At 44.6% G+C, this 72089-nt stretch overlaps 1 protein-coding gene across 1 annotated transcript; it reads right to left on the bottom strand.

The window, feature by feature from the left end:
* Positions 1–28293: 28293 nt before the first annotated feature.
* Positions 28294–56689, bottom strand: MED30 (mediator complex subunit 30). Its single transcript, XM_029591928.1, has 4 exons — positions 56277–56689; positions 41075–41233; positions 30260–30370; positions 28294–28545 (listed from the first exon to the last, which is right to left on the bottom strand). The coding sequence occupies exons 1-4, from the start codon at positions 56484–56486 to the stop codon at positions 28450–28452; spliced, it is 576 nt and encodes a 191-aa protein (XP_029447788.1). The 5' UTR covers positions 56487–56689; the 3' UTR covers positions 28294–28449.
* Between the last annotated feature and the right edge of the window lie 15400 nt (positions 56690–72089).

Genomic DNA, 72089 nt, shown 5'->3' with positions numbered 1-72089 from the left:
GAAACTACCGCTTAGCGCCATGTAAAAAGATAATAGTGTGATTCATAGTCAAGAAGATCAGTATAATCCAAGAGAGAATTTCTGAGGTCCACATGTGTTGGGGAACGGAAATTTATCCAGGTAACTTTACCCCTGCAATGCTAGGTACGAAATCCAGCAGACTTACCCAGGTAAGACTACCATTGAGTTAACATGCTCATCTAAAGTTATCTCAGTAAAGTCATTTGGGTAAGTTTAGGACAATGCCTTCTCTGACCAGATTTACCCACTAAGTTTAGCCAGGTAGTGCACAATATTGGCTCCACCTAACTAAAATTAAGCCCGCTTCCCTCTTTGTAGCTGGGTAAAATGTAGCTGCTGAGAGGAGAGGAATGTTCTGTTAAAGATTCTTGTTCAGGTAGCCGGAAAGCCAGCTGGACAAACCCCATTGAATATTGACCTGGCTTCATGAGAGGTCAATATTCCATCTCACACTATGTGTAAATGATCTGCAAGAAAAAAATGTGTCGTTATCTAAGATAGGCTCCACATAGCATATGATCAATAGCCATAAAAATTATTGTGCACAAAAGGCACTCTGAAGGCTTATAAGGCTGTAAAATCCAGAACTCAATAAAGGGATAAACAATTACTATGTATTCTTTCTTTCATAAATGTCCTACCAGAGGGAGGGAATACTGACCATCGCTAGAAAAAAAACCTATTTCTTCCCAAACAACTACAGTTTTTCCACTGACTGACTAAGGTGGTTTATATGTTCTTTATGTGATCATAAATGTGGCCATGTGAGTTAGAAATGTTTTAAATATGTAAGGCAAAAGATCAAAGACCAAGGTTCCTGGTGTCCAACATTGAATATATAACATTGAATATATACACTGCTCGTCAACCTATCCAATGAAATTATAAGAGGTCTTGACAACAAGATAAGCCACCTTCTAATTCTCCTCAACCTATCTGTGGCTTTCGACACCGTTGATCACAAAATCCTACTAGCAAGTCTCTCAAACATTGGACTCTCAGGTAATACCCTCAACTGGTTCACCTCATACCTAAACAACAGATCCTTTAAAGTCTCCATGAACAACAACTCTTCAAACCTCTTCCCACTAGAAACCGGCGTACCACAAGAGTCCACCCTCTCGGCCACCCTCTTCAACATATACTTAATCCCTCTATGCCACCTCATCTCCAGTCTCGGAATAACCTACTATATGTACGCCAATGACATTCAGTTCATCATTCCAGTTTCCAATTCACTAGAAGAAGCTCTCAGCACTGCAGCCAACCACCTTACCGCAATCAGAAACATGCTAAACCAGCTAAAGCTTTGCCTGAACATGAATAAAACTGAATGCATTCTCATAGGAAGAAATATATCGGAACAAACCATCTCTCAACACTCCCTCCTAATTGAAAACATCAACATCCCGATAAAAAACACGACTAAAGACCTCGGAATATGGATTGACAAAGATCTCAACTTAAAAAAGAACATTGCAACCAAAACCAAAGAAGGATTCTACAAACTGCACATTCTGAAACATCTAAAACCTCTTCTCCACCACCAGGATTTCCGAACAGTTCTACAATCACTGATATTCAGCAGCCTTGATTTTTGCAACTCGATACTGCTAGGCCTTCCTAAATCTACCATAAAACCACTACAACTACTGCAAAACGCCGCTGCCAGAGTACTAACCGGCAAAAAAAAATCGGATCACATCACCCCTGTTTTAAGAAGTCTCCACTGGCTACCCATCGTGCAGAGAATTGAATACAAAACCATTACAATTGTACACAATGCCTTAAACAAAACGGACAACACCTCGCTCAGCAACATGATCCACCTTCACAAACCTCAACGAAACACCAGATCTGCCCGCAAATTACTAATAGACATACCCCCTTATCCCATGGTGAAGCTTACAAGCACTAGAAACAGAACTTTCTCCATAGCTGGACCAAACCTATGGAACGCCCTACCACATTACCTCAGCTCCATTACTGAAAGCAAATCCTTTAAAAAAAGAACTGAAAACATGGATCTTCAGCCAAACATTCAGAGATGGAATAGGCTAAACCACTTCACCCCACCTTCAAATACCTCCGTCAACAACTTCCATAACAGATGATCGCTCTATTATTATTGATGCTTCACTCCCCCCCCCCCCGCCCTCCTCCTTGTTCTCCCCCTCCAATTCCCCCCCTGCAAAGATCTTCTACAATGTTGCCCGAGTTAACACTCCCATCTCCCGCTTTTCCCCTCCCCCCCTCCGGCCTGCCCTTCCGCCCCCCTCTCCCTGCCTACCAGTCCTGTATCTTAGAAACCTGCCATCAGTCTAGGCTTATTTATAAACCCTAGTTGACCATGTGAGTCCCTAGTTAAATGTGATCAACATCTGCCATTCTATGTTCAGTTAAAAGTTTCGATGACCTGTTCTATGTAACAAGTTCTTTTCTACTGTAAACCGGGGCGAAGGCTAACTGCTAAACCTCGGTATATAAAAAACTCCAAATAAATAAATAAATAAATAAATAAATATATGCTTCATTACATTACGAATGACTTTTCAGACATGCAAAGAAGGTCTCCTGATATCACCAACATCCAAAATAGGGCAGAGAATGTGCAGAAAGCATAGAAAAGATGAAACTCAAAAGCACTTGATCACACTTAAATCACCATTCCACCTCATTTAAATATCCCCAACACTTACCCTTCCTACTCCATAAAAAAAAAAACAATAGGATAAACAGGAGAAGGAAAACATACAGAGAAAACCTGTGCGCTTCCATCAGAAAATGAACTCCAGGACTTGAGGAAGTTTAGTATGATGACCTGGACTAATAGAAGGTTAGTTTGAATAAAATTATTCCTATGTATCCATATCCATCCTACCTTCTCCTTAAATGCTTAACAGACCACTTGGCTGCTTAGATGGAAAATGACATGTTGTCCTTCTGTAGAAGAATCAGTACCCCCTTCCTCCAGTGCTTGGATACCCAACAGCACTATACAGAGCAGGGTAGAGGCAGTAGGAAATAGAGGCTGAGATGCCCTACACTCACCTTGAGCAAACAAATTATGCAAATGGAAAGCCCCAGAAGTGAGAATCTCACAAAACTACTGGTGCACAATAAGGAGACAGAAAGTTTGCTTATCGTAAATGGGGTTATCCACAGACATCAGGATGAATTAGCCATGAAATGTGGTGATATTATCCGATGATGCCAAATGGATCCATTTCTCTATCTCACTAAGGGGGTCATTTTCAAAAGGGATCGCATGCGAAAAGGGACCTAAATCGGGGCGGGTTCTGGGTGGCTTCCGTACCAGAAGGGGAGAAGTCGGGGCGGATGCCGCGAAGACGTCGCTGATGGCGAAAAGGTAAGGGCCCTTTTCGCCTCCAGTTTCGTGCCCAATAGCACCACCTTTTACGATGGCACTATTGAGTGCGAAAGCCGGCAGCAATAGCACCACAGAGGTGCAATTGCTGCCGGCTTTCGCAGGCCCGCCCTCCGCTATCGCCGGATTTTCTAAGGTCTGACTTTTCAGTGTTCCTGTTCCCATCTCCAGCGTTCCTTTCCACTATCTTCTGCCCAGAGCTCCTGCTCTCTGGACCTTCTCCTGTCCTGCCCCTGCTCTCCTGCATGCCCTTCCTTGGATGGACCTTCTGGCTTCAACCTGGCCTGAATCCTGACTACGAGTTTTACTGCCAGCCCTGACCCTTGGCTGATTCTGGACTACGAATATCTCTGCTGGTCTGACCACTGCTTTGGATTAGTCCTGAGTCACCGTCGAGCCCTCCTCCATGGGATCCCACCTAAGACCAGCCAGCTCCGGTACCCAAGGGCCCAATCTACGGGGAATTTTATTTATTTATTTCAAGATTCTTATATACCGTGGTACGTATAATGATACATCACCTCGGTTTACAGACAACATTAATTTTAGCAACAGGCTTTACATAAAACAGTTTGTGCAAAATTAAACAGCATAAATATATTAATAACAGATTTTACAAATAACCGTTTTAAAAAATATGTAAACAATTCGCATCTTTATGCTTTACATTGATCAAATTTCCATAAACCAACATATAACTACTGTAACTATAATAAACCAATTAGTTTAACATAATGGAATAAACCAGAATGTAATTTAATCCATTAATCTGTTGGAGGGAACATTAAAGACAAGTTTAGGTTGCTTCACAGGGTTTACAATCATGAGCAGTAGGGAAATGGGGAACAGTGGGATTATCAATGTGAAACAAGCAGAGGGCGTGGGAAGAACATAACGATAAGAATGCAGGCTGTATAGGCGAAGCCCCAGCTGGCCTCTGCTTCCCATCTGGCCTCACCTTCCGACGGGAGGGACCTGAGGGGGTCTCCTTTCAGGCAGCATCAACTCCTGCCTCGGTCACAGGGTCCACGCTTGCAACAACTAGTCTTTGTGGTCCATTTTAATGCTGACTCTATTACCAGTAGCTGGTGTGGTAGTTGGACTATTCCAAACCCTAGAGCTTGCTGCACTTTGTATTTAAAGGTCCAGTTTTCTGGTCACCGGGGACAGGAGGCTGGACTCTCTCACATTCTCATTTGTAAATTTCACTGCAGGCTCGGAAGGCATTTCCAGAATCTGAAGTAGCTTGAAGACCTCAGTGTGGGTTGTCCTTATTGCCCTGCCCAGAAATTTAGAGTATGAGAGGTCTTCTGGTGGAGAAGAATATTTCATCAGATCAGGTAAGGGGGTCTGAGGAAATCCCTGTAGACCTTCCTTGGGCAAAGGGAGAAGTACACATGCCCCCAGTGAAGATGAAGATGATCAGTGTGGGGACCTTGGTCATCTCAGGGAGGAATTTTCCTGGGGTATGGTCCATAATCAGGGGAAGGCAACCAATTTGAAGTGGTGTGCCAAGATTTAAAGCAGGGTTAGGTAACCCTGGTGATTGAGTGCCACAAGCTGGTCTACATCCTCAACTGCCAGATTCCATTCACACAACTATTGAATATTAATTCTGACATTAATTTTCAGTTAAAATATTCAAGTTATATAAAAATATGATTGAAACTGATATATTTTCCCCCATGTAAAAGCAAAATTATAAAAAGGAAAAGTCAAAAATATCTTTTACTCTCTCCCATTTAGGAAAACAGAACAGGCTACGCTGTTATAGATCTCTACACAGAAGCTATAAGCTAGCTAATGGAATATCTCACCTCAGTCACACATGCAGAATCTCACCAAATACAGAATAAAGTGTCCATAAAAAAATTTAAATAGAAACATGCAGACAAAAACTGAACTGGAAACAAGCAACAAGCCAAACTCTGCATGCAATGCAAAAATAGAAAAACAGAAACATTACCATGCCTCATAAAATATCAAACAAAATTAAGAAATATAATTCCATCTATCATATTAGTAAAATCATAACCATAAAAAGAATAAATATTTCAAAACAGCTGACAAATAGAACAACATACAATCATTAAAAACTCATGTACAAATTGTTTACAAGTTTTCAAACACCAATAACATATTTAAAAACAGCAATCACACTAAATAATACCCAATAATTAAACCTTCTAAGGATTAAAAAAAACTGTTCTCTATACCTGCAATCATACACATACTCTCTTTCTCTCTCCTACATGTAATGACATACACACATATACTCTCTCCCACATATTATCACACACACACTCTTTCTCTGACAGTCAGAGACTCTGTCATAAAATCACACACACACACACACACACACACACATGCACTCTCTCCCCCCATGTGTGATACTCATGCTTTCTCCTCCATGCACACACACACTCTCTCTTCCACACACATGCTCTCTCCCCCATGAAGCCACATACACACACACACACACACTGCTCTCACTCTCTCCCCCATGCAGTCACACACACACGCACTGCTCTCACTCTCTCCCCCATGCAGTCACACACCACACAAACAGTGCTCTCACTCTCTCCATGCAGTCACACACCAAACAGTGCTCTCACTCTCTCCCCAAGCAGTCACACACACACACTGCTCTCACTCTCTCCCCCATGCAGTCACACACACTGCTCTCACTCTCTCCCCCATGCAATCACACACACACACACACTCTCTCTCCCCCATGCAATCACACACACACACTGCTCTCACTCTCTCCCCATGCAGTCACATACACACACTGCTCTCACTCTCTTCCCCATGCAATCACACACACAATCTGCTCTCACTCTCTTCCCCATGCAATCACACACACAATGCTCTCACTCTCCGCCATGCAATCACACACACACATACTGCTCTCTCTCCCCCATGCAATCACACACACTGCTCTCACTCTCTCCCACATGCAATCACACACACACACAATGCTCTCACTCTCCCACATGCAATCACACACACACTCAATGCTCTCACTCTCTCCCACATGCAATCACACACACATACACACACACACAATGCTCTCTCTCTCTCACACATGCAATCACACAGACAATGCTCTCACTCTCTCTCTCACATGCAATCACACACACAATGCTCTCACTCTCTCTCACATGCAATCACACACACAATGCTCTCTCTCTCTCTCACATGCAATCACACACACAATGCTCTCACTCTCTCACACATGCAATCACACAGACAATGCTCTCATTCTCTCTCTCACACATGCAATCACACAGACAATGCTCTCATTCTCTCTCTCACATGCAATCACACACACAATGCTCTCACTCTCTCTCACACATGCAATCACACACTCAATGCTCTCACTCTCTCTCTCACATGCAATCACACACACAATGCTCTCACTCTCTCTCACATGCAATCACACAGACATAAGAACATAAGAAATTGCCATGCTGTGTCAGACCAAGGGTCCATCAAGCCCAGCATCCTGTTTCCAACAGAGGCCAAAACCAGGCCACAAGAACCTGGCAATTACCCAAACACTAAGAAGAACCCATGTCACTGATGCAACTAATAGCAGTGGCTATTCCCTAAGTATAATTGATTAATAGCCATTAATGGACTTCTCCTCCAAGAACTTATCCAAACTTTTTTGAACCCAGCTACACTAACTGCACTAACCACCTCCTCTGGCAACAAATTCCAGAGCTTTATTGTGCGTTGAGTGAAAAAGAATTTTCTCCGATTAGTCTTAAATGTGTTACTTGCTAACTTCATGGAATGCCCCCTAGTCCTTCTATTATACGAAAGTGTAAATAACCGAGTCATATCTACTCGTTCAAGACCTCTCATGATCTTAAAGACCTCTATCATATCCCCCCTCAGCCGTCTCTTCTCCAAGCTGAACAGCCCTAACCTCTTCAGCCTTTCCTCATAGGGGAGCCGCTCCATCCCCCTTATCATTTTGGTTGCCCTTCTCTGTACCTTCTCCATCACAACTATATCTTTTTTGAGTTGCGGCTACCAGAATTGTACACAGTATTCAGGGTGCAGCCTCACCATGGAGCGATACAGAGGCATTATGACATTTTCCGTTCTATTAACCATTCCCTTCCTAATAATTCCTAACATTCTATTTGTTTTTTTGACTGCTGCAGCACACTGAGCCGACAATTTTAAAGTATTATCCACTATGATGCCTAGATCTTTTTCCTGGGTGGTAGCTCCTAATATGGAACCTAATATCGTGTAACTACAGCAAGGGTTATTTTTCCCTATATGCAACACCTTGCACTTGTCCACATTAAATTTCATCTGCCATTTGGATGCCCAATCTTCCAGTCTTGCAAGGTCCTCCTGTAATGTATCACAATCCGCTTGTGATTTAACTACTCTGAATAATTTTGTATCATCCGCAAATTTGATAACCTCACTCGTCGTATTCCTTTCCAGATCATTTATATATATATATATATTGCAAAGCACCGGTCCAAGTACAGATCCCTGAGACACTCCACTGTTTACCCTTTTCCACTGAGAAAATTGACCATTTAATCCTACTCTCTGTTTCCTGTCTTTTAACCAGTTTGTAATCCACGAAAGGACATCGCCTCCTATCCCATGACTTTTTAGTTTTCTTAGAAGCCTCTCATGAGGGACTTTGTCAAACGCCTTCTGAAAATCCAAATACACTACATCTACCGGTTCACCTTTATCCACATGTTTATTAACACCTTCAAAAAAATGAAGCAGATTTGTTAGGCAAGACTTCCCTTGGGTAAATCCATGTTGACTGTGTCCCATTAAATCATGTCTTTCTATATGCTCTACGATTTTGATCTTGAGAATAATTTCCACTATTTTTCCCGGCACTGAAGTCAGGCTCACTGGTCTATAGTTACCCGGATCGCCCCTGGAGCCTTTTTTAAATATTGGGGTTACATTGGCCACCCTCCAGTTTTCAGGTACAATGGATGATTTTAATGATAGGTTTCACATTTTAACTAATAGATCAGAAATTTCATTTTTGAGTTCCTTCAGAACCCTAGGATGCATTCCATCCAGTCCAGGTGATTTGCTACTCTTTAGTTTGTCAATCTGGCCTACTACATCTTCCAGGTTCACAGTGATTTCGTTCAGTTCATCTGAGTCATCACCCCTGAAAACCATCTCTAGAACTGGTATCTCCCCATCATCCTCATTAGTAAACACGGAGGCAAAGAATTCATTTAATCTTTCTGCAATGGCCTTATCTTCCCTAAGAGCCCTTTAACCCCCCCCCTCCCTCACACATGCAATCACACAGACAATGCTCTCTCTCTCTTACACACACACAATGCTCTCACTCTCTCACACATGCAATCACACACACACACAATGCTCTCTCTCTCTGACATGCAATCGCACACACAATGCTCTCACTCTCTCTCACATGCAATCGCACACACAATGCTCTCACTCTCTCTCACATGCAATCGTACACACAATACTCTCACTCTCTCTCACATGCAATCGTACACACAATGCTCTCACTCTCCCTCACATGCAATCACACACACACAACGCTCTCTCTCTCTGACATGCAATCGCACACACAATGCTCTCACTCTCTCTCACATGCAATCGCACACACAATGCTCTCACTCTCTCTTACATGCAATCGCACGCACACACACACACACACACACATACATACATATCCACATCCAGGCAGACACCTACTCACAACACACACAAAAGCTCACCTACTCACCCACAGGCTCACACATACACTCTCAAGATGTGGGCCTCTTCTTCAGCCACTAGTGGAATGGGGTCCATTGAGGCCGCTGGGTCCTCCCTTTCTCTTTGACCTCTTAGAGATGGGTTCTGCGGCGGCCTGACAGGCCTCTTATTTTTCAGCCAGCAGGAGATGACATTTGGTTAAATGCAACTCCTGCTGCTGTGCACCTCATGATCTGGCAGACCAACCATGATGGCAGAAGAGAGAGAAAAAGGACCAGGTGGCCCCCTCCTGGGTTAACTACACTGGCAACACATAGGGAACACAGACACAAAGGAGCATATCAGATCCAGTTTTAAAACAAAGTTCACATTGAAGAAGTGGGGCGGAGATAAGGACATCAACATGGAGGGTATTTAAGTGTAATGATTCTCTTCCATGGGCCCCTAAGGTTTGCTCTTACCATGAGTGCATTGATGAGGATGGGGACTGGTGCACTGATTGTACTGCGTTGCAGAGAATCAATATTGTCAAGGGTGGATGCGCTGATGCAGCAAATGGCTGCATCAGCAGAACCGAGGCTCATTGCATAGATGATGTCGCAGGCCAGTGTTTCATTGGTGCCAGAGCCATTGAGCCCCATAAGGCATGCATTAAGAGGTTCATTGACCTTGATGCTTTTGTGTCTTGCTCAGCTCTTGTGCTATGACTGATTCAGGCTCTGGCACCACAGTTGGGGGGAACTTTGCTCAACTCAGCATGAGGGAGCACAAGGAGGCCATTTGGAGAGGAGGAATGATTCTAACTTTTCACCGAAGTTCCTCCATCTTCCAGGCCCTGTTCCTCTGGGATCCTAGTGTCATCCAGCTACAGTCATAGCAATTGGCTGAATTGTGGTCTGATCCCAGACATTTGTAACAAATATCATAGCCACATGCATACTCTTTGAAGTCACTGGAGGTGCTCTTCTTTGAGCTGAACGTGGTTTTTGGTTTGTTTTTTTTTTATAGCCCTGAAAAGTGTTAAGGGGGCTGCCAAGGCAGCAAGGCAACTTGAAGCAAGTTTGAAAGTAAAAACTTTGAAGAAATACAAAGTTTAGATATAAAGGATGGAGGGGCTAACGAGGCAGCACGCGCATGGAAACTTTTCGTGCATACTCAGTAGTAAAACTTTACTGAGCTAGAGAGATAGGTCCGTTTGGTGCTGATCACCAAGATGCACAGGAGAACAGGCACCATGACTTAAAAGTTGCACAGAGCCGAGTCAGCAGGGCTATTGGGAAAGTGAGTATTTGGGGAAGGTGTGAGTGAGCAATAGAAGATGGGAGGGTAAAAAAATAAGCAAGAAGGGCTGAGAGGTGAATGAACAATTGAAAGAGTTAAACGTCTTAACAGAGTAATAAAGTATCTGGGGCAGAGAGGCTGATCTGCCACAAGAAATAAGCTTCACTGGCTACCTTGTGCAGCTGCATCACTACATGGGGCCTGCCGATGCAACACTGGAGGGTACACCCCTATTAGATGCAACTTTGGGGGGTATGGGGTGGCTGACTGTCCAAATGCCTAAGGGTAGCCAGGGTTTTAAATCTGCGACTAGAAAGGGTGACTAGGAAGATAAAGAGTCGGCAAGGGGGAGTGGAGAATGAGCCTTGTCAGCAAATGAGAACAAGAGAGCGCAAATCTGTTAGGAACACAGCACTTTTCTTCTTTTGATACAGATTGGAACCACAAGCAGGCCCACCTGTCACATTAAATGTAAGTAAAACTCAACCTGATCTTTTACTTACCATATTCATATTAGACTGTATTTAAAATGGTTTACAAATAACACCAGTATCTAATTTTAGTTATTACTTGAAGTGGTTAAAGCTAGCAATTATTGCCCTTTATCTTCATTTTATGAAAATGAATCATGGAAATTAAGTGCTTTTTCTTTCACTGGCTCCTGAGAAGAAAAAAAACAACACATTTTAAAATGAATGCTCATATGGCTTGATTTACTAACCTTTTCTCCCACAGACACAAAATGGGAAAAAAGCATTAGTAAATCAGAGGCATAGTTCGTGTAATAAAATCGCAGACTCTCAAGCCCTAATAGCAGAGGCATATTTAGATAATGTTGTTGTCACAGAGACATGTTTTAATGAATTCCATGACTGATATAGCCATGCCAATCTAGGCTTTCCGGAAGAATAAGAGCGGCAGAAAAGAGGAGGAGAGGAGCAGCTGTTTTATGTAAAAGTAAACGATAAAACAACTGAAAAGCAGGGGGCCTAGGGAAGGAGGCAGCCCTATAGATTATTTTAGATGGGGGAAGATGGCACTTCATTTACACTTGGGTAAATTGCAGACCTCCAACACGGGCAGAAGAGTGGTACAGAACATCAGTCCAAGACATCCAGAAGACTCCAGTGAAAGGGGAGATGCTGCTAATGGGAGATTTGGATTGACCAAGCTGGATATACTATCCCATCTACAGAATCAGGTAGAAGAAGAGAGATCCTGGGCTCATTTCCAAGGGGCTCTCCTCAAGCAGGTGGACCCACAAGGGAAGGAGCAACACTGAACCTGCTGCTTACATAACCAAAATAGGCAGCCACCATTGAGCCAGAGCACCAGTTTAAGATAAGATCAAAAGGGAGAGATTGGTCACACACAAGTCAGAGTTCTGGACTTTGTTACGACAGGAGAACCATAGCAGGGTGCTGGCAGGGTGGGAAGAGCTAGGTAAAGTAGATAAACAACGTAGTATCTTAAAAAGAGCCATTGGAAGGACAATAAATCTTTGAGGCCTATTTAGCAGACTGCACTAGCATTTTAGTGAGGGAAACAACACACAGCATTCAAATACCGTGTACTATTTTTCCATTTAAAATACAATAGTTGACATAATTGTATGTTAATTTGATGAGGGATGGGGTGGAAATTTATGCAAATGACCATGTATAAAATTAAAGTGTGGAAAAAAACTGTGTTAATGATAGAGCAGGTTTATACACAGAATTTTAACTATGCCTCCAAAGATGCAGTTAACTGATTTTTAGCACTATAATTAGGAAACTTCATTTTCTTTTTTTATTTTCTTTTGTCTGGTAATTTCAATGTTATAACAAAAAAGTGACAGCGGCAAAATATAACATACAGGAGAAAAATCAGTGGAAAAGTCATTTTTGCTCTGATTTCTTTTTTATTCTTACAATGAAATTCCCAGGCAAAACAAAATACTGAAAGCAAAAGTTCCCTAACTATAAATGCACATTACTGCATTTTCGATAAACTTGATTCATGCTTGCCAAGGTTGCATCACCCTAGCCACACCCTCACAAGTGTCTGACTATAAAAAAAAGAACTTGGCCATGTCACATGATTCCAGTTCATCTGGTTTCTATTGTTTGCTGCAGGCCGCGTACTGATTGAACTAGTGGCAGGAGAAGGACCTAACTGGAGCCAGGGTCAGAGAATTGAGCAGAAGCTGGAGCAGAGATCGAGCAAGAGATGCAGATACAGAAGCAGAAAGAGGTGCCGTTGCCTCTGCATTACCCTCATTGGAGAAAGGAAACAAGGCTGTGTTGCGCTTCCAGTTTCCATCCTTGTACCACACTCCTTAGTTTTTCCCACGGATTAGGTGGTCAGAAGGTACTGATTGAGGACACAGGCAATTAATCCCAATCTCAATTGCTGGTGGACTCTCTCGTCCAAATCATACCAACACCATTTTTTTGCAAATTTAATACTAGCCATCTCCATTATTTGACATCCATTCACTCAGCAGCATGAAACAATTTGACAACTTTAGCAACAGATATTATCATTTTGTCTCATAGGGAATGTGCAATTTAATACTGTCTGTATAGATTACATAACCTACCCTCAAGCAGAAAGAACTGTATATATAATGGCTATAGGTAAATGTTAAATACAAAAGAAACACAAGAGGAGGCAAAATATATCGATTTTGTAATGCCCTTTAAACCATTTTTAACCAAGTGAAAAAAATCTTGATGGAAAAAAAAGAAAAAACCTTAAATTCTTAATGCAAGCCACAGCATCAGACACCAGGTGTTTAAAATTCAATAACCTGTCTCTTGCCTCGCAATGGGCTGCAGTCAGTATCAGAAAAAACACCAAATGTATCAATCATCTGCTGGTTGGCTTCTGCCTAAACCTATTGTACTAGAAGGAAAGAAATTTTTACCTAACTGAATGCAACAAGCTTCCTTTCAACATTCAAAAGGCTGGCTCTTCAACCCAACTAAAACACCAACAGGGTAGACGCTGTGTATTCCTTTTAATATCAAAACATAACCCAACACAGGCTCATGTTTCGGCAACCACCATTGCCTGTCTCAGGGAGTGCCAACCCTCAGCTGCTTTTCTCATGGATGCACAGACTCAGGTCAGCGCTGAGGAGGAGCAGCAGCAGCAGGAGCAGCCACAGGCAGCTGGGGCCATTGTTATGCTTAAACCCCTGGGTTCTCAGAGCCAACTATGGGGCCGATGCAATACAGAGGCTATTAGCATTCACTCCAAATGCAAAAAAATAGTGCGTCTAGGACGCACATTTAGCACTCAGCAATTAACGCCTGCCTGGAGCTGAGTCTGTCCTCACTACAGAGTTCCTGTGCTGGCTAGATGGAAGAAGCCCGCTGGACCCGTCTTCACTGCAGAGCTCCTGTGCCGGCATGAAGAAGTTAGTTAAAACTGGGCTTTTTAGGTCCTGCAGACTAACTGTACAGTCCTCCTACATGCTCTGCCCGTATTCCATCTCCCTTAAAGCTTTATCCTGTATTGCAGATATCTCCTCCCTTCTCAATACCTACTGATGCTCCTCTCTCCATGCTGCTGCGTCTACACCTGGGGCTCTCTCTCCTTGCTGCTGGGCTCGATTTTCCTGGTCCAGCTGCCTTTACTTGAACTTTGCTGCCATGGCCCTTAGGCTGTCCCCTTTCAGTGCCCTCTTTCAACATGGACTGTCTGGGGCCTTTGGCTTCAGAGCACATAGTAGAGATGAATACAGCTGATATGTTTTAGGGGTGCTACTTCCTCTTTCTAATGTTGTTAGTAGGAATCATGATTGTGCAATGCTTGTAGACGTCATTATGCCATTTCAATCTATTAATGTGCAGATTGCACATTTCTTGAACAGCACATTCTGTGTACATCTTTTTTACTATTTGCTATCTAGTCCTTCCACAATGTGATTAGCTAAGAGATTTTCTCTATTTCAAACAGTGCACTGCATGGGTTTGCTAATAAAGTGCTCACTGTTTTGAAAACACTAATTTATGGTTAAGTCCTTTCATTATGTGAGCACTTATTTAATTGACAAATTAGTTTAAATGTATACTGTTTGAAATTTTAAATTGTGTGTGTTTGCTGTAAACCGCCTAGAAGGCCTGACCCTGACCAATTCGCGGTATATAAAAACTTTTAAAATAAATAAATTAAATAAGTGATTATGGTACTGAAGGTTAAAGGTTTGCTCTCCACATGACCATGCATGCTACAATGGCCTGCCTCATGCCAATTGCGCATTGAAGGAGCATACAAGACCCTATGGGCTATAGCAAAACAATAAGGCAGAGTCAATGTGAAGTGCGGGAGAATGGGTGCTCCGTGTTAAGTGCCCGCTCTCCCGTGTGCCCAGCTACCTCTCCCGGCTGCTCAATCCTGTATTTAAATGAAGGGTCGCACCAGAAAGGAGGCACTAGGGACAATAGTGGCTGTTAGTGGGTTAAAATAAACTGATGCTCACTTTTCCAACCATGTCGTTTCAGAACCCACTGACAGCTATCGGTTAAGAAAAGGGACGCTGTTGAAACTGAGCATCCGTTCTCCTAAACGGACCGGTCACCACATGTTTTTTGATAACATTTTTGTTTATATTTCTTTTTTTGAGGAGTTCTGATTTTGTATCACTAGGATATTAAGTCAGAGGGTGTACAGAAAAGCCGGTTTTTCAGTACACTTTTTAGGGTGCTCATAATTTCTGAGCATTAAATATGTGGATTGGCCCCACATTTTAATTTAAGTACCCCGGGTAAATAATTAATAGCACTCATTAACATGCATTTGCATGTGATGGGTGCTATTAGATGCCAGGGGGGGGGGGGGGGGTAGCCAAGCGTTTTCAACACACTACACCCCTTACAGTATAAAGGGTACTGGACACACATCTAAAATGCACGGCTGAAGGCTTGATAAACAGTGCTTTTGGCCAAGTGCACTTTACAGAATCACCCTGAATGAAAGCTGCGTGTCTGCTGGTAAGGAAGACAGGCAGAGGTAAAAAAGAAGCTATCCACAGAAGTGCGCACAGGCATGTGCATCACCAATGCCACGCAACCATGAAAGCATCAAAATGCGTGCAGCGATGTTGGTTACTCAACACTATTAAAAGTATCTTGACCAGCAGTGTAAAGCCAATTGACTTTAACAGGGCGCACAGATCACTGCTGCAGTATAAGATAGTAGAAACATAGAAATGATGGCAGAAGAAGACCAAACGGCCCATCCAGTTGGCCCGGCCTGTGCAATTCAGTCCTTGTTGGTTGTTGTCTGAATATAAATCATCTTTTCTTCATTCCTCCTGCTATTGAAGCAGTGAACTGCGCTGGATATGTATTCCAAGTGAAGTATCATGCTTAATTGATTTGGGGTAGAAACCGCCACAAAAAGCAAGCTATACCCATGCTTATTTGTTGACCCAGACTATGCAAATTCAGTTCTTGTTGGTTGTTGTCTGAATATAAATAATCTTTTCTTCATCCCCCCTGCTGTTGAAGCAGAGAGCTACGCTGCATATGCATTGAAAGCGAAGTATCAGGCTTATTTGGTTTGGGGTAGTAACCGCCGCAACAAGCAAGCTATTCCCCCACTTATTTGTGAATGCAAGTCCTTTTTTCCACATTTCCTCTTGCCGTTGAAGCATAGAGCAATGTTGGAGTCGCATTAACCGTGTTTATGTTTATTGAATAAGGGTATTAAATCACCAGGTAGTAGCTGTCATTCCCGCAAGCCACCCCCATGCCTCTTCTCTTCATTCATATCCTCTAGACTTTATGGATCAACAGTGTTTATCCCACACCCCTTTGAAATCCTTAACAGTTTTGGTCTTCACCAGGTATAGGTATAACATGCAGAATGTGCATATGTTCATGGAACATACAGATTTGCATACTGCTGCACCATATGACTATCTGTGACGCATAATACACTATGCCCTTGGAGCTACCTGATATGTTCACTTCAGAGTGAGACTGTGTGTGAAACAACAGTTAAGGCAGGACTTTCACACACACACACATAAACCCTTGGCCTCTTTGATGTGAATGTTTGACAAAGATCCATGTGCCAGTGGTAGTAGTGCTTATAAATTATACTGTCACGGTAACATGTCTGTGGAAATTGCAAGTGAAGGCCGGACAGTAGCAGATTCCCAATTCTGTCGTCACAGAGCAGGACATGGAGCTTGCCGTCGGGGCATGGGGAAGGCAACGACACCTATATAACAAACGACAGGCAAGGCCCTCATCTTTTCCAATAAAATATGACTACATTGCCTAGCTTGGTGTAGTATGGCACATGGGTGTCCGGGTGCATGCAACGGAAAAGGGGAATTCAACCTTTGAAAGTGATGTGCATATACAGAAAACTGTACCAAGTATCAAAGTTGCTTTCACCAACACTATAAGTGTAGTTGTGATCCAACGTCTGTGTGAGGTGTGCACTATTGTTGCCACATAGCTCCAATTTTGTGGACACCAAATTCCTGTGCAGCTTTTTAAGAAAGTACATGCTCCCATTTCAGCACCATTCCAAACACTTTATTTAATAAAATCCATTGCTCTGTATAGCTGCAGCCACTCTTAATTATAAAGAGCAGCAATGGATTTTCAGACTGAATTCAGTCTTTCCAAATGGTCTAAATATCGCTGTCGAGTGGTGTGATTATCGACATCGCTCTTGACGTCACCAACACTACTGCATATATATATAAGGTTAGTATTTCCGGTGCAGTCACAGGAAAAAGAACACGGAAACATCATATCCAAGATTTGAAAGACTACGAATACAGTAAGTTCAAAGCTGCTACTTGAATTCAAGAGACTTTGCCCACTTTGAATTTATTTGAATTTAACTCTATGTACATCGTTTACATTGCTTTAAGATACCATAATATATTTATTCTACTTTTTAGACGCTGTTATTAAGCCCTTGAAAAAGAACGGCTTCGTTTGAAACATGGACCTGTGTCGGGCATGTTAAGAATCAGAGGCTTCGGAGTCATTTAACAAACAGCGGTGACATTTAAGATAAGCTAAACTCACCAAGCAATTAAAAAAAATATATATGTTCACTGGTAACTGACCGATGATTAAAAATAAGGCTGAGGCATAAAGCGATACTGCTCCCACGATAAAGCCTATTATGACTGGTCAATTTCTATAATTATAACCGTCTTCTATATACTGTGGGTACTTCTGGCAATCTGTTTGTTATAAATCCTAAATGTTACTGCTGAAGCATTGTTGGGCATTCCCAGACCAAGGTCATATGTGACTGTACACACACACTCAGTACAGCGCTATTTCTTCACTTGCATACCTTTAAGCACTTACAAATGAGTGTGTAAACATTTTGGGGTAATTTTATAAATGTACGCACGGGCGTACTTTTGTTCGTGCACCAGGCGCGAACAAAAGTATGCTGGATTTTATAAGATACGCGCGTATCTTATAAAATCCGGGGTCAGCGCACGGAGGGAACTTTCCTTCCGCCTCCCCTCACCTTCCCCTCCCTAACCCCCCCCTACCTTTGTTGGCAGATTTACGCCTGCGGAAAGCAGGCGTAAATCTGCCCGTGCCATCACCCGACCCGGGGGCTGGTCCGGAGACCTCGACCACACCCCAGGCCCGCCCCCAAAACACCACGTCACTCACGGCCCACCCCCAACACGCCCTTCCATGCAAGCCCAGGGACTTACGTGCGTCCCGGGGCTTGCGCGCGCTGCCAAGCCTATGCAAAATAGGCTCGGCAACGCGGTTCCTGGGGCTTGCGCACGCTGCAGAACCTATGCAAAATAGGCTCGGCGCGCATAGGGGGGGGGGGGGGTTTGGGGTAGGTTTTCGGGGGGTACGCACGTACCCCTTTGAAAATCTACCCCTTTCTGTCACTAACATTAAGCTGTGTACGGCTTACTTTCCCATGCACGGTTCACCTTCAGTGCTCTTTGAGCTTAACAGCATTAGTATAGATCTAGCTCTGCAGGGTCATGGTCCATGTGGGCCATCGGACTTTTGGCACCATGTCATCCACCTGTGAGCGGTAGAATGCAATGCATTGGGGAGGGCTCTCAGATGATACAATGGTAGGTAGGCAATAAACTTTAATGCCAAACAAGCCTCTTTTACTGTCACTATCAGACACAATAAATGTTAGCTGTGACATGTCTTTCATTTAATGTTAAATTTCAGTACTGTAGTGAAGTACAGTGTACTGGTGCATTGTGAAGATGAATGCCGAGTAGCAATACATGGTTTAGGCAACAGGGTGACCTACCCAACCAACCACAGACATGAAGAAAAGGGATAGGGAGGAGAGCAGAAGCTAACCGGCCTCTGGTGCACCTTCCCTGGAAAGGGAAGTGGGTAGGTGAGGCCTATCAGCAAAGTGACTTTGCATAAGGTTTTGCCAAATCTGGCTGCCACTCAGCATGCGCTCCTGGGCTCCAGCAGGGAGACATGGGGGGAGAGCAGGACATAGGGCCATTGGTATTGTGTGGCGTATTGGAGAAATTACTTACCTGATAAATTTTGTTTTCCTTAGTGTAGACAGATGGACACAGGACCAATGGGTAAAGTGTACTCCTGCTAGCAGTTGGAGACTGATCAGATTTCAATCTGACGTCAGCCCCTAGTACATATACCCCTGCAGGAAGTGCAACTCTTCAGTATTCTCCTTGAAAAGCATTGTGGATATATGTGTGACTGACTGATTTGATTATGAAGTTATTCAAGTTAACCAAATTATTAAGTTAATCAGTTTTAACTTTTAACCAAGTTAACTTGAACTGGTTGATTGACTATAGCTGGAGACCGCCAGTGTACTCAACCGGAAAGCGTAGACATCCAGCAGGGTGGATGCCCTCGGTAAATGAAAACATAGCTTACCCTTGAATCATTTGAAAGACCATGCGTGATGGCAGCCAAGGGTGGGATGCTGAGTCCATCTGTCTACACTAAGGAAAACAAAATTATCAGGTAAGTAATTTCTCCATTTCCTAGTATGTAGCAGATGGACTCAGGACCAATGGGATGTATAAAAGCTACTCCCGAACCAGGTGGGAGGCTGCCCGTGACCCACTTAGTATTGCCCTTGCAAATGCCATGTCCTCCCAAGCCTGAACGTCCAGACAGTAGAATATGGAGAAGGTATGGATGGAGGACCATGTAGCCGCCCTGCAGATCTTGGCAGGTGACAGCATTCTAGTTTCTGCCCAGGATACTGCCTGGGCTCCGGTAGAATGGGCCTTGACTTGTAGAGGTGGTGGCTTGCCAGCTTCTACGTAGGCCGCCTTGATGACTTCCTTGATCCAGCGGCTGATGGTTGCCCACGAGGCCACTTCCCCTTGCCTCTTTCCACTGTGAAGGACGAAAAGGTGGTCCATTTTTTGTACGGGTTCGAACATTTCCAATTATCGGGATAGGAGTCTGCCAATGTTGAGGTGGCATAGACTACGGGCTTCTTCTGAATTCTTTAAGCCATCCGTCGGTGGTAGCGAGATGGTCTGGTTACAGTGGAAATGTGAGACCACGTTAGGGAGGAAGGAGGGAATCGTGCATAGTTGGATGGAGCCCGGGATGAGCCTGAGGAACGGCTCACGGCAGGACAGTGCTTGTAGTTCCGATATGCGGCGGGCTGAACACACCGCCAGCAAAAATACCGTCTTTAAGGTTAACAGGCGGAGGGACAGGCCTCAGATGGGGCTGAAGACAGTTCCCGCTAGGAAGTCCAAAACAAGATTGAGATTCCACAGAGGTACCAGCCACTTTAGTGGTGGACGAATGTGTTTGACTCCTTTCAGGAAGCGTGACACATCTGGGTGAGAAGCTATGCTGTCGCCCTCACTCTTGGAGCCGTAGCATGACAATGCGGCCACCTGTACCTTGATGGAGTTGAGGGATAGACCCTTCTGTAGTCCGTTCTGTAAGAATTCCAGGATCACGGGAACTTTAAACGAGCGTGGCTTGATGTTGTGGTCTTCGCACCAGGCTTCAAATACTCTCCAGCTCCTTATGTACGTTAGCGATGTGGAGAGTGTCGATTACTGCCCCCATGTATCTGCTCTCTCTCAGCCGAGCCCTCTCAATGGCCAGACCATAAGAGAGAATGGAGCTGGGTCCTCGCAGGTCCCTGTGAGGGGGCAGGGGTATGAGGTTCCCTGCCAGCAGTCTTCTCATGTCTGCGTACCAGGGTCTTCTTGGCCAATCCGGAGCCACCAGAAGAACTAGTCCCTTGTGTAGTTGTATCTGGTGAATGATTGTGCCCAGTAGGGGCCACGGCGGGAAGGCGTATAGTAGAGTCCCTGGGGGCCAGGGCATCGATCCCTTGGGACTGCGGTTCCCACCTGTGGCTAAAGTATCTGGATACTTGGGCATTGGATCTGTTTGCCAGAAGGTCCATGTCCGGTGTCCCCCACTGATTCACTATCATTTGGAAGGCTGCGGACAACAGCCTCCATTCTCCTGGGTCTAGACTTTCCCTGCTGAGGAAGTCTGCCGTGATGTTGTCTTTCCCGGCCATGTGGACGGTGGATATCTCCTGGAGGTTTGCTTCCGCCCACGCCATCAGGGGGTCTATATTTCTAGGGACACCTGTTCGCGCCTGGTTCCCCCCTGCCAGTTGATGTAGGCCACTGTCGTGGCATTGTCCGACATTACTCTGACCGCTTTGTTTCGAAGTCTGTAAGCGAACCGCAGGCAGGCTAGTCTGACTGCCCGCGCTGCTAGGTGGTTGATGTTCCATCCTGCCTCTTCTGCATTCCACTGCCCTTGGGCGGTTAACTCCTTGCAGTGTGCTTCCCATCCTTGTAGACTGGCATCTGTGGTGAGTAGGGTCCAGGTTGGGGAGGATAGTCTTGATCCCCGGCTCATGTGGCTGACCTGCAGCCACCACCGTAGCTGGGTCCGAACTCTGCCCGGGATTGATAGATGTACGGTATAGTTCTGGGACCGTGGGCTCCACCGTGATAGAAGTGAACGCTGTAGGGACCTCATGTGGGCTCACGCCCATAGCACAACTTCCAGTGTGGATGCCATCAGCCCGAGGACTTGCAGGTAATCCCATGCTGTGGGACAAGGATCGTTCACAGCAAGGTTTGCAGCCGGTTCCACAATTTTGATCTCCTTGTGGGGGTCAGGCTGACCTTGTCCTCTTTGGTGTCGAATCGGACTCCTAGGTATTCCAGCGACTATGAGGGCTATAGGGAGCTTTTGTGTGTGTTGACCACCCATCCTAGGCTCTCCAGTAGAGTTATGACTCTGCTGGATGCTTGGCGGCTTTCCTCCAGTGACTTTGCCCTGATCCGCCAGTCGTCCAGGTAAGGGTGAACAAGGATTCCTTCCTTCCTCAGTGTTGCCGCCACCACCACTATTACCTTGATGAACGTCCAGGGTGCTGTGGCTAACCCAAAGGGTAGTGCCCGGAACTGGTAGTGACGGTTCAGAACTTTGAAGCATAGGTAGCGCTGGTGTTCCTGATGAATTGGGATGTGCAGGTAGGCCTCCGAAAGATCCAGGGACGTGAGAAACTCTGATTGCATCGCCCTTATAATGGATCGTAGGGTTTCCATGCGGAAGCGGGGAATCCTGAGGTGGCGGTTGACAGACTTTAGGTCCAGGCTGGGCCTGAATGTTCTCTCTTTCTTGGGGACGATTATTCCATTTATTTTATGTCCAGTATTTATTTCCTGTGGAGGCACTGGGGTTATGGCCTCGAGGGCCAGTAGTCTGGACAGTGTAGCTTCCACTGCCGCCCTCTTGACGGGGTCGTGGCAGGGGGACTCCACGAACTTGTCCGGAGGGGTTCGTAGGAAATCCAGGTAGTACCCCTCCCGAATGATGGCTAGGACCCACTTGTCCGAGGTTCTCGACTCATCTGCGGTAGAATAGGGCTAGTCTGCCCCTATGGCTTCTTCCCTTGGATGGGTCGGCTGAATCTCATTGTGGGGTGCGGCTGGGGCCTGCACCCGAGCTGGTTCCCCTCTTCTTGTGCTTGGTCCGAAAGGACTGGTTCCTGCCCGTAGGGAGGGGAGCTTGATAGTTGCTCCTGTAAGGATTGAAGCACTGTGAACCTCTGCCCCTAGAGGACCTGGGGAAGGGTCGCTGGTTTCTCTTCGTTTTATCCTCCGGCAGGCACGGCAATGGGGATTTGCCCCATTTGTCGGCCAGTTTCTCTAGTTCACTGCCGAACAGGAGGGGATCCTTTGAAGGGCATCCTTGCGAGGCGCGTTTTGGAAGATGCGTCGGCCAACCAGCTTTGGAGCCAGAGTTGCCTCCTGGCCGCCACCACAGATAACACTCCTCTGGCCGCTGTGCGCACTAAGTTGGAAGCAGCATCCGCGAGGAATGATACTGCTGGTTCCATGTCTTCTCCCGGGGTGGTGTTCCTGGTTTGTGATAAGCAGGCACGTGTCACCATAGTGCAGCAGGCCGCAATTTGTAGAGACATAGTGGCTACATCAAAAGACTGTTTGAGGATGGACGACAGACGCCGGTCATGTGCATCCTTGAGCGCAGCTCCTCCCTCCACTGGGATAGTGGTGCGTTTAGACACCGCACAGACCATGGCATCCACTCTTGGGCATGTGAGAAGATCTTTGGTTGCCGGGTACAGGGCTGCCAAGGCTCGTCCCCCTTTGAATGTGGACTCCAGCGCACTCCATTCCAGGTCAGTCAGCTGTTGTGCTGCTTGTAACAGAGGGAAATGGCGAGAAGTCTGTCGGAGACCCTCCAGCAGGGAGTTCGGTTTAGGTTCCCCCGAAGTCCCTGGGCCCGGTATAGCGAGCTCCATCAGGCATTGGTTGACCAGGTCCGGGAGCGTGTCCTTTGTGAAGAAGCGTCTCATGGTTCGGTGAGGCTCTGTCCCCGGGGGGGGGGGGGGGGGGGGGGGGGGAGCTCCCCCTCTTCTAGGGGTTCGGCTTTCTCCTCAGAGATGTCCGAGTCCCCATAGGTGGGGCTTCTGGGTAGTGGAAGCCTGTGCCTAGGTCTTGAAGGGCCTGGGGCATGAGGGTCCTCCGGTGGAGCATGTGGCTAGATAGCCAGAAGTTCAGTTTGCATTTGAACAAAAGTGTGAATCCCCTTGAAGAACTCCACCCATGAGATAGACGCTGGGTCAAAGCTGAGGGGCGCAGGTTCCTTGGGGGTCCCCGTCTGTGGGGAAGTCTCGCTGGGGAGCTAGAACTTGGCCCTGGGTGGGTCTGGCCCTGAGCTGGTTCTCCCAGGGCCTCCTCGCACTGGGTGCACAGGGCATTGGCCTCCTCACTTTGTGCGGCTCTGATGTGGCATGCTGGGCAGAGGCCTTGAGCCTTTATCCCTGTTTCTGGAGGTGCCATGGCTGTCGACGCGTAAACTCTTATGCGCTCCCGTGCGCTTAAGATGAGCGTGTAGTTGTGCGCGCAGCTGTGCATTCAGCCGTAGATATGTGCCCGGCTCTGTGCACGCAACTTATGCGCGCAAGTGCTTTGTGCGCCTAGCTCGAGTTGTGCGCTCTCGAACGGCGCGGCAAATAGGGCCAAGATGGCGACGGCGAGCATGCAGGCAATATGCTGACCCCCTCTGAGGGTCTCCACGTGGGTAGACCCTTGGAAATAGCCGGGGCCTGGCCCTGCTAGGGTGGATGAACCCAGTGGCACTGGTCCCGGCCGGTGACCTGTGCTCCTTTTCGATCCTCGGAGACTGGATTCAAGCAGAAGATTTCGACCTTACCTTGTCTTCGGCGCTTCCCGGTTGCGTTCCGGGCAGTCTCCGGCTGCGGGGGCAGAGGGCAAATACCTTCACCGCCGCGCTCGAGCGTGCACCCGCTGCCTCTCAGCCGCGCCCGGGGATTAGGGGGCTAGTTCCTCACCGCGATTCGGCCGGACTGAGGCTTACGTCCGAGGGACCACGGAAATCATCTCGGGAAATCTCAACTGCGGGAGGGACCTGAGGGTATCACCGCAGGAGAGCGAGGCTAGTCTTCAGGTAGGTTTTCTCTTTAAATTTGGATTTTCTTCTTTGAATTTGGTTCTAACGCTGTGAGAGCGTGCAGATAGTCCCTAACTGCTATGGAGATGGAAAATACTGAAGAGCTGCACTTCCTGCAGGGGTATATGTACTAGGGGCTGACTTCAGATTGAAATCTGATCAGTCTCCAACTGCTAGCAGGAGTACACTATACCCATTGGTCCTGAGTCCATCTGCTACACGCTAGGTAATAAATGATTTACAGATTTCCCCAGTATTGTTGTCACAGGGAACTTTTAATTTAGAGAAGAAGAAGAATATACATGGCCAGAGGATAGTAGGCTTAGAATGTGTCCTAAATTTGAAGCAGAGGAGACTCTGGAGAAATGGAAAAAATATGCAGGGGCACTGGGCCATTGAATCTTAATGATAGAGTAGGATGGTGGAACCCCTCTCTCACCGAAGCTCTCACTAGAATAGCTCCTGAGAAGGTAGTGAAGCAGAAACTTGGGAGAAAAAAAAGCATGCACTATGTAAATTTGAGCATTGCTGGCAGCAGTTTAAAACAATATTCTGGTTATGCAGTTTGAATTTTTTTTTTTTTTTAACTGTAACAAGCTACATAACCATGAAAATAAAATGCAACAACAGACTCTGTTAGACAGCAAGGCTTAGAGTCAACAGGATGCAAGGAAAAAAAAATAAGGAAGGAAAAATGTTGTCTTCTCTCACCAGTCAAGCCCAGGATTCATTTATTTTTTTTTTTATTTATTTAAATTCTTTTGATATACCGATGCTCAAGACCAGGTCCTATCGTACCGGTTTACAATAAACTAGGGGGAACCAGTTAAAAGAGCAAACAAAAGTTACATTATAACAGGGAATGTGGAACTAGGCTGTTAGAGAAAAGATAGTTTAAACAAATTCTAACTGGAGAGAAGGGCAAAAGCAGGAGAGGGTGCTTACAGGATAAGAATTATGTACAAATTTACATAGTGTATATGAATTAAGCAATGGCCAAGCAACATTTATGGCCAATTCATGGCCAAGCAACTCTCTATTTTGGGTACCTCAGGATAACCGCCCCTAAGGTGGCATCCCCTTTGGACTGTATCTCTAAATGCTTAGGCATCCTCCTTATTCATTTGATTGGTAAACATCTGGGATTCTGTACTTGTGTCCTCTTGAAACAACTGGTGCAAAACATGGCCTGCATCAGGGGTCCTTTTGCCATGTTTTCAACTGCTCATTTTCCCACTTGCCTTCTAAAATACAATTTTCCTCTTTTGTGAGCCGGTTCAGCACATTTGGTTATTACACATTTTGTGGAGCAACTTGCTTAGTTTTCATTAAAGTGACTTTACATACATAATGTTTTTGACTATAGCATCCAGAATTATTCTATCCTTTATACTTTTCTCATAAATTTGCATTAGTCAGTAGATTTTTCTTCCATTTTGCATTTTTACTTTCACTGCAACATATTGCTTTGATTTTAAATAAATGAAAGGAAATAAAAAAAAAAGTGTACACTTAGGAAGCCAATTAAAAAAAACCCCATGAAAAACAGGTTCTTTCAGAGGGGAAAACATTTCATAAATACTATTCCAGTTTTTTTTCCCTAAATGTTACTGCTTGAGGAAATTTTAATTGAAGCACAATTTAACGCAACCCATGTGATACCCAGAAAGCAATTATAACTTGTGAGAACTTATCTGACAGCTACACAGAAGGCTTCTCCAGGTTCTCTTCTTTCTATATTCATTTTCAGAGGAAATAAAACATCACTAACTCTACAGATCCAAATGAATAATTTCACAAGAGCCCTATTAGATACTACCAGAGTTGCATCTATTGCTAATTCTGCTTTGTTAAAAGATCTCATAATTACCTTTTTGAAGTACAAAGCAAATTCTGGTGGTGTTAAACCAATATTCCTTCCTCCTGCCAAGTCATTTTATTCAGATGGGCAGTACTAATGGTAGAGGCTCAGAATTTCACAGCTTCAAAGGGGTCAAGATAAATAGCACAGTAAAACCTGCAAGGCTAATTTGTCACTTCTCATTAACATTTTGAGAATCCTGATATAACTAAATTGAAATTAGTCCACTTCCATCAGCATATATATTTGTTTTAAGAGTGAGAACCAGTAATAGAGATGAAACTGAGTGAAACCTTTACTACAAGTTTGATTGTTTTTCTGTATATCTGAACAGAAGAAAAGTGGCCACTGATGTTTAAAACAGCCTTCAAACTCAACTGAGTGAAGCACCAGTTATGCTGAAACAATCAAGCACAGAATAGAGAACTACTGTTCAGTGATATACAGTTTCAAAGCAGTCCCTACCTAAAATTGGGAGGCTGCACCCCTAACTGGAAATTCTCGGAAGACCCTGCACCGGGCCCCACCGTGTCATGTGAGGTGGCTTCTGAAAGGACCCAGGGTGCAAAGAGAGGCTGGAAGAACACACAAGGCAACAGCTGAAAAATACAGCTTATTTAAAACTTTCACATTATCCTTATGACTAAAAGGTACACATAGGATTGCTGTGCAACAGCTGATGCTTTTCAGAGCTAGGTTAGCATAAAAATTGTAACTGGCCTATCTAAACAATTATTCAATAGACCATAATTTGCTTAGGATCCAACACTACAAAACAGGGTTGGAAGTTTCCCCGAGCGTTTGGTTATCTAACATTTCCATGCTGGGCTCCAAAGTGGGACAGTTTGGTACTCTTATTACACTTCAGGCCAGAGATGAGAAAGAGGAACATCTGCTGCCAGCAAACATCCCGCGGGCTGGCCCAGTTGGTAAGTGCTGCCAAGCAGGTTTGCAGTTTGATTCCTGGGGCAGGTCTTACGAGTACCAGGTTAGCCAAGGCTGGGGATCTTGTGGAGGAGTTTACAGCCTCTGGGGAAAGGAGGCAGTTATGGTCATCGCCTAAGGGTAACAACCAGTGGCCGGATTGATTCAGGGCCCACGATTGCAGGGTTCCTGAAGGAACCCTAGCACAGGATCATTACTAAGTTGGGAGGGCATATAAAATAGGGGGGAACCTCCCCAGAGAGCTGTGGATGAACCTGCTCGCCTGCCACAGGAATTAGCGTGACCATTTTTCTTCCTATATCAAAGTCGTGTGAAGGGGAAGTGAACTGTAGGGTGAAGGAAGAGGATAAGACGACCGGCAGTGCAGGATCTCATGCTGCTCCTGTGCCAAGTTCATGAGTATATTCTTGTATGGCAGGGAGAAAAACAGCAGAGAACTATTTGTGGAGTAGAGTCCTAGTAGTTCTAGCAGTGAGCCAGAAGTCAGGGTTCAAATACCAGTGATGCTCCTTGTGAATCATTTCATGCTCTGTTACTTCAGGTCCAAAACTGGAGACAATTCACTAAACTGCTTTTCCCATACAGCACAGTAGAAAAGCCTTAATGATTCTGGCCCTTAGACCGTAAGCCCTTGAGTCAGGGAAATATCTACAGTACTTGAATATAACTCGCTTGGGCCACCAGTGATAAAGGCATGAAATAAATCAAAAAACCGTGAGGGGAAAGTAATAGGTGAGATGAACATATAAGAGAAATAATAGCATGAGGCAAGCAGGGGTAAGGAGAGGAGGTGCACTAGATGGAGAGATGGAAGGAACAGGAGATCTGGGGAAAGGAAGAATGGGAGAAGACAGAGTGCTTCAGTTTATAGCTCCCTGGCCCTCCAATACAGTTCTTCAGGAGATATTTGCATAATCTTTCTGGCCTGAAAACAAGATCTGCTTGTGAGCTGAAAGACCCTGCTTGGCTCCTAGCACATTTCTAGCCTTGATAATCAGTCCAGCTTAATTACTATAAGATTCTCAGAGGGTGTTTCAGGATGTAAAGTAAGTGCCCCAATGTGGAATAAAACAAACCAACCAACCAAAAAATACCTACGAGATTATTTAATAATACAGAGAAAAGGGACTTCTTGGAGAAAGAATAATGCCATATCTTTTTAAAATAGCTTAAAAGTCAGTCAAATCCTGCATTAGAGTCCAAATGAAAATTGGTAAAGAAAACAAAACAAAAAAACACCCCACAGTTCAGTTTCTCATGGCCAGCATGGCATTTATATCCCAGATGAGATTCCGTAACTGATCCATAATCTGCTTCAGCTGCTGATTCTTCAGTTTTAACTTCTGTTGAAACAAATATTTTTATCAAATGCTATTCACATTCAGTAGAACATTTTAATATTTTAAGCAGGGAGTTTAGGCATCAAGCATGGAGAAAAGAAGGTCACAGTGAACGTAAGCAGCGCTGCTGAAATCTGAACATGGGAGCATCTGGCCAGAGTTTTGATGGGCGATTTTAAAAAGCATTTTATCTGTGCAAACTGCCCACCCTGTATACAGTTAAACGTAAGCAGGTAGTTATATAATACACACACTATAAACTGCGTTCCCAGAGTGTGTATGTAGGGGGGTAACTACATACAGAGTTCTGGATGTTCAACGTCACATACGTAGCTTCTGGTTATAAAAAGGAGCTACAGATCTCTGTGGGTATAAACAGATGCATCCTTCTCCTTTGAAAATCGGCACAAAAACTGAGGAATAAAGTACCCATGGATTCTGCTGCAATGTGGACAGTATGGAAACCATCCCTTACGTGGGCTTTTTTGTTTTTACAATTGTCCCATATTTGCCTTTCATTGTGCACCCTGATGCCTAAGCAACTGCTTTTCCGTAAGTGGTGACAGCTGGAGGAGAGAGCCCACCAAAACTAAAAGCGAGACATTTAGTGCCGGCACCTTCTAGCTACCTTCTTTCTAAAGGGTGAAAGATTTACATCTTCTTTACCCTGCTTGCTGCTCTGAACTGCACAGCCTAACACTTACTTAGCACCTTCTCACCTTCACTTAAATGAAATGCACTCAATTAACAACCCAATGTCTTCTGCCCCCATTCCACTCCCCCCCCCCCACCACTATAATATAAATCTCCGCCTCAGAAAGGAACTTTTAATTTGCCATCTTAAACCCTCTGTCTATAATACACTACACTCATCTGTTAGTCAAAAATCGGAATTGTGCTGCATTTACAAGAGATTTAATGATTCAGTTCATTTCCTTAGCGTCTACTCTCTGCATCCCACCACAATGTTAAACATAAAATACAATTAGAATGGGTTCCTCAGGGGACATGTAAAGACAGCTATTTTCTACACGTTTCCCCTGGGCGAGCACGTCTGTACATGCTTCCGAACGTTTCACTGGCCCTCTGTGATGGTAAAAGTACACGCAGAGGGAGACCATGCACGTGCATGTACCTGCTGCAAAAGTACACGCATTTTCTCTCTGTGGCGGAGAAAAGGGAGGTCTGCAGAGCGGCCATGTGCTCACTTGTCTTTTTCTCCTCATTTTTGATGGGCCTTTAAACTAAGAGGCATCACTTCTCACTAGCTACTTTGTTAATTTTCTTTTAACAAATTTTATTTCATATTTCCTCCACATCTGTTGAGAAAAATTAAGGTCCCAATGCACTAAGCATTTATGGCAGAGACCTTTAGTACATGGGTGCCTAAATATTCTCTGGTCCCTCCCCCACTATTATATAAAAAAAGGAAATATACCATTTACATGTACACCCCCCTCCCCGAAGAAGTGATTGCACTCATTCCTTTCATGATGGTTAACATTTAACCTGGTTGCTCCTCTGCAGCATTAATTGAAGCAACCACCAGTAATTTTCACAGAATACAGGAAATACACATAAGGAGAGAGGGAGAGGAAAAACTGGTTTACACCCACATTCAGACTGTAGGTTGTGCAATCCGAAGAGAAGTCCTACATTTGATAAGCTTTACTGGAATAAATGGGGGGGGGGGGGGGGGGGGGAGATTATTCACTACCTTGTTCACTTCCAGAATTTCTCGCCTCTCTTCACTCGCAAAACGCAGCTGACTGGTCGCGCTGTGATCATCGAGCTTTGAGCCATCCTCCTCCACGTAAGGCACCAGTTGCTGTGGAGGTTTGATAAAATGAGGAAAATATAATTAGAAAGGGGCAGCTGCAAAGGTTAAAAGTGTTCAATATGCATGGACGTAGTTTAAAAATACAATCCTAGATGCATAGTCCAGATGTATTCCACACATTAAGAAAGGTGGAAGGAAGGCAAAACGATTACCGGCATGGTTAAAAGGCGAGGTGAAAAAGGCTATTTTAGCCAAAAAAAACCCATCCTTCAAAAACTGGAAGAAAGATCCATCTGAACAAAATAGGAAAAAGCATAAGCATTGTCAAGTTAAATGTAAAACATTGATAAGACAGACGAAGAGAGAATTTGAAATGAAGTTGGCCGTAGAGGAAAAACTCATAATAAAAACGTTTTAAAATATATCTGAAGCAAGAAACCTGTCAGGGAGTCAGTAGCTAACTGAGGGGATTAAAGGGGCTCTTAGGGAAGATAAGGCCATTGCAGAAAGACTAAATTAATTCTTTGCTTCTGTGTTTACTAATGAGGATGTTGGGGAGATACCAGTTCCGGAGATGGTTTTCAAGGGTGATGAATCAGATGAACTGAACCAAAATCACTGTGAACCTGGAAGATGTAGAAGGCCAGATTGACAAACTAAAAAGAGTAGCAAATCACCGGGAATGGATGATATGCTCAAAAATGAAATTTCTGATCTGTTAGTTAAAATTTGTAACCTATTGTTAAAATCATCCATTGTACCTGAAGACCGGAGGGTGGCCAATGTAACCCCAATATTTAAAAAAGGGCTCCAGGGGTGATCCTGGTAACTATAGACCAGTGAGCCTGACTTCAGTGCCGGGAGAAATAGTGGAAACTATTCTAAAGATCAAAATCATAGAGCATATAGAAAAAGACATGGTCTAATGGAACACAGTCAACATGGATTTACCCAAGGGAAGGCTTGCCTCACAAATCTGCTTCATTTTTTTGAAAGGGTTAAAAAAAACATGTGGATGTAGTGTATTTGGATTTTCAGAAGGCATTTGACAAAATCCCTCATTTTATTTAAAAACTTTTCTATACCGTCGTTAAATAACCATCACAATGGTTTACAGAAGGGCATGATAAAGAGAAATATGGGTGGTATAGATTACAAATTAATCATGTGCCATTTATTTATTATTTTTATATACCGACATTCGATTTCAATTGAGATATCACATCGGTTTACATTCAGGTACTGTAGATATTTCTCTATCCCTAGAGGGCTTACAATCTAAGTTTTTGTACCTGAGGCAGTGGAGGGTAAAGTGACTTGCCCAAGGTCACAAGGAGTGACAGCAGGACTCAAACCCTGGTCTCCTGGATTGTAGTCCACTGCTCTAACCACTAGGCTATTCCTCCTCCCTCATAGTACGGTAACAATTTAAAATAATAAACTAAGTGTGTAAGTAAATCCTGATTGTTAGGAACAAATTAGGCGGTTTGATTTTAACATTATTATGCTTTTGTAGGTTACTAATAAGGATGCACCAAGCTAGAAGTTATCAACTATTTTTCTCCTTCTCTTTATAAAATGCTTGTTTAAAAAGCCAGGTTTTCAGATTAGTTTTGAATAATTTCAGATTTCTCTGTAGTCTTATTTCGAGTGGCATGGTGTTCCATAGTACGGGACCAGCCAGTGACAATGCTCTTTCCCTTACTTGTGTGAGATGTGCTGATTTGACAGAGGGGACAGTTAGTAGAGCTTTATTTGCAGATCTCAGGTTTCTTTGTGGTACGTGCACACGCAGTGCCGTGTTAAGCCAGTTGGCTTTTTCATCGTGGATTAGTTTATGGATTACACAAAGTGCCTTATTTTGTATTCTTTGTTCAATTGGAAGCCAGTGGAGTTCAGCAAGTGTTCCTGTAATGTGGTCACACTTTTTTTTGCCTGTCAACACTCTGGCAGCGGAATTTTGCAATATTTGCAGAGGCCGAATTGTAGATTGAGGTAGTCATAAAAGCAGGTAGTTACAATAATATGTGCTTGCGAATATCATTGCTTGTAGAACTGTGTGAAATTGTTAATAGTTAGTAGAGGTTTTAGTCTTCTCAGGATTATTAGTTTTGCGTAACCTTCTTTTATTTTCTGTGAGATATGTTGTTTCATGTTTAGCTCAGGGTCAATCATTACTCCTAGATTCCTAACTTTTATTGCTATCTCAATGGTTTGAATATTTTTGATTGTGAATGTTGGTTGTGTGTGGTATGTGTTTTTACGCGCAAGGTGTAAGAATTCAGTTTTGTCAATGTTTATTACCAGTTCCATCTAGTTTAGGAGCTGTTTGATTATTTCTAGAGGCGCAAGCATACAAAGAGGGTGGAGTTAAGAGCACACATTTAGATAAATCACAGCAGGATAATGTGCGGCAAACAATTAGACTGGACAATAGCACTATGAACAAAACATTAATAGTTTAATATGTGCACACAGCAATCGTGCACAGAATTTAAATCAAGAAGCAAAGACAAGTAATCATACACAATTTTTAAAAGCTTTCATAGTATTGATTTCTCGTTAACCTGTCAATCATGGTCACATGACCACCTTCCCGCGCATGTTTGACCCGGAGCCAGCCCTTTTAAACGCTCAATTTTTTGCTAGCGTTTCCTTCTGGGATGTCGCGATTACACCTCTTACAGACCTTTCCAGTAAGCCGATAATTTAAATTTGATCTGGTCTTGACCTCGACCGTATTAGATTTATGTTTTGACTGTTTCTGATCCTTCTCAGCTTTTTAACACGTTGGATTTAAGCGCGAAGCTCTTGACCGCTTGTATTAATTCGCTTATACACCTTGGTAAGTCTTTGTCTGGATTTTTACGTTTTATCATCATCAATTGTGGTCTCTGTCCTTGTTCAGCTACTTTCCTGCTTGATCGTTTTCGTTTCTTTCTTTTCGGTTTACAGTATTTGAGACCTTCGGGTCAGTTCTTTGAAGTACTTTGCAGTTTTCCACGATGTCCCCAGAGGAACAAACTCATCTTCTACATGTTCATACATGCAAATAAGTCAGTTCGGGATTCCGTGGTTTGAAGGTACTCATTATCTGTTTGTTGAGGTAGCTCTTATGTTTGAGGCTTTGGTACACGTGTGATTCTAATACCCTGATGTTTGATTTTAGTTTCTCTGTTAGGTAATCTTGGTTTCGCCGCATCTTGAGCTGCAGATTTATCCTAAGATATTATACCAGCTGGGCCCTGGCTGTTGAATCTTGCCATGTTTTACCCTTGGCTTCAGCATCCTTGGTGTCACTACACTTTTTACATATCCCTGTTTTTTCCTTTTTCTTATTTTTTCCTGTCTTTTCCCTTCTTATCCTTCTCCTTTATTCTGTCCCTGTTCCTCTCCCTTCCCTTTTCTTCCTCCCTCTCCCCCCTTCTCCACCCTCACCTCCCGTCCCTCCCCCCCCCCCGTTCATTTATATAGGGCTTATATATATATATATATATATATATATATATATATATATATATATATATATACACACATACACACAATTAGACTGGACAATAGCACTATGAACAAAACATTAATAGTTTAATATGTGCACACAGCAATAGTGCACAGAATTTAAATCAAGAAGCATAGACAAGTAATCAAACAGAGCCCCTTTTGACACGGCCGTGTTTCGCGTCAGGGGGATCAACTCCAAAATTCTACAAAACAAAAGTCTGGAAAAAAATAGTCTAAAAACCATATACAGGTGACGATAGATAGATAATATATATACACACTAACTTCAAGTTTGAGCCTACCCTGACTCTTTAACTGTTGTTGTTATCTTAATCACTACGTTCCTTAGACCTTTCTTTCTAGCAGTCTTTGCTTCCAAGTTTACTATCCTTGTTGAATGTAACTTTGTTCTTCCTGTTTTACCTACGGTTTTTGTTAGTTCCCCCTTTCAATGTAAACCAATCTGATATGGTCCCAACCATGAAGGTCGGTATAGAAAAGGGTTAAATAAATAAATAAATATATATGTTTTTTTTGTGGGTTATCGTCACCTGTATATGGTTTTTAGACTATGTTTTTCCAGACTGCCCCTGCTTTGTTGTTACTTGGTTGTTACTTTGTTTCTAACAGTGCCTTCTTGTGCCTCTAGATTTACGTTTATAAATGGTATCTTTGTGTCCGCCACACTGTACAATAACAGCATGTATTTTGTTTTGTAGAATTTTTGGAGTTGATCCCCCCTGACGCAGCCTGACGCGAAACACGGCCGTGTCAAAAGGTAATCTGTTTGATTACTTGTCTATGCTTCTTGATTTAAATTCTGTGCACAATTGCTGTGTGCACATATTAAACTATTAATATTTTGTTCATAGTGCTATTGTCCAGTCTAATTGTTTGCCACACATTATCCTGCTGTGATTATTTCTAGATACATATTGGCTAGTTTCATTGTTTCTTCGATGGTGTTTGGAATGGGTAACAATAATTGTATATCATCTGTGTAAATGTAGTATATGATTCCCAGTCCTACTAGTAAATGACATACTGGGAGGAGGTAGATGTTAAAGAGTGTTGCAGATAGGGCTGATCCCTGTGGGACACCAGTTAGTGTGATTTTGTCTGAAAGTGCATTTTTGATTTGTACCTGGAAACATCTATTGTTTTTTGTTTTTTTTTAAATTATATATTTATTATTTTTCACATATTCATTCACAAAGAGAACTTTGTTCGCCCTCCCTGTTCATTGTAATTTCTACCTTTAAAGTTACATTGTAAACCGGTATGATGTATGCATACTAATACCGGTATATAAAAGTTTTTAAATAAATAAATAAATAAATACAGAAATCAAATTCAAGGAAACAAAAACATCATCATATCACTTCTTCCATATATAATCCTAATATATGGTAAGGACAAGAAACATCACTAGTTACATAGGCAATAGTGGGGGGAGGAATCAGGAAAATACAAGGAGATAAGGAAAACAAATAGAACATTGCTACTGACAAGAACATCTATTAATTGCCCCCTATTATACCTGGTTATGTCCTTCCCTCTAGAAACTGTCTCAACTGTTCGGGTAAGAAAAAAATATAGGTGTTTCCTGCATGTTTTATGACACACTTGCAAGGAAAACGTAAAAGAAAAGTCGCGCCTTTGGCTAAAACCTCGGGGCGCATATCTATAAACACTTTCCTCCGTTGCTGGGTGGCCCTAGACAGGTCTGGGTAGACCCTAACAGTAGCCCCCATAAAGGGAGTGTTAATGTTTGAAAAATAGGCTTTCATAACAACTGCTCTTTCTGGGTCGGAGAAAAAAGACACGAACAAAACTGTTCTTTCAGTCACTTCCAGGTCTGAATTTTCTAGATATTCCGTGAGATTTTCTAAATCTACCCGGTTTCCACCCTCAGGTAATTGTGTTATAACATTTTTAATAGGCAAAAACATAGCTTTCTTTATTGACGGGTGTAACTCCACAGGGATTTTCAAAACCTCAGTCATATATCTTTTAAGAGTTACTAACACAGGTTCACCCATTACTCTGGGAAAGTTCACCAATCTAACATTCAAATGTCTTTGGAAATTCTCCATAGACTCTAATCTTCTTTGTGTTGCTAGTCGGTCTCTCATTAATGTCATATTTAAATCTTGGACCTGTTTAATTTTCACATTTATTTCTTGGATAGCCACATTATTACAACTGGTATTCTCTTTCTGGTCTTTCTCTACCAACTCCAGTCTTTTCAACATTATACCCATCTGTTGGGATTGGTCTCTGAGGGTATGGGCATTTACCATCATTAGGTCCCATAGGGACTCTAAAGTTATCTCCGCCGGCTTCACAAACTCCCAAGGCATGGGAGCCACAGTTCCTACCTCCTCCCGTCTAGACCATTGGTCTGATGTTCCTGGTGGTGCACTTCCCATGCCGAGTTTTCCCCCTTCCTGGGTCTCCCACTCCAGACACGATATAGGTTGGGCTGAGGCTCCCCCCTCTGCTCCTGCAACGCTGGATGTTCCTCCACCTTGAACTCCTCCGACCAAACTTGGGTCAGTGTGCACAATACCTCCAGTGTGCAGAAGTGGAGAGCTGCACAGCGGGCCACGGGGATCTGGGGGACTCAGTGTAATTTCGCCAGGTGAAAATCTCGCTCCTCCCAAGACTGCCACAGCGGCGCTTGGTTCCCCCATTCTTGTTCCTGAGATCGCGAAGTCAGTTATTATTCGCTGGCCTGGTATGCAAGGTGAGTCCGGAGGATAAATCCTCACCTTGCCTTTTCTCTTGTGAGGCATTGTTTAACCAAATTTAGATTTAACCAGGAAAAAAAGAAGATTTTACAAGAGAACGCTCAGAGCTGCGAGACTCAGCGTCCTTCAGCGGCGGCCATCTTAGACTCCTCCCCCCAGCTCGGAAACATCTATTGTTTAAGTATGACTTGAACCATTTTGTTTTATTAGTGAGTCCTATTTCTTTGTCTATTGATTAGTATTCTGTTTACAGTGTCAAATGCTGCAGAGAGATCTAATAGAACCAGAATGTAGTGTGCTCCTGTATCGAATCCATGAGAGGCTTCTACGAAAACTAAAAAGTCATGAGATAGGAGGCGATGTCCTTTTGTGGATTACAAACTGGTTAAAAGACAGGAAACAGGGAGTAGGATTAAACGGTCAATTTTCTCAGTGAAAAAGAGTAAACAGTGGAGTGCCTCGGGGATCTGTACTTGGACCGGTGCTTTTCAATATATTATAAATGATCTGGAAAGGAAAACGACGAGTGAGGTTATCAGATTTGCAGATGATACAAAATTATTCAGAGTAGTTAAATCACAAGCGGATTGTGATACATTGCAGGACCTTGCGAGACTGGAAGATTGGGCATCCAAATGGCAGATACAAGTGCAAGGTGTTGCATATAGGGGAAAATAACCTTTGCTGTAGTTACATGATGTTAGGTTCATATTAGGATCTACCACCCATGAAAAAGATCTAGGCATCATAGTGGATAATACTTTGAAATCGGCGGCTCAGTGAGCTGCAGCAGTCAAAAAAGCAAACAATGTTAGGAATTATTAGGAAGGGAACGGTTAATAAAATGGAAAATGTCATAATGCCTTTGTATCGCTCCATGGTGAGACCGCACCTTCAATACTGTGTACAATTCTAGTAGCCGCATCTCAAAAACGATATAGTTGCGATGGAGAAGGGAGACCAAAATGATAGAGAGGATGGAACAGCTCCCCTATGAGGAAAGGCTGAAGAGGTCAGGGCTGTTCAGTTTGAAGAAGAGATGGCTGAGTGGGGATATGATAGAGGTCTTGAACCAGTAGATCTGAATCAGTTATTTATACTTTTGGATAATAGAAGGACTAAGGGACACTCCATGAAGTTAGCAAGTAGCACATTTAAGACCAATTGGAGAAAATTCTTTTTCACTCAACGCACAACTAAACTCTGGAATTTGCTGCCAGAGGATGTGGTTCGTGCAGTAAGTGTAGTTTGGTTTAAAAAAGGTTTGGATAGGTTCTTGGAGGAGAAGTCCATTAACTGCTATTAATCAAGTTGACTTAGGGCATGGCCTCTGCTATTACTGGCATCAGTAGAATGGGATCTTTAGTGTTTGGGTACTTGCAGCCTGGATTGGCAACTGTTGGAAACAGGATGCTGGGCTTGATGGACCCTTGGTCTGACCCAGCATGGAAATTTCTTACAAAAGGCTCATTTGGAAATCTACTACAAATCCCTACAAGAAAAGTGTGAACTGTCCCTGAGCAGGTAGAGCAAGATCCTAACTCTGAAGGCAACATGTAGGACATCTGAAACTTGACCATGGAAATGAGCAAAGTTCCCTCCCAATTTACTGCATCCTGAAATGGCACTTTGAGGAAATATGCAACAATCAAAGCTAATGGGCTACAATTTCAGAATAGTAATCTGGGATGAATACTGCCCAAACCTAACTCAGGGCCCATGCAATAAACCGTTCTGACTCTGGAGTGGTTTTTTCAGTGCTAACATAACCCAAGTAACAGGGGTTTTAGCATTAAAAAAGAAATACAAGCAGTAAAAGGGTGTAAAAAGATGCAACAAGATTACCGCCGCTGCATGCAAACTACAGAGTAATAATCTTACCCTGCAACATAAGAGGTGAACCAAAGGACGCACCTCATTGTGCCGATAGCTTTACTGTGGGAAATTTAACTCGTGGGTCAGAGCAGGAGAGCGAGCTGAGCAGAACACCCCCACCCCAAGCCAAGGGACCCTCTCCCAAGTTAAACTTTGGCCAGAGGGGCTAAGCCTGAACCTCCTCCCGCTAGCTGGCCCACTCAAGTTAAAAGCTTTGGGCCACTGTAGGGAGCAGAGCGGTAATCCCCCTCCCTCCCAGCCACCTTAAGAGGTCACAGAGCAATCACACACCTCAACTCCAGCCCACTGGGCAGCCCACTGCTGCTGTCAACTGTACCAGGCTTAAATTAATTTATTCACGTCCTGCTGGTCCTTTCACTTATCCGTGGCCAGCAGTGAAATGAATTAACTTAAAATTAATATAGATTCAGGGGCTTGTGGCAACGGGCTGCTCAGCGGGAAGTGGTAAGCTCGTCTCCTCCTCGGGCTGGAGTTGGGAGGGAACTTAGGTGTCCTGGTCACTATTTGGATGGGTGCTCGATTTCAGTGTTCAGCTGAGGGGTAGGGTGAGGAGGAAAGGAAATGCACCCTCTGTCACTACTTTTCAACTGGGTCGGGGACAGGTCTGCTGCTCAGCCCGCTCTGCGGAAGTTCACACTTGGCCTGGGGAGGGGAGGGTTTGGTGCTCAGCCCTATCTGGCACAACGTTTAAACTTAACTGAAGGGATGGTACAGAGTTTGTGTGTAAGACCATTATTTTTATTTTGTTAAGTGTAGCTGTCGTCTCTTTGTTGTATGGATTTGCTGTTCTATGGGCATGCAAATAACCCCTTAGGAGAAAAAAAAAAAAAAAAAGCAAGCACATTTTACATTTAGTGCATTTTTTTTTTAAACACTTATGGGGGATTCGCATGCTATTTAGCTTACTGCATCCTGTGGGGCGGCAGGCTTTGATCAAGCAAGCCAAGTAAAACCTGTGCTAAAATTAAATTCCAATTTTAGCATGGATTTTATTACATTGGCGCCCCCCCATCGGAAAACTAATCTAGTGCCATGCCTCAAAACGTAAAAGGAAGCACAGTTACCGGGTAAGCTTCACTGCTCTTCTAAATTGCACATGGCAGCTTAAGGCTGCCATGTGCAATTTAGCTTAAGGCTGCCATGTGCTAAATTGCACATGGCAGCTTAAGGCTAGAATCTAAGGATGTTATTCGGTTGGCCCCTTGACACAATATCCATGGGACTCACTCCCAAAATGCAAACAAGATCTGGCAATATTTGTGCTCGTTTCTTCATTCTGGCAAGGCTTAGGATTAATGAACCTTTCAGATTTAAAAGTGGGAATGGCAAAAACTCTACACATCCACAAAATGTATCTTCTCAGCTCACTGTTGCTTGAATGAAAGTTATGTGCAAAGAGAACTTGCAATGGTAAATAAAATGAGGTAATTTGCATTACCACATGGGTATAAGCACCAACAGTTTAAAGCTCTGTTTTCTTATTCATGCACTACACACAGTGGGGAATCAATTATGGATAACTAGGACGATCAGCAGCATGTACTTCACAATATATTAAACACCAAATAAGACATTAAGTGCAAGCCATTGTTTTTTTTTATTCTTAAACTTATTATGAAGGAAATCATTTGTGCCGATTCCTTAAATATATTACTAAGTTCCAGTTCAGGGGGGCAAGGGAAGGCCAGGAGACCTAGTCACAGGAAAAAAAAGACACAAGAACAGGGAGTTCTGCCCAGTACTAAAAGCAGCCAACTTTGTACCTGCACACATGCATTGATCCGAATTAAAAAAAAAAAAAAAAAAAGCCACTCCTGTCATGATCCTCATGTCCTGAAAATTTGGTGTGGAGAGGACACCAAGCAAAAGGTTATTACCGGGCCAGACATACAGAGCGATCTTCTATGCTTTTTCCTTTAGAAATTAGGATGCAAAAAACCTAAAGGGCTAGCAACAATGCTTTACATTCAGCACCCGCAGGGAGGGAAGCCTCAGTTACCGTGCAACAGCCAAGTCTACTGGCTTCAAAGTCCAGTCGTGCGGGTCTGAAAGGAAGTTACGGCCTATGCCTCTCTCAGTAGCTGTTGCTGCCATGGCTGGGCTGGAAAGGAGGAGCAAATTAAGGAGAACAAAAAACAGATCAGCTGTGAAGGAATGAAAGCTGGTGGTGCTCTGCTTGAGCGAAAAAAAAAAGAAAAACCTTTAGCTGATTAGCTGCTCACTTTTCCCCAGCTTGAAAAGCTAAAGCTAACACACTACATATATTCTCTTATAGGTTCTTCATGTTATCCCTGAGAATCTCTGTACGGGAAGGGACAGGGGAAGGTGGGTGTAAATTGAAAACCTTTGTTGAGGGTTTGTTGTTTCCTATGTACATGTTTGTTATCCTGTTAATATCACCTCAATAAAAATTACTTAAAAAAAAAAAAAAAGCAGTGCAACTATTCAGATCCAAATCCCAAGTGTCATGAGGTAAATGACCTCCTAGCTGCCAATCATTTTTTTCTTTTCTATTTTTAGAAGAATATTGCTAATGGCATGCATTGCCATTAAAAAGCCAAGAAACGTATCTGAAAATCCAACAGAAAGTAGGAGGGCTCACCTCTACAGGGATAGGATCCAGGCCTGCACAGTTCTCGTTACATTTGTCGTAGACTAATCTCAGCTTCCTGAAGAGTATGGACAGCTGACGGAGATGTTCTTGCAGCTTTCCCAGTCTGTCCTGGTAGGTCCCTGTATGGTAGGTGACGCCATTTGGCAGCTTTTAAAAAAACAAAACACATATCAATAAAAATCTCAAACTTTTAACACATATTCCAACTGCTAAGTCCCTGTTTGTGTGGACACAGGCACTTCCTGTTGGATGAGGACCCTGGAAAGAGTAAAAGCACTAGTTCTGCCAAGAGTGTTTAAAAAAAAAGTTGATTTAAAATAGAAATGGCTAATGTTAAATATCAAGAGGAGTTGCATTTTTGTTGGATTCATTATATGTTTTTCTGCCTATTTTTCTTACACACTTGTGGTATTAATTTGAATATTTTCTAATAGCTAACAGCCTTTACATGGAAATAGCTATTTATACCAATAAACAACTTTAAAGAGCTATAAAAAAAAACCCCAAACCTGCAAATTTGAGAGTCTACCAAAAATATAAATACTTGTACAAATTTATATTGAGATGAGGTTATGGTTAAAATGTTTCTTAAACTAGTTAATACCATTTCATGTGATTTGTTGTCCGTTAGTACATTTAAGACATCATTTCTGAGAGGGTGACAGAATAATTCCCCCGATGCAGCTCGTTTTGAGTGCTGTGTGTCACATTCTCACATAATTACACTGATTAGTTGCTTAGGTCAGGACACGCTTGTGATGTACCAGATGCACATGTTTTGATTTAATAGATGATTTAATACTGAAAGTATGACTGTTATGAAGGTTGCACAGTGTCTGGTAGAACCCTTGTTCATTCACTAGTCGCTTAACTTGACTATTGTAACTCCTTAAAGCTTGGTTTGGCTCACAAAGTCTATGGCAGCTCCAGTTGGTACCACATTCTGCAGCTCGTATAGTCTTCATTGAGACAACGCATCACTCCTGGCTTGACGAAGCTGCACTGGTTTCCTATCAGCTGGAGGATCAACTTCAAAATTCTCCTTCTCATTTTTAAGGGATTAGCCCCATCAACTTTTAATGCTATTTTAATAGCTTACCAGTCAACAAGAAGCCTGAGTGTCAGCATTACAACATTTTTTTATGAATCCCCTTTTAAAAATGTATCAGACTTGATGAATCTTGTGAGCGGCTCCTGTGTGTCCAAGGCCCGCTCCTATGGAATAGTTTTGCCTGGGGATACTGAGGTGTCCTTGTCGAAATTTAGAAAACTACTAAAAGCTTACCTATTTCAACAGGCTTTTTAGTTTATGAGCAGTTAGCCAGATGTAATGGTATGCATTTCTTCTAAAGTTCAGCAGCACAAGTTTTATTGATAGGCAAGAGAGCTTTAGCAGTTATTTGTTTTATAATTTCTGCTACTATATCTTGTACGTTGTTTTATAATTTTATGACCGATTTTAATTTTCTGTGAACGTGTTTTATGTAACCCACTAAGAAATTATGATAGGCGGTCTAAACAAACAAAAACGTCAAATAAATGAAAGTGTGTTTGGCAACAGCAATCCCCAATTTGTTGCTTTCAAAGAAAACAAAAAGCTAGTGGACTTTCTATGGACTTCAGTTCATTCAGGTAGAAGGTTAAGACTCTTGCAGTCCAAACTGTGCAGTGCTTTTTCCCCTTGGTGGTCATGTGGACTGGGAAAGAAGATGGATGGATGATTAAGATAGAATTCCAATACCACCTTATGCACGAACGTTGGATCGGAGTGCAAAATCACCCTATCATGATAAAATCTGGTATAAGGTGGATAACTTACTGGAGCCTGGAGCTCACTGACCCTGAGAACTGAAGTGACTGCCACCAATGTTATGATTCGGCCAAGGCTAACACTAGGTCACAGGAAGCTTTCAAGAGCTGGGACAAAACACCTTTAAGGTCCCAAGACACACTAGGAGGCTTCAGATGAAGCAGACTCTGAATAAACCAGACAACTAAACCCCTCTCTGTACAGCTTTTATCTTGTACATTGTGATGGAATGCACTAATTGCACTAAGGTGAACGCTTAAGGCCAGATTCTGATAGACGTGGAACATAATCAAGCAGTTTTTGTGTGGAGCAGGAGAAAGGGTCTAGAGTCCTGTGCTCACATCACAAAGAAAACCTCCTCCATTTAAATCCATAAGACTTTCTAGTGGAATCCTTTCTTGAAGCCAAAAGAACTCGAGACATACAGGTGGTGACCTGAGGTTGGGATGGTTCAACTTGAGGTCTGGAGAAGTCCCCCGTCTGATTGGTTTCCCTGATGGACATCTCCCTGAGGAGTGGGAACCAAATCTGTCTCAGCCACACGGGAGCTATGAGTGCCATAGCTCCACTGTCTTCGAGTTTCAAAAGCGTCTCAGCAACTAGTGGAGTTTGAGGATAAGCATACAATAGTCCCTTTTAAGCTACAGTCCAGGGCAAACTTGTCTGAGGCTAGTTTGTTCTGCACCCTCTTTCTGAAACAGAAGACTGGGATCTTTCTGTTCTGAGGGGATTAAAACTGATCCACCTCAGGTATGTCCTACTGGCAGAACATCAGATTTGCTATATTCCCACCTCCGCCTGCCTGAGGGATTATTTAAGAAATTCCACGAAACAAACTATCCATCAGGACATTTTCCATGCCAGCCAGATATGTGGCCCTGAAAACCATCCCTTGAGAGAAAGTCCAGTCCCACATCTGAACAGCCTCCTGACACAGGATGTTTGACCCCATGCCTCTCTGCTTGTTGATGTAGTACACTACAACCTGGTGTCAGTTTGAACCAGGATGACCTTGTGGGACAACAGATCTCTGAAAGTCTTTAGAGAGTACTGGAACACCCTTAGCTCTAGGAAGGGTGGTTGACAGAACTTCTCCTGAGGAGACCAAAGATCCTTGGTGCAGAGCCCCTCTGTAATGAGCTCCCTAGCCTAGGTTGGATGCATCCATTTCAAGGACAATTTGGGTTATAGAATTCTGGAAAAGGATGCCCCTAGCTAGATTGGAATTTTCCCGCCACAAGGAGTGCTTGAATGGTTGTGTGACATAGATACTGACCCGTAAGTACTGAGTGGCTTGCAGACACTGACTTGCAGGTCCACTGGGCTCTACTTATATGGAGGCATGCCATGACAGTAACATGTACAATTGATGCCATGAGACTCTAAGGCTTAAAGATGTCCCATGCTGACATGATTTCTGGATCACGGTTGCACCTTTGAGACACTCATGAACATCATGCATTGCCCTCAAGCACAAGATATATCTATCATGGGGATCCATAACAAGATACAGACCTGCCACACCATGTGCATTGCTGGAACCCATTAGACATGTTCATCTGAAAAAGAACTGAAGCAAAATCAAATCTGATTCTGGAGATGGAATAATATCCCCCAAGCACCGATGGTGCATCACCGCGGAATCCATTTCATTCATTTATTAAATGTTTATAAACCGCTTGTGAAGCAGGTTACCCACCTGGTAGTACAAAAGTTAGAACAATCAAACTTCAAGCTACATAAAATAACTAGCATAAAATAATTAAAAGAACAAGAACTAAAGCTTACAGAAGGCCTGAAAATGCTACCTAGGGAACTATCAGGTAAGATGACCTTGGGGTCCTGCCTCAAATAGTCCTGAAAGCCTAGAAGCAGGAAGTGAGGCAAAAAAAAACAAACTGAAACTTGAGGGCTGCAAAGAAAAATAGACTGAAGGGCCCCATGTGGAAAGGTAGCATAATGGCATAAGTGGGCATGCTCAGGGAGGGGCAGTCAAAGTTCTAGAAACTCTGACATAAGTTTTCCAAACTGAGTTCCACTGGATGACTTTACCCACATGCGAGGACTGCCATCTTGCTTGTCCTCAGAGTAAGATAAGCTAAAAAAAAAATATCTATATCTATGGCTTCCGATTTTAGGTTTTAACCGATAAATCCCAATAAAACACCAGATAAGCACTCTCTCACCCTTCCTTTGCAATTTTGCAATTTTATTTTTATTCCAAAGTGGATTACATTCTGGTACTGCAGATATTTCCCTATAGCCAGAGGGCTCACAATCTATGAGCCATATTTACTAAGCATTTTCCTCAGATACTTGAGGCAATGGAGGATAAAAGTGATTTGTCCAAGCTCACAAGGAGTGGCAGTAGAATCTGAACCCTGGTTTCCCCTGGTTCATAGCCCTCTCCTCTAACCTCCAGTCTACTCCTCCACTTCTTGGATCCTCCACTTTGTTATTATGCCTATTCCATGCTGACTCCTCAGCTGCACAAATGCATGGATTTGATTCAACCGGAAAAGATACACAATGGTATCTGTTCCGTTAACATACCAATTTTCTGGTCCCTCCAAAAACACCCCTAATCAGCTGAAATCAGAAGCCCTAGTGATATACAAAAGGACATCGTCCATATAAGAGAAATCAAACAGTCATGGCTTAATACCACTTAGGGTTATATACACCAAACCTTGGCTACCACTGTTTTGCGATCAGCTCTATTTATTAAAAAACGAGCATTAACCTTAATCTGGCAAAGAAGGGATAACAGAAGTCATGACCTGCATGTGAGGATTTTTAAGATTTAAAATGACAATATATTGTGGTCCCGCTTCACAAAAATGGTAGCAGGGAAGAGTATGGGAACCACAGGCTGGTTAGTCTTTCCTCAGTGGTGGGGAAACAAATGGAGATGCTTCTGAAGGAAAGCAGATAGTTCATTATGCAAAGGAATGGGTTGCATGATCTGAGACAGCATGATTTTTCCAGAGAAAAATCATGCCTGACAAATCTGAGTTTTTTTTTATTAGATGTCTAGAGAATTAAATCAAGAGTGAGTATTTGATGTGAGTTATCTGGATTTCAGCAAAACTCTGAGACTCATTAACAAATTGAAAAGTCTGGGAATGGATCAGAAATTAGTTGACAGATAAGCAAAAGTGAGTAGTTGTAAATGGAACCTACTCTGAGGAGGGAAGAGTGATAAGTGCAATGCCTCAGGGATTGATTCTGGGACCAGTTCTGTTCAATATTTTTGTGAGCAAAATTACAGAAGGGTAGAAGGAAAAGTCTACTGCAACACAGTAGACACTACGGATGTACATTTGTTTAAAAGAAATTGCAAAATGCGACAAATAAGGCTAATTTGTTTTAATCGAGGGGGGGCCAGAAACAAAATCAGGAATGCCCCCCCCCATATGAAACGAAACATTTATTTGTTTCATTTTTAACTAATGATTTAGGCCTAGGTCGAATCCCAAAGTAGGGGGCTCGGCCTAGACCAGAGCATGAGGACCTGGGTTTCAGTGGAGGCAAGGGCCGACACCGGGGCTTCAGCCAAGACCCCCAAAAATTAAGCAAAAAACCCCCAAACAAACCACGCCTTACCTTATTAGGTATCTGACAAAGGCTGGGTCCCGACACCAGGGCCCGGGCCCAGAACCGGACCCAGGCCCAACATGCAGCCTCTTCTTTCTTCGGAACTTGCAAGCCAAATGACACGGTCTGCTGGAATCGCGCCATAGTTAATTAAGCTTGCAAATGCCGAAGAAAGAAGGGAGCGAAGAGGAGGCTCCGAGGCTGGGCAGAGGTCAGGACCCAGCTTTCGTCAGATATCCGACGGATAACGTAAGTTTGTTTAATTTTTGGAGGTCTTGGCCAAGGCCCCTGTGTCGGTCCATGCCTCCGCCGAGACCCAGGTGTCATGCTCGGGCCTAGGCTGCGCCTCAACCTTGCATAGGCCAAGAATGCAGAGGGTCACCTTGGCCCTGATGCCGGGACCTAGCCTCCAGGTCAGGCCGAAGCCTCGGCCTTGCTGAGGTCGAGGTCGCAGGAACCTACTGCGCTCTTGGCCTATGCAAAGCCGAGGCTGGCGCATCTCCACCGGACTGGGTAAGTGTGGGCCAGAAAGGGGGGGGGGGGGCAGGAAAAGATACAGACCCTGGCATTTTGAGTTGGTGGCCCCGTTTTGCATTTTAGCAGGTTTATTTATTTATTTTTAATCGTTTGATTCGGTTTTTTTTTTTTCTCATGAATGAAAATGAATCAAAAAATCCACAAACAGAAATTCGTGGGGGGAAAAAACACCTCACAAAAACGAAATGTTTTTCTCCTGCACATCCCTAGAAGTAAAGAGAATGAAAAGCGATCTAAGAAAACTTGAGAGCAGTCGAAGGTTTGGCAGTTGGGATTTAATGCCAAGAAGTGCAGCAGAGTCCTGCATTTGGGGTGCGGTAATCCAAAGGAGCTCTATGTGATGGTGGTGAAAAACTGAAGTGCACAAATAAGGAAAGAGACCTCAGGATGATGTCTGAAGACAGCGAAGCAACGTGACAAGGCAACAGCTAAGGCCAGGGGAAGCTGGGCCGCATAGAGGCATAACTAGCAGGAAAAATGAGGTGATAGAGAGCCCGCGACTCCGTTAGGGAGCAGGGCACAATGGGGCGTGGAAGGCAAGGTGGGCAGGGAGGGCCCTGGGGGGGGGGGTGACTGGTGAAAAGGGGAAGCCCAGGGTGGGCGGCCCCCTTGTCGGCCAGGCATAGTCGGCGCGGCTTCGTCCCTTTTTCTGCTTGGCGCCGCCGCCCGGATTCGGAGGGTAAGCTCAGCGGTTGCAGGCCCCTTTTAAGGAGCAGCATGATTTGTTTTTTCATCCCGGGGCTGGGAGGCAGGAGAAGCAGCATTCAGTGTTGCAGCCTTCAGCTGTCTTTTCCTGGCAGGCATAGCGGGAGCAGCACTGGAAACGTTGTAGCGTTTGCGGTTCATGTGGCGGAGTAAGTTTAAGACTCAGGTGGGGAGGATCCACGCTTCAAAGACCAAAACGACCCCGACTTCAACAGTCAGGTCACCGGCAATGACGCTAAGGCTTTAACGGCCAGGTGTAAGTGGCAGCTGCCCCGGCTTCTACGGCCGGGGCTGTGCGCACGCACCTCAGTGGACTTAAATGCTTGGCACCTAGAATCAGGGGGGGGGGGGGGGGGGCTAGGCTGCGCCTCAACCTTGCATAGGCTGAGAGCGCAGAGGGTCACCTCGGCCCTGATGTCGGGACCTAGCCTTGGCCTTGCTGAGGTCGAGGTCGCAGGAACCTATTGCGCTCTTGGCCTATGTAAAGCCGAGGCTTCAGCCTGGCCCTAGGCTGAAGCTGGCGCATCTCCACCAGACTGTGTAAGTGCGGGCCAGAAAGGGAGAGGGGGGGGGGGGGGCGAAAAGATACCGACCCTGGCATTTTGAGTGGGCGGCCCCGTTTTTGGTCACAAAGTTAGTTAATATATTATGTTGTTTTACTATTTATGTTAATGTTGTTGTGTTATTTACCGCTGGTTAATCGTATTGATGGGCTGCAGCCATTTATTGATCCAACAATAAACTGTTATCGGGTGAGTCTGCGATAAATTGGGAAGGGTAGGTGGGGATTAGACGCAGCCTTTCCACTGCGCATATTGGGCCCCCTGTACAGGCCAGTGGTGAAGCCTTGTCTGGAGTACCGAGTTTAGTTCTGTATCTTAAAAAGGGAAGACACGGTCCAGAGAAAGGCAACCAAAAATGGTATGGGGCCTGCACCAAAAGAGTTATGAGACTGAAGGACTTACATTTGTACACGCTGGAGGAGAGGAGAAGCATGGCACAGACGTTTAGATGCCTGAAAGGTTATTATTGATGCACAGGAATCAAACCTTTTTCAATGGAAATAAAACTGTAGAACAAGAAGCCATAATATGAAGCTCCAAAAGGATTGAGTCTGGGTGTATCTCTTCACAGAAAGGGGTGGTGGAGGCATGGATTGCCCTCTCGGAGGAAGTAGTGAGGACAAAGAGTAATGGGATTCAAAAGGGCATGAGATAAATCCAGAGGATTCCCAGTGGCTAAATGATGGAGACAAAGAAACTAAGGTAACCACATACAGAACAATTACCCTAATAAAAATTAATTTAAAAAAAACAACAAAAAACGACAACTGCTGGGCAGATTGAATGATACGCTTTGGTCTTTTTCTGGCAACAATTTACCATGTTACTATGTTGCTCAGTTTTTTCAAAGCTTGGTAACTGATAAAAATAAATAATTAGCTTGATTAGAGCATTCTGTGCTATGAAATTAGCAAGAAAACCAAATTTATCAAAGAGAGGTGGAAAAGAAGATCCTATCAAAGGCTCTATGTCTAGGGTGAGGATTAAGCCTGGAATTTTTTTGAATTGTGTATGATGAAATAGTGAAAAATCTTTTAGCATCAGTAGCGGATACCTTTCCTTTTATGAAACCAGCCTGGTCCTGATCCACATTCTTTTCAGGCAGATCTGCAAAATTGTTGCCAATATCAGAATTTATTACTAGGACTGAGCAATGGGAATTGTAATTTAAAATATCCTTTTATAGTTCACTGTAATGACCGCATGAGAGAGATTACTGCGCATTGCATTGGGGGAGTGAAGGAGCAAGCGTGATATACATTTCTGTAGAAGTGTACCTGAAATCAATTGAGTCCAGAACTCTTAGCAGAAGGAAAAGACTGGACCAGCCGTACATATTTCAGCAGACACAGAAACTCCAACATGCCAATTAACGCATTAGAAACCTGCAGAATGTTAACTGCCTCAGGGAAAAAGTGTAGCTCTCCCTCAGTACCAATTTTGCTCAGAGAAGAGAGAGATTGGAAATGCATGAGAAATACTAAATTAAGATCAGACAGCATTTTAAAGTTCTGGTACTCTCTCTTACCCCACTAATAAAAAAACCCAAAACAAAACCTGATGAGTGGAGTCTCCCGGCCCTGGCTAATGAGCCAAGTTTATTTCCATGCTCATATCACTGCCTAGTAAATTTGAGAGACACTTAAGGTTTTACAGATGGCTCAAACTGAAGTCTCTCTCTAACGAAGTCAAGGGCTCTCAAACTGGCAGGGGAGCTATTGTTATTTTGGTAACATTTTTTTTTTTTTTTTGTTTTAACAATTTTTTATTGATTTGAACAACCATAACATTCTCCGGGGCCGTCCCACAACCTTCGGGCCCCGCATAACAAATAACATGAGCAAAGGTTACAATAAGTCCCGTCTATATCCCCCCCGTCTCCCCCCCCCCCCCCTGTACCCAGGAGTCTTTGTGCCATCTGCGATCAAATTCTTAGTTCCAAATAAGCAGTCTTTAACATAGGAATCCTTTTACTTTCAGTCACTGATTTACTAGTAAACTACGTACTCGATGTGGAAGTCTTTGCAAGTATAGGTCCCAAATTTCCAGAAAGCGTTTCTTCTGTCGAGGTTCGTGGCGTGCAATAAATGCCTCCATCTGCATCATCTGATGTAAACTGTTCCTCCACGTCCAATAAGACGGGCTGGCAGTTTCTCTCCAAAATAGCAACATGTCTTCTTAGCTACTAAACACGCTTTATGAATAAACAACCAAGCTCCCAGAACTCTCACTTTCAATGGCGAAATGCAGCCAAAGAGCAGCCAATAATACGACAGCGGAATGGAGAAGTCCAACACTGATTCCAAATATCTCACTACTTTCTGCCAAAAAGTCTGTATCTGCGGACAAGCCCAAAACATGTGAGATAGTGAACCCTTTTCTGCCCCGCAACGCACACATTTAGGCGAGTCCGTTATTTTAGAGTGAAACGCCTCTTGTGCGGCTATATAGCTTCGACGAAGAAATTTATACTGCATTTCACGATAATTCATGTTAGGTGAGAGTTGTGAGATGCGCCGAAAATTAGCATTAATGATAGCAGCAGTTAATACAAACACCCCATCCCGGTTCCATCGTTCCACCAGAATCGTACAGGTGTCCTGAACCGTTAACTGCCGAAGCAGCCTATAGTGGTGTGACAGGGATGGAGGATTTTTCTGCTCTAGTAGTAAATATGTCTTGATTTTATCTAGAGCAACTGCCGGATCCCCGTGACATACTAAGGAAGCAATATAATGTTTGAGTTGCAAATAAGGAAATACTTCTCCAGCAGAGACCCCATACGTCTCCTGCATTTCCCCCAAGGAGAAAAGCTTTCCCCCGGTAGTCACCACATGCCCCGGAGCCTTAAAACGTTTGGCCTGTTGAATTACCAACCTAATTTCCTCCTCAGTCACCTGCCTATTCAAATACGTTTTTTGTTCCGTTGTTAACTGCGGCAATTGAAAGTTTGAACAGAATTGATCGCAGGTCTCTCTGTTCCACCCCTCTGCTGCATACAAGTCCCTGAAAAACTCTCTAAAACATTGTAAAATTTCTGCTCGATCTGTAAGTAATCTGCCCGTTTGGGTTCTGATTGCGGGTATATGCCGGGAGCCTCTGGCTGACTTCACTAAATTAGCCAACATTTTCCCGGACTTACTACTATACTGGTACATCTTATATTGATAAAACAAAAGACTTTTACTCGCTCTCTGATGCAATAAAGTATTTAACTCTCCCTGAACCGTATGATAATATGCTCTATTCCCCACATTGTTATTCCTGGCTAAACGTACACGTGCCTGCTTAAGTTGTGCATTTAACGCCAGAAGCTTATGTGTCATAGCTTGTTTAAGTTTTTCATTCTGTTGAATTTCAGCTCTTGCTCCGTCACTACCTATTGAGGTAAATTCCATATGCAATGATCATTTTTGCTTTGAGCGCCCACCACCAGAGTGTAGGTGAGCAATCTGAAGCAGAGTAGATGTCATTAAACATAGAAATAGTCTGTTCCAGTATCTCCAAAAATCATCTATGCCAAAAAAGGGTTAGGTCTCCAGGGTCCTCTAAGTCCCATGGATAAATGGAAGTCTATGGTCAGAGAGACTGAACGATTACCACATATAAGTAAGGACCTTCATTATTTTTATTTAAACCAACGATCGCCTATAAATTCCCAGAACACTCAAATTTTTTGTGTGTCTTGAACAGCTGTGGAGGCAGTATTTTCAAACGTCCACAAAGCCAGTGCAGTCAGAACAACTTCTCTCTTCTCCCAAGCAGTGAAACTATGCCGTTGCTCTCCTACAAGAACCTTGTAGGCTCAGTTTTGCTGACCTCATCTCTGTGCGCCTGGGAAGCCACTGCTTAGGTAAAAGCCTTCCCGGCACACAGAGATGAGAGCAGGCAGAACTAAGGCTGCATGGCTCCTCTTGCCTCCTATAGGAGAGTGTGGCTGCCATCGGGAAGATGGGTTGGGCCGCTGATTTAGCTCCAGGAGAGGGCTGGGACTGGAGCATGGGCCAGAGCATGGTGTCAGTCACCCACCCAAACACAGATGAGCATCAGCCCCCAACCAGAAGTTTCTGGCAGGACCCCTGCCTCTCTAGCTCAGTGCAGACTCAGAAGTGCTGTGTGGGGCTGCACTGCAGAGTGCAGGAACATGAGCATGCTGCTGAAAATGGAGGAAGGAAGAGCTTGGAGTTACCATAGCTGGTAAGATTGAGTAACTTTTAGGGAAGGGAGATTTTGAGACAGAGGAATCCTGTGAGGGGCAAGAGAAAGAGAGGGGGGGGGGGGTGTGAGATTTTTGGAAAGAATGGAGACAACAAAAGAGCAGAAGAATGGCAGAAAAGAGGGAATGCTGGGGTGAGGGGTAAAGGGGGTCAGGATTACCTGAAGAATCAATTGAGGTTATATAGGTGGGTTGGGAGGGAATAGGCCAGTGGGAGGTTTCTGTCCACCAAAATAAACGTTTTTTTTCTTGACAAAATAAATCCTGATAAAATTCTGGAGGACCCCCCCCCAAAAAAAAAAAAAAAATGAAGGTCCTATTTATCCACTAGTGCAGGACTTCCCAAACATTTTGCTAATGTAACTCCATTTTAGCTTTTAAAAATTCACACGACTCCAGATGACCAAAACTTTAGAAAGGGTGTAGTCCCTCTCCAACAATTTATTTATTTATAACTTTTTCTATACCGAAGTTCAAATAACAGAGTTAATTATCACTCCGGTTTACATATCAACCTTGAACAAACAGTGACAAAATAATTGTCTTACATAGAACAGGAGGATAAACTTGGATACACCATAAGCAAAGGGAAAATATAACAAATTGAACTGTTAAGAGCTAAACGAGTTGTCTTGTTGGGGTGAAAAGGAGACATCTAAGGGAAGGGTTGAAGAGAAGGGGGATGGAAGGAATGTGGGTTATCATAGCTTTAATGAGACAAAAATCAGTACTGGATAGCTTAGGCAGAGGAAAAGAGTGAGCTTAGGATTCTCCGCTTGGGAGGTGAGTCCGTGAAGGAGGTGGCCAGGACGAGTGGTTATGGGAAGGCTTGTCTGTGCGCAAGTACAATCACACCAGCTGATCCTCTGCCTTAACCTCCACCCTCTCTAGTCAATCTTCTCTCTTTAACCTCCATCCCCTCCAAATAACTTCCTCTGTTAACATGCTGCCCTCCAGAAGACTCTCTCTCAACCTCTATCCCCTGCAGTTGTCCCCTCTTACATCTCCCAGATCTTCTCACATACCAAGCCCATTCTCTCAGCTCTTTTTATAACAGCCATCTGATCCTTTATTACCCTCTATCTCACCCCAGCCTCATCTCTTCTCACCTCCAGTTTTCTCTATCTCCCAGTTGATCTTCTTAGCCTCTCCAGTTTTCCCAACTCTCAAACCTCTCCTGCATCTGATCCCTTCCTTCAGACAACCCTTCCTCCACACATTCCTCCCCTCCCCCAAGCCAGGTCAGTGGCAACACTTTCCTTGGAGCCTCAGGCCAAAGGTGGATGACAACTGGTGGGAACAAAGGGAAAGTTGACAGGGCCAATATTTTTCTCTTGGGTATGGTTCAGTAGTGGCTAAGTTGAGAGGAACAGTGGAAATCTCCACTAGCCTGTGTATGCTTAGCCCCCCTCCCCTCCAATATGACTAGTCCCACAAACTCAAAAGTCCTCCAGGGCTTTCTGTTATCACAGACTTGTGCAAGGGTAGGACCTGTGAATGTGTCTGGCTCACAGGTAACTTATACTACTAATACTGCCAGTTGTGGCACCTGTGACCCCTTTTGGGGGCCCAACCCACAATTTGGGAAGCCCTTCACTAATGACTACTGCTGTGTTAAACAAACTCTTCTTTGTTTTGAGACTCTCTATTTAAATAGAAGACCCTAAAGAATAAATATGTGAAGCCGAGCCAGACCCAATAGTATTCCAGTCCAAAAAGGACGGGAAATAATTCTTGAGCGGGGAATGGATGCCAAATGCTCTATGAACACGTCCAACAGTCTTTGGGGGCCGATGCAATAAAAGAGCATAGAAAACAGGGAAACGAGCACTCAGTACGAGCACCCAATGTATGCCCACCCATGATGCAGTATGGTAATGAGGAGCTGCGCTAAAAAGAATGCACTAGGGATCAATTGTGTGTCACTAGCATGTCTTTGGCATCTGGCGCACAGCCATGGGTTAGGAAAACAGACACTTGTTAATTGAGTATCTGTTCTCCTAACTTGACCGCCATCAAGGCTTTTTTTTTCCCATGATGCTGCTTTCTGTGCTTCTTCTTACTTAGTATCATGACAACATTAAGTCGGAGGAACCACAGAAAAGCAGTATTTTCTGCTTTATTGTTGATGGCTTACTTTAAATCAACACTTAACGCCAGCTCCAGGACTAACGTTAATTTTTGCGGGTAAAGCGTGCACGCTGAGCGCATGTAATTTTTTGCATTTGGGGTATTAGTTAATAGCCTCATCAACATGGAATTTACATGTGATGATGGCTATTAGCTATATGCGTTTTAAGACGCACTAATCCCATTATTGCATCGGGAATTATTCTAGCACCTCCAAAATGTGCGCCTAACCACACATCAAGCTGTGTGCTAAGCTGAGTGCACTATATTGCATCAGCCTCTTTAGCGCAGATACAATTAAAATGCACCCCCAGGCACCACTCCTGAGGTCTCTATGCAATATTCTAATTAAGGTCGTGCTGTCAAGGAGGCGCTAGGGTCAATTGTGCACCCCTAATGCCTCCTTGACAGCATGCGCCCAGGACAGGCCTGCTGTCCACGGGCATCCGCCGGTTTAGAAAACAGACACTGAATTATCAGCATCTTTTTTTCTAAACTGGCAGCGCACAGCTGGTTAACTGAGTGACGTTTCCCAAACCTGACAGCCGGCACTTTTTTTAAAAACTTTTTTTTTTTTTAATCTTTCGTTCCTCATACTTAATATCTCAACTTTTGGGAGTGAACAAACTTTTTTTTAAATTTCTGGTGAGTAACTAATAGTCTCATCAACATGCATTTGCATGTGATAAGCACTACTGATAACCCGCCATTGGACACGCGTTTTTGACGTGCTAGCGTTACCCCTTATTCAGTAAGGGGCCGAAAACGCACGTCCAATCCCCCGAACCTAATAGTGCCCGCAACATGCAAATGCATGTTGATGGCCCTATTAGGTATTGCCACGTGATTCAGTAAACAAAATGTGCAGCCAAGCCGCACATTTTGCTTTCAGAAATTAGCGCCTACCTATTCCTTCGGGCACCGGGAAAGTGCACAGAAAAGCAGTAAACACTGCTTTTCTGTGCACCCTCCGACTTAATATCGCCATGATGTTAAGTCCCGAAGGGTAAAAAAAAAAAAAAAAAAATTGGAAGTCAGCCCACGTCTGTCAGGTCGAAAACCGGACACTCAGTTTTGCCGGCGTCCAGTTTCAGAGCCCGTGGCTGTCAGCGGGCTCGAGAACAGACGCCAGCATAATTGAGCGTCGGCTGTCAAACCTGCTGACAGCCACCGCGCAGGTCCAAAAGGAGGCGCTAGGGATGCGCTAGTGTCCCTAGTGCCTCCTTTTGCCTGTTTTTACCGCCGGGCCTCATTTAAATACAGAATCACCCTCTCTCCCCCAGACTTTACTGTATCGGCCCGATTGTGTCTACACAACCCGTGTCCAACTGTGGGTTTAACAGTGCGCACTAAAGACTAAATTGAATATGCATTGATTATAATATTCCTAAAAAGGTTTAAATACAGTTTTTCTTAATTAAAAAAATAAAACCAGGATCCTTATCTATCCTTAATAAGTTATTACAGCAGAAAGATAGTCGAGGGATGTTACCAGTTGATTACTCGGCCTCCAGCCTGGCAAAGCGTCCCTGGTCCCCTGCAGGCGCTGATGTAGCTCCTTCTTTGGGTGGGGATGAGCCGCCACCTCCCCCCTCACACTGGCTGGCTCGCTCCCTCCCGGCATGGCCTCACCTGCATGTTGCGCAGCAGCTGGAAGATCTCCATGGTGCGGAAGACGATATCCTGCACCGTCTCTTGCCCGATGCGGCACAGCGACGCCGTGTTCACCTCCCGGGCTGCTGCTGCAGCAGCTGCTGCCGCCGCCGCCGCCGCCGCCGCAGCCTGCGCACCGGAGCAGGCCGCAGCAGACATGCCAGCGCCGGCTAAGGGCGGCGTGGACATGCCAGGGGAGTGACCTCTCCTTCTCCCCCCACCGATCGCAGAAAGCGGAGGTTCCCCTCCCCCGACAGCGGCACTACTCCCTCGCAGGGATAGGTGGCAGGTACTCGGGCCTTCTCACGAACGCCGCGGAACGAGCGGCGACCACGCATGCGTTTTGCTGCGATATCCGCAACAACGTGCGACGCCATGACGTCAAGTCGCCTTTACGTGCCCTATCCGAGCTCGGCTATTCCGTCTAGCGTCCGAGGCCAAATTGTTTGGAAATGCAAGTGTGTGTTTTATAACCAATGCCTAGCATTGTGATGGATGTGCACATATGGGAGGGTAGGAGCATGGGCGGGATAGGAGCGACGAGAGGGAATAGAATAGTGGGTACTGGGGAAAGAAAAGGAGTGGAGGATGGTTAAGGGCTTGTCTTACCAACCTCTTTTGTGGCACTACCAGGACAGTAACTTGCGTTGTATCATTAAAAATATATGAACAAGAAATGTTTTAAAAAGTGAATTTCTCATGAATGTTAACGAATATTTAGAAAATAGGAAAAAAAAAACTAATCGACTGGTCAAACACTTGTATAAACAAATATGCATGGAAGTAAATTTCATAGGTTAAGAAGCCCTTCCTTATCGTCCCCCAGATCAGTTCAGACGCCTGAGGTTATTTCCCCTTATCAGCAGATGGTGGTAGGCTCAGGCACAACGGCAGCGGTGGCCCTATTGAATAAATTGAGGAGCATGAGGCTGCAGAGCAAGGGGTCTCAGAACCTCCATTTTTGGGGGCTTTCCAGACTGCAGGGAGTGTTCTGTTGATTAGTCCTTGGATTTGGAGGCGGGAGGGCTGCCTTTTTGACGATTTTGTGCTGTTGATGTACAAGGCGTTTTTGAAGGGGAAAGGTCTGGTGTTTGGGGATTCAGGCAGGACGAGACCTTCCATTTACAGTCCTGCTGTAACCGTCTCTTTTTAGTCAGTAAGGAGGTCCAGACAACTGATCCGTAAAGATAGACTTTTATTGCCAGCAAGATGCAGCTAAGACAAAGGCTCAGTACAACTGCATGCCCCTCCCCTCCAGGAGCAGACTCTTATGCACTTTACAGTTCTTATCTTTTACACATGCGTTCTAAGCATTGCTGAGCAAGCATATTCCGGCTGAAGGGGCTACTGACCCCCTCCCTAGACACCCTGGAACTTTCGTGAAACTTCTCCCATGTTCTGCAGGAGAGGCTGCTGGGACTTGCAGTTCTGGAAAGGAATTCGCGAGTCTGCAGTAATACAGCCCATCACATAATACATCCATTGTTCTAATCTAGGTTACAGCAGTGAAAGCTTATCAGAGAATAAGAACAGCGAAGCCAAAAAAATGAAAATGTGCAATGTGCTGACAGAGAGTTTCTCAATGTCCTAATTACAGCTGTATTGCAGACTGTAAGTAAACCCGTCATGAAGCAGGGAATTCTGGTACATGAAGTCCTTTGTCAGGTTGAAGCGTTCAGACCCCTTCATTCCCCCCTTTGATACTTATCATTCTTTATGAAAAGTATCACACCATCACAACGCAACTGTGGAGCTGAAAGAAACAGAAACAAGAAAAATTAGCAATTTGAGTTCTCAGGGGGCCCTAATTTCCCAAACAGTCCGATGGTTTCTTCACGGGTTTGAGACGGATGGGCCCTAATGGCTCCACCCCCCTTTGTAGCCCGAACTTGTCATGTATGGGAAGATGGCCCAGGATAAAACATGAGGATGGTTAAACAGGTTCTATAGGCTCAGAGGAATACATGTACAGTGACAGAAGCTGCGTGGCGGTTTTGCATTCAGCAATGTCCTTCATCACCTGACGAAGGCGGTTTGAGCAAGAAAGGAATAATTCAGGGTCCTAAAAAACAAAACAGAATTAAACTGGCTGGGATAACAAACAAGCTCTTAAATCCATCGATCATGGAAAACCAACCACGGAATCCATTGGTCCAGTCCCAAGCACTATTCCATTGCTGGACAGGGACGTGTGCCATCTTGACCATGCGATCAGTGATGTCTTGGATAACCTTGTTTTGGTCATCTACCTGTAAACAACAATTGGAGAGGTTAAATGTTCCACAAACCCTCCTTCCTGGGCCAGAGGATAATCTAAAACCAATCTATTCTGGTACACTGCAGTCATAATTTTGGTATTTTGTTTTGCCCAGAGTTTAAGAGCGAAAGCAGTCGTTGGTGATGAGCTCCAGGACTGCCTGAAGCCTGATGATTCGATGCAATTAATACTGCTTGGAAGGGTTCCCGAGTTGCCCCTTTTTGCTGCTTCATCTGCTCTCTGATTTCCTTGACAATAGGGTTTGATTTCCTGGTGTGTGCTTTGCAATGCATTACAGCCACCTTGCGAGGTAGCCAAACTGCGTCTAGTAATTCACGTACTTCTGATGCATTGTTCAATTGTTTTCCCTCTATAATGCTCCATGCACTTGAATTGTAAGAAAGGCATATTTAGAGTCTGTATAGATATTTACAGTTTTCCTTCTGCCAACTGCAGAGCTCGAGTAAGGGCAATTAGTTCAGCTTTTTGTGCAGACGTTCCTGGGGGAAGAGGTTGAGCCTCAACGATTTCATCTTCGGATACAACAGCATATCCAGCAGAACGTATCTCATGAATGATTTGGCTGCTCCCATCAGTGAATAAAGTCCAAGCTCCTTGCCAGGGTTGATCCCTCAGGTCTGGTCTACTGGAATGTATTGTAGTCATGACTTCTTCACAGTCATGGGCAACTGGTTCAGGTGCCGGCATAAGAGTGGCCGGGTTCAAGTTTTTGCTGTCTTGTATTTGAATTTCAGGAGTTTCACATAACAGAGCTTGATACTTTACAAGACGTGAATTAGTCATCCATTTTGGCCCATGAGTTTCTAGTAGTCCTTGGATAGTATGAGGAGTTGTTACGTTCAAGGTTTGTCCAAAAGTTAATTTGACTGCTTCTGGAATTAGTAAGCATGCAGCCGCAATGCTTCGAAGACAACCTGGCCATCCTTTTGCAACATTGTCCATTCCTTTTGACAGATATGCAACAGGTCGTTCCTATGATTCTAGAGTTTGAGTCAATACCCCAATGGCCATTCCTTTCTTTTCATCGACGAATAGATGGAATGGTTTCATTACATCTGGCAATCCTAAAGCAGGTGGTTCAATTAAGGCTTCTTTTAGTTGACGTAAGCTTGCCAGTTCGTTTCCTTCCCATTGGAAGGGTTGAGATTCTGCCTCTTTACCCCGCAACTTGTCGTACAGGGGTTGGGCCATAACAGCATAGTTAGCAATCCACAGCCTACAGTATCCTGCAGCTCCAAGGAACGCCCGGAGCTCTTTCTTGCAAGTGGGTACAGGTTGATCTCTTATAGAACTGGTGCGAGAAATCCCCAGACATCGGGTTCCTCCACGTATTTGGAAGCCTAAATACTCTACTTCCAATTCACAGATTTGCGCTTTCTTTTTACTTGCACGATACCCTTTTGAGTACAACGTCTTTAGCAGCTGAAGAGTGGATACCGCACATTCGAGGTACGTCTCTCGAAACAACAGAAGGTCATCCACGTATTGTATGACTGGCCCATACTTTACTTGATACATCTTTAAATCTTTTGCCAGTTGCTCACCGAACAGCGTAGGTGAGTGCCTAAACCCTTGAGGCAACCGTGTCCATGTGTACTGCTGCTTTACTCCAGTATCTGCATCTTCCCATGTGAAAGCAAAAATCTTTTGACATTCCTCCGCCACCGGGACGGAGAAGAAGGCATCTTTGAGATCAATGACACTGTACCACTTTGATGCAGGAGAGACTTGAGCCAAGATTGAATATGAATTTGGCACGAGGGCTACTAGATCTTCTACTTGACTATTCACTTTTCTTAAGTCTTGTACTGGTCGATAGTCATTAGATCCAGGCTTCTTTACTGGCAACAAAGGGGTGTTCCAAGCAGATCGGATTCGCCGAAGAATGCCCAAATCATACAGTCTTTGCAGGTGTATCTGGATTCCTTGTCTGCCCATATATGGAATGGGGTATTGAGGTTGATTAATCACCTGTGCATTCTGTTTCATTTCTATCCATATGGGGGTAGCGTCGATAGCTATTCCTCCCGGGTTCTGTTCGAACCATACTTGGGGTACACTATCCATCAGTTGTCTTCGTTTTTGTTGAGGGGGGTGTTGTTTTCATATCGATGTTCGATGGTTCGTTCGACTATGGGAAGATGTAGTCTCCATTCTTCTTGGAGGGGACAGATGAGTATCACTGGATGGTCCCCGAAGGAGGCTTTAACTTCCCCTGTTGGTTGAAATCTCAATGTGGTCTGAGGCTTACACAGCAGGTTCCATCCGATAAGGGATACCATGGTCCCGCCTACTTGTATACTTCATTCTTTCTGCAGAGGGGCAGTGAGTACCTGACCTGAGGCACCCACTATAGAAACAGTCTCTTTCGTCGGGGGGGCCGATTGGTGCAGTCATGACAGATCGTTGGCCTCTGAGTCCAACAGGCCCCTGATTTTTGTTGTGTTACCTCGTGGATCTCCACCAGAGGGTCAGTGGGGATTCTTCCCTCCCGGTCTCTTCAGGCTGTATGCTCCTTGTCGCCTCCCCCGCCATCTGCCAGTGGGGGTTGTCCGATCTCCTTCCTCCTCGGCCCCTTTGTGTCGGTGCAGGTCCATTTTTGTCGTTAGTATTCACTGCAGGGCTCCCGTATTTCTTTTGCCATTCTTCACAGTCTCTCTTCCAATGGCCTTCATTTTTGCAGTACGCACACTGATTCTTTCCCAAAGGGGGGGTCTTGTTCCCCCTCCTCTTCGCGGTCTGCCATTGTCTTGGCTCCTTCCCGTCCGCGTGTCCTCGAGAGCGGCGGCTAACAGTCACTTTCTCCTTCATGTCTCTACTTGCTTCTCTCTTTTCTCTTCCACTTCTCTATTTCCACATACTTGGTCTGCTATAGCTTTTAACTGGCTGAGGCTCATGCCCTCAAAGCCTTCGGCCTTCTGCAGCTTCTTTCGGATGTCGGGTCTCTATTATTAAGTTCCTGGTTGCAGGGACGGGCCCTTTTCTTCTCTTCCTGATCCCTGTTCCCATACATCTCAAAATACGATGAAAAGATCACAGTCCATCTGGAAATTGAATAGGTGACCTGCGCCTGGAGGCAAATCAGTTCTGACGAGGCTGAGAAGCTGCAAAACATTGCTTCCTTCATACTTGTAAGTTTGGCATTGGGTTAATTCAATAAAGTAAACCTGGATCTGCAGGCAAGGATCCAAGGGGGGCGCTTTAGGTGTGCAGGAGTGATGATCAAACCCTTGGAAGCCTTGTATCAATTACATTGCAAACACTAAGAACATATGGTAATAGCCAGAGCCCAGCCCCCACCAGTGGTAAAAGAACATAATTGCAATATATATATATATGTGTGTGGGGGCCACTACTTTATCATTTGGGCCGACTCATATTTGCTCTTGTTCCTAATCTTGCATAGTGGCCCCTTCTCTTGCCCACAACTTCCAATAATCCTTATCTTGCGCCTGCCACTGAATCAAAATTTTTAATATTAAGTCTTTGTTTTCTCCGGTTTTTTTTTTTTTTTTTTTTTTTTTTTTTACAAACGGCATCCTGTAATTCTCACAGTCAGCGCTGCACATGCTTGGCTGTCTTATCTTGCCAGTTCCTTAAAACAGGGAGTAGCTCTGCATATTTAACTACTGCTAGCCAAAGAAGCAACAAGAAAAACTTTAACAAAGAACCCATTCTTAATCATTTCTCTAAATTTCCCAGAGACAGCTTCAAAATAAACTGCGTCAGCAAAAGGGAGTTCATACTTTATCATGCGTTCCAATGTAACTTTTAAATAACAGATAATATATATGAGACAAGCATTGAAACGCACAGCCATGTTGAATGCACTACGCACTGGCTCAACTTCTTTTTTTTTTTTTTTTTCCTCTGGCTCGATTCCCTCCTCTCTCCTGTAATTATCTCTGCCGTTAACCCTTAACTGCCATCAAGTTCTAAACTTCAACACCAGTAAATGCATTCTCCAGTAATCAAATCAGTATTTTAACTTAACACTGTACATTAATTTGTTGTATAGTAGTCTTGTGCAGCATCTGTAAACCAAAATCTCTTCTTATTAGGGTTTAAAACAATTAAAAACAAAAAATCCCTGGTACATGTGCTTGCAATTCACAGATAGCAGTTACATACATTACAATCCTTAATTAATAATGGGGACTTCCAGTTCCCCATTTTGTGCGCCTGAGCCACCATTACGAGGGCAGCTCCCTCCACTAACTTCTTTGCCCACGACGGAGGATTCTCAATGACTGCAATCCAAGCAGTTATGTACGGTATATCCTCAGGGCAACCCGGATTCCCTTCTTCACTAACTATTTTCTGGACCCTCGTGGCCGTTTGGAAATCGAAAGTTCCTACCGGAGGCCAATTTACACACAAACTGGGCCACCTATGGGTGCATCGTTGAATCATTCCGGGTTTAGTACATTTATGTCTATCGAACACTTCCCTATAGTGTTCCGTCATGACTTTTAATGGAGTCGAACCGCCCCCTCCCATCAGGATAGAATTCACAGACAAAGGAGGGAAGGGAAGACGGATAGGTAAGGGGTCCGTATCCGTCAGACACAAAAGGGTCACTTTCACACAACAAGAAACCTATTCCCACTATCGTATGCGTTACTTCTTTTTCCTCTTTTTATGCGCGTGGCTTTCGGAATGCAATTCCTACCAAACCACCGCTTGGGGTGTGATCAAAGCCCCCTCGGTCCCCTCACGGATGGACCGGTTATTTGCTACTCTTTTAGCTATTCTTCACTTTTCCCATCATTCCCATAATACTCGCCTGCAGGGTTCTTCCGAACGTCATGAAAGCCTTCTTCCCGGATCACCAGCCCAAAGGTCTCAGAGGATCTCCGTGGAATGACCCCCTCAGATACCTGATCACTGAACTCAGCGGTGGCCACTCACCAGGCAAGTCTGGGGGATCACTCCGCCACAAAATCCCCTGGACCAACTGGGGGGCTAAAATAGCGTCCCCGGTACCTCCTGGCTGAGGCTCGCCAAATGTAACCGTCTCTTTTTAGTCAGTAAGGAGGTCCAGACAACTGATCCGTAAAGATAGACTTTTATTGCCAGCAAGATGCAGCTAAGACAAAGGCTCAGTACAACTGCATGCCCCTCCCCTCCAGGAGCAGACTCTTATGCACTTTACAGTTCTTATCTTTTACACATGCGTTCTAAGCATTGCTGAGCAAGCATATTCCGGCTGAAGGGGCTACTGACCCCCTCCCTAGACACCCTGGAACTTTCGTGAAACTTCTCCCATGTTCTGCAGGAGAGGCTGCTGGGACTTGCAGTTCTGGAAAGGAATTCGCGAGTCTGCAGTAATACAGCCCATCACATAATACATCCATTGTTCTAATCTAGGTTACAGCAGTGAAAGCTTATCAGAGAATAAGAACAGCGAAGCCAAAAAAATGAAAATGTGCAATGTGCTGACAGAGAGTTTCTCAATGTCCTAATTACAGCTGTATTGCAGACTGTAAGTAAACCCGTCATGAAGCAGGGAATTCTGGTACATGAAGTCCTTTGTCAGGTTGAAGCGTTCAGACCCCTTCACTGCCATAAGCTTCGCACGGTGGCTCTGGGTTTGATGTCAATTTCAGAAGCGTCTGGGGAAGAGACTTCATTGGAACTGCGCTTGGCCCTATGAGTAAAGGTGAAATCTCTGTGACCAAAGGGAATGATACAAAGGTAGTAAGACTGTTAGGTGGGAGGAGTTGCCATCTATGATTGTGCAGGTCCTGGCGGAGCTAGCCTCAAAACCGGCTAATGCAGGAGGAGGACCCAATATTGTATGGGCTTAGAGGCCCCATGAGGACTTTTCCTTTCCTTTGGTTGGTAAGGGCCTTACGGCTCGATACTGTAAGGCCGCGGCAGTGTCAGGCGCACCCTTCCTCCCCGCACGCACAGTTCTCTTGACCTAGCGCCTGATACTCTCTTCTAATTGCACGCAAATGCATGCCACGGCTGTGAAGCGTTAGGGAAGGGTTATGCCCGCGCAACCCATTTTACTGTATAGGCGCTTAATACAGCGCCTATACAGTAACCTGGGTGCGCTGGTACCTGTCATTTCAAATGTCATTTCAAATGACATTTGAAATGACAGGCACCAGGAAGTGTAAAAAACAAAATTTTTAAATACCTGTCGGAGGGCTGCGTGGGTCCAGGCGGCCGGCGGGCGCGGGAGCTGGGGGGGGGGTGGTCGCGTGTTGGTGCGCGCCTGTGCGACCCCTGCGATTCGGTGCTCAAGGCAGTCACATGCCGTGACGTCGGGCGTCGTGACGTCACGGCTTGAGCGCCAAATCGCAGGGGTCGCACATGCGCGCATTCATTCATCCAGGCGGAGGAGCCGGCGGCGAAAGCGCCTGAAGTGAGGATGTTCTTCTGCGGTGATTGCCACCTTATTCCGAGCTCAAAAGTTCTCCACTTCCACTTAGCCTTTGTGCGGATTTGGAGAGTATGTGAAGCCTGGTGTGAGGAGCGTGGTATTATTCCTCATTCAGTTAAGATCCCATTCATTCTGGATTTTTTGCAGGATAGGTTAAATAAAGGTTTGGCCCTTAATTCTTTGAAGGTGCAGGTTGCGGCTCTTGCCTGTTTCAGAGGCCCGATGAATGGTAGTTCCTTGTCATCTCATCCTGATATGGCCCGCTTTTTGAAGGGAGTGAAGCATCTTAAGCCTCTCTTGAGGTGGCCAGTTTCTGGCGGGCCCTACTTTCCATCCGCTGCATAGCCTTTCCTTGCGGTTATTGACCTTGAAGACAGTGTTCCTGGTAGCTATATGTTCAGCGCATTGAATTTCCGAACTGCAGGCCTTGTCTTGCCAGGAGCCGTTCCTTCGGGTGACTCCAGGGGCGTTATAGCTGCGTACTGTTCCATCATTCTTGTGCAAAGTGGTCTTGGAATTTCATTTGAATCTATCCATTTCCTTGCCATCTCTGGATAAGGTCAGGGATGCGGAAGAGTATTGTCTCCTGTGCCCCTCGGATGTCAAGAGACTTGTTATGCGGTGTTTGGAGGTTTGTGAACCTTTCTGGAAGATGGATAGCCTGTTTGTCCTCCATGGCGGAAGTAAGCAGGGTGCTCCAGCTTCGCGGGCTTCAATAGCTCGCTGGATTAAGGAGGTGATCACGGCTGCGTATGTGGATGCTGAAAAGCCATTGCCTACACAGTTTAGGGCTTATTCCACTCTGGCTCAGGCAATGTCTTGGGCAGAGTTTAGATTGTTGTCTCCCATCAATATCTGCCGAGCTGCAATGTGGTCCTCCTTATGAACTTTTTCCAGGTTTTATCTTCTGGATGTGCAGGCCCGGGAGGATGCAGCCTTTGCATGTGTGGTGTTGATTGGACTGCGGGCAGCTTCCCACCCTGTTCAGAAGTAGCATTGGTACTTGAGTCCATCTGCATACACGCTAGGAAATGGAGAAATTATTTACCTGATGGACTCAGCTGCCTGCCCTTGGCTGCCGCATGAGTGTGTCAATAGTCCTCCTGTTGGGTTCCGAGTCCCAAGGGATTACTGGTAAGTGTTCATCCAGTCCCTAGTTTGGGGTACCTAGATTCTTACGTGAGTGCAGTGTTTTTTGTTGGTTGAGTACAGTTATGGTTGCCTGTTTTTAATCAAGTTTTTTGCTAGTCTGTCCACAGTTGCTTTTGAAGAGAATACTGGCAGGCTGGGGTTACTGCAGGAGTATATTTACTGTGACATCAGCTTGCTGGCGGGGGAGCATAACCCTCTGGTTCTGAGTCCTTCTGTCTACACTAAAGAAAACAAAATTATCAGGTAAGTAATTTCTCCAGTAATGACCTTTGCATGCATTTGCATTATTCATGCATGCAAATCACATGCAAAGAAGGTTATTGTAATAGGTTAGGGTATCTGGACAGCGAGATGCAAAATATTGCGTATATCGCACGATATATGCGATATAACGAACATTAAGAGCCCTAACATGGCTTGATGAATCACTCAGACAGTTTATTAATTTCTCTTCTTTTTCCTTGCAATCCCGCACCTCCCCATACTCAGTCTCTAGGTGGGGTCATATAGATTCTTTCCATTTTAAAGATGTTATTAGCCCTACTTAATCCCTCCTCTGATAATCTTGACCTGCTTATCACCAACTAGTAGCATTCTATCTCACATGTTGCTGATAGAACATAAGAACATAAGAAATTGCCATGCTGGGTCAGACCAAGGGTCCATCAAGCCCAGCATCCTGTTTCCAACAAGGCCAAACCAGGCCACAAGAACCTGGCAATTACCCAAACACTAAGAAGATCCCATGCTACTGATGCAATTAATAGCAGTGACTATTCCCTAAGTAAACTTGATACCCTGGCCCCTATCAAAACTTGGTATTCTAAAAGTACAAAATGTTTTCCCAAACATTAAAAAATCAGAAATCTGAGTTGTTTTGGTGAAAACACAGATTACAATGAGCCTTACATTCCTATAGACAGCTATTATTGTCATTTCACAATGCTGTTAATTCTGCCAGTCATCGATATTTTTTTATTTATTTATTTATTTAACATTTTTCTATACCGGCATTCGTAGGACACATCATGTCGGTTTACAAGTAACTGAGAGGAAATTACAATGAACGAGGAAGGGGGCTAACTGGATAATATACAAAAGTACAGGTGAAGAGAGTCAACGAGCAGAGTTACAACTTTTGCATTCATGCTAGGGTTAGATATGCAAGTGAAATATAAACAATGTTAAGGAGACATGTGCACTTAAGAACTTAGCATATAGAACTTATTTACAGTAAGAAAGGAGGCAAGTGCACGTATGTACAGATAAATGCTGGTGAAGGGGGGAGGAAATGAGGGAGGGAGCGGGAAGGGAGCGGAGAAGGGGTGTGGAGGGAACAGGGTACAATTGAGCAAGGGTGTTTTCAGGGAGAGCTTGCTAAGGGGTGAAGAGGGCGGGGGTAGGAGGAGGAGGAGGGGCGCTAGGGGGGGGAGAGGGGTACAGGGAAAGGTATGGGGGAGGTCAGGGAAAAGGTAGGTAGGCTGAGCGGGAGCTGAGGTAGTCTAAATAGGGCAGTGGCTAGGTTTGAGAGGAGTTGGGGTATGCCTGTTTAAAGAGCCATGTCTTGATTCCTTTTTTGAAATGGCTCAGGGACGGTTCTAGGCGGAGTTTGGCAGGGAGGGAGTTCCAGAGGGTGGGGCCCGCAATGGTGAAGGCTCTGTCCCTGGTAGTGGTAAGGTGTCCAATTTTAAGTGAAGGGGTTTGGAGAGTGCCAGCAAGGGAGTTTCTAGTAGGGCGATTAGCTTGACGGAATTGTGGCATATCTTCAAGCCAGGGTGAATTGTTATTGTATAATGTGTTATGGAGGATGGTGAGTGTTTTGTATTGGGAACGGAAGGTGATGGGGAGCCAGTGGAGGTCTTGGAGTATGGGAGTGTTATGGTCAGTTTTCCTGGTGTTTGTTAGAATTCTTGCCATAGAATTTTGAAGGATTTGAAGGGGTTTGATGGTGGAGGCTGGGAGGCCTAAGAGAAGGGAGTTACAGTAGTCGAGTTTAGATAGTATGGTGGTTTGCATAACAGTGCGGAAGTCGTGGGCGTGGAGGAGGGGCTTCAGTTTTTTGAGGACTTGAAGTTTATAGAAGCCCCCTTTTAGAAGTGATTTAATGTGAGGTTTGAGGCTTAGTTGATTGTCTAGGGAGACACCTAAATCTCTGACACTGGGTGGCAGTGTGTAGTTTTGTGAGGCATTTTGGATCATTTGGTGGATTGAGTCGATTGGTTGATTTGCTAGGATGAGGATTTCAGTTTTAGAGGCGTTGAGTGCTAGATGTAGATTGGAGAGGAGAGAGTTGATGGATGTCAGACATGTTTCCCAGTACTGGAGGGTTTCATTGATGGATTTCTGAATGGGAAAAGTATTTGTACGTCGTCTGCATATAGGAAGAATTTTAGTCCTAGTTTGGAGAGGAGGTGGCAGAGTGGAAGTAGGTATATATTGAAGAGGGTGGACGATAAAGAGGAGCCTTGGGGAACGCCTTGTGCGAGGGGATTGTGAGTGGATTCAAAGTTATCAAGCTTGACTATGTACTTTCGGTGGTCGAGGTATGAGGAGAACCAGGATAGGGCTGTGTTTGAGATGCCTATCTCCGCTAAGCGTGAGATTAGGATTTGATGGTTCACAGTATCAAAGGCAGCTGAGATATCAAGAAGGGCAAGTAGGTATGATTGGCCGTGATCCATGCCTTTGAGGATGGTATCTGTTATTGCAAGTAGGAGTTTTTCGGTGCTTCGGTCTTTACGAAAGCCATATTGAGTGGGATGTAAAATATTGTTCTCTTCTAGGAAATCTGTGAGTTGCGTGTTGACCACTTTCTCCATGATTTTGGATATAAAAGGCAGATTGGAGATGGGCCTGTAGTTTGCAGGGTCATTGTGGTTGAGGGTGGGTTTTTTTAGTAGTGGCTTCACGATGGCAAGTTTGAGTGGGTCGGGGACTTTCCCGGAGGTGATGGAGCAGTTTATGATTTCTGCTATTGGTTTTGCAATGGCGGAGGGAATGGTGAGGAGAATTTTTGATGGGATGGCGTCTGTGATATGTGTGGCTGGTCGCATCTTTTTTAGAATGGATTCGACTTCCTTCGAGGAGGTAGTGTCGAGGGAGTCTAGATTAGTTTTGTTGTCGATAGGTAGTGGGTCTGTGGGGGCGGGATTGGATGGGAGTCGGGTTAGAATTTTGGAGATTTTACTTTTAAAGTAGTCTGCTAGTTTCTCACATTTCTCTATGCTGTTTACTTCTTGGGAGGAGGGGAAGGGGGACTTCGTGAGTTCTGCAGCGAAAGAGAATAAGGCATTTGGATTGAATTTATAGCTATGGATTTTTGCTGCGTAGAAGTCACGTTTGGCGTGGAGGGTTGCTTGACGGTATGTATGCAATGTATGTTTGTAGGCCATTTTGTGTGTGGGTGTCGGCTGTTTGCGCCAGGTACGTTCCTTGGTACGGAGGTCTTGTTTCAGTTTTCTTAGTTCGGTGGTGTACCATGGCTTTCTCTCGGTGCGTGTGGGGGTTATTATTTTGTGGATGGTGGGGCAAAATTCATTGGCTATGTTGGAGATAGATTTATCCCATGACAGTAGTGTGGTGTCTGGGTTAGTTAGGTCGAGGTTTTCACTTACTTTGCTGAAGGCTAGGGAGAGTTCCTCCGAAGAACATGGTTTACGGAAGGAGATTGTTTTTTTATGTGAGCTTACGATCGGTGTGTTGGTATTGATGGTGAGGTGGGCATTGATGAGAAAGTGGTCGGACCAGGGGATGGGGGTGGTGATGGGTGCTTGAGGTACTGTAATGCTTGTGTTAACAATACTGTAATAGAATCATGGTTTCCGTCAATAATTCCAGTGAGCTTTTCTGTTTTGTTAAGTCTCTCACTTTGTAACTCATCCATTTCTCTGCCCATTCCATCTGTTCTGAATCAATCTCTAGCTGACAGTTTTGCTTTCTTTTTTTACATCTAAGATTGACAAGCTCTGTTCTTCATTCACCACCCGTGTGTCTTTGTCTTCACCAGCTTTCTCTACTGCTTTATTCCTATGGGTTAATTTTTCTGAAGTTTCTCATTTTAAAATGTCAAAGACCATTGCATCTACTAACAGTGATGTGTTGAGGATGGACAAAGAATATGCACCCTAGCGGCGAGACGTCCCTGCTGTGAAGACTGGAGATCCTGACCCTCTACCATACCTGCACGCTTCCGTGAGACCACCAATGCAATGGTGGTCTCACGGACTAGCCCGTTCCAAGCCCTTTCGGACTAGCCACTGGGTAGCAGCTTGAAGTGGCAGACCAGACAGAAGTCATGGCCGGACGGAGACGTGGAACAAGACGTGGGAACGCAGATGAAGACATCAGGCATGGCAAGGCAAAGACTCAAGGCAATGCCGAAGGATGCCCTACTCAGCCCAGCCGGGCTGGTTGCAGACCACACCTTAGATAGACAAGTCAGAGTTCATTCGAGGACAAGGCAAGGGCAGAAGCAGAGACAAGCCTGCCGAAGACCCGAACAGAACCCCAGACTCGGCGTACAGAAACTGGAGCGGCGGCTCGGAGACAGGCCAGAACCGAGGCTGGTACCAGTGGCAATGGAAGGTCCGGAGACTTGAGCTGCCAAACAGGACAGAAAGGAACAAGGCAGGTCAGGCAAGAGATGAGATGACTCCATGGCACCGTCGGATGGAATGACCCACCAGCGCCCTACACAGTCCAACTGGACTGGTTGTGGACCACTGGGCCACTACGCACCCTACTCAACCCAGCCGGGCTGGTCGCGGTCCACGAGGGAAGGGTCAGAGGAGCTGAGGACATCTGGACATCAGGAACAGACAGACAACTGGACATCAGGAGCAGGCAGACAACTTGACATCAGGAACAGGTGGACAACTGAAACAGATGAAGACGTCAGGAAAGGAACAGAACATCAGGAGAATATCTGGAACAACTTGGAGACATGGACATCAAGGAACATCGAAGACATCAGAGCAGAGACCAGAACATGGAACAATGACGAAGACACGGGATCCCACACAGAATAGAGTGCCTAGAAGGAGAAGCAGATGTGGAGTCCAAGGAGGACCTACTCCTTGCGAAGGCGATAAGGAATGACCTGAAGAGTTTTTTGTAGGCTGAAGAGGTGGATCCAGGAAATGACATCGTCCAGGGCCCACTCCCTCACTGGCTCTACAAGAAGGGCAGAGAGAAGCGGCCCGGTGCCTAGGGAAAGGCAGGAAGAGGAAGTCTGCAGGACCCTGGACAGCGGCCCTGCAGACGCTGACACTGAGGAGGAGCTGAAGCTGGGCCTTGCAGGCCCCGACGTGGGAGGTGGCTCCCTGCCACTGAGAGGCTTCTGGGGACGGCTCCATGCTACAAGGGAGACCCAGGACTGCGGCCTCCAGACCACGGGGGAACGGGTGTTGGCGGCGGCCTCCAGACCACGGGACGATGACGTCAGCAGCTCAGCCTCGATGAAAGAGGCTGGTTCACGGCGACTCCATGCTGCAAAGAACACCGGCACTAGCAGGGACAATCTCCCTGCTATCCAAGGACCCCAGGAGCAGCCTCTGGGTTGTGCAGGATGACACAGTACTGCTCTGTCCGCGAGAGAGAGCCCCGGCGTGGCTCCTGTCGCGCCAGGATGATGGCAGCCTCCTGCCGCGATTGCCGTGCCGGCAACAAGACTTTGGGGGTCAGGCTGGCCGGCCTGAAGAGGCCACGAGCAGGATCGCAACAGCACCTTTTATTTCCCTCAATCCTTGTGCTACAGTTTTGATCAAATGTCATTAAGAGATTGTTCCATATCTTGCTAAAATCACTAATCTTTCTCTCACTTTAGGCTATCTTCCCACTTCTTGTAAGAAAGCTTTCGTTAAACCAGTTCTCAAGAACCACTCTCTTGATCCTACTAACTTTGTGAACTATCGCCCCATTTCCTTAGGAAGTGCATGAAAAGCCATTGCAGCCTACCACACGGTGCACA

Source organism: Rhinatrema bivittatum, chromosome 2 (assembly GCF_901001135.1).
Source record: "Rhinatrema bivittatum chromosome 2, aRhiBiv1.1, whole genome shotgun sequence".
Taxonomy (NCBI): Eukaryota; Metazoa; Chordata; class Amphibia; order Gymnophiona; family Rhinatrematidae; genus Rhinatrema; species Rhinatrema bivittatum.
This window is presented reverse-complemented; position numbering and strand designations above follow the sequence as displayed.

Bases quoted from the DNA above. Each gene is read 5' to 3' on its own strand.
- MED30 (XM_029591928.1), bottom strand. From the start codon at position 56,486: ATGTCCACGCCGCCCTTAGCCGGCGCTGGCATGTCTGCTGCGGCCTGC. The intron at 30,371-41,074 runs GTGAGCCCTCCT...AAACCTCCACAG, and splicing joins TGGATCCTATCCCTGTAGAG to CAACTGGTGCCTTACGTGGA. The intron at 28,546-30,259 runs GTAGTGAATAAT...TTGTTTCAACAG, and splicing joins AAATTCTGGAAGTGAACAAG to AAGTTAAAACTGAAGAATCA.